Raw genomic sequence first — 72,089 nt, 5'->3', positions numbered from 1 at the left:
TTAAACAGCTTTTTTTTGGAGTATAATTGATGTACAAAAAACTGTATATATTAATGTGTACAATTTGACAAGTTTGGACGTATGCAAACACCAGTGATACCGTCATCACAATCAAGGTAACAGACATATACAACACCTCCCAGAGTTTCCTTTCGTCCTTTTGTTTTCTTTTTTTTTTTTTCAGAAAAACTCATAGAAGCAGAGAAAACAATAGTGTTTGCCAGGGGCTAGAGAGTGCAGGAAATGGGGACTTGTTACTTCATGGGTATAAAGTTTCAATTATGGTAGAGATCTGCAGTACAGCATAGTGCCTATAGTTAAAAATATGGTATTGTGCACTTCAAAATTTGTTAAAAGGGCAGATGTTATGTTAAGTATTCTTATCTCAAAAATAAGTGAATGAATGAATACAAACATGCATACACACATACATACATAAACACATAAATACATTTTTATTGTTTTAAGGAGTTAAGTTTGTGGTAATTTATTATAGTAACAATAAAGTCCTCAGTACTTTGGCTATGTATATTATTTCCAAATTTGCAAATTAAAAAACTGTTTGCACTAACCATGTAAATAGTGGTTACAGAAAAAAAATAGCCAAAATAAATTTTAAAGACTGTTTTTCCACATTATTAATGTAATTAGTGAGCACTTTTTAAGGTGTGTGATTTTTTTTAGATATAATAAAATGCTATATGTTAGTCAAATGCATTAGTTGTGCATCACTTAACAGGGATATGTTCTGAGAAGTGCATCATTAGGTAATTTTGTCACTGTGCAAACATCATAGAGTGTACTTACACAAACCTGGATGGTATAGCCTACTGTACAACTGGGCTATATGGTCTTAATTTTATGGGACCATCATTGTATATGCAGTCCGTCGTTGACCGAAACCTTGCTATGCAGCACATGACTGTATAAATATTCTAATAAAGTTCCTTGTGATAACTACAGGCAAAATCATTTGCTCCTTTCTAAAATCTCACAGCACCTGGAACAGTTAATGTGTTTTAAAAGTTAGTATGTTGCATTGCTGCCAGAAGATGTATTGTAGTGTGATGAAGGAAGTATAGGTTTTGGGCTCTGATGGAATTGGTTTATAATTATCTTTCTTCTACTCAGTAGCTGAGTGATCTTTGAAATGTTTCTCAAGCCTGAATTTCTTCATCTGTAAAATAAGAATAATACCTAATTCACAGTGTAATTTATGTATTAAATCTACACAAGATGCATGACTTCGTGCTACATGATATATTACTTAATGTTATTGCTACTTCCTTTTGGATCTGTGTGCCAACTTGTGAATCTTCAAAGTCAGGAAATTCAGATTTTTCTATTTCTGGTATAGTCAAGTAGCTCATACTTACCAGATATGAGCTAGGTCATTACCAAGTGTTTAGGAAAAGGATGAATGACTGATTGAATGAACGAATGAGTGAGTGACCTGCTGGACAAAAAGCGCTCTGAATCTTTGCTCAACCCTACACTCTTGAAAATGATAAAGAAGAGAGAAACCTCAAGATCCACTAATCAACTAAGCACAGTTATTTTTTTACCTCTTAACTGTAGGTTTCCAACTCTGCTATTTTCTTCTTTCACTTTGGAGGAAAATGGTTGTCAAAATAAAAGGTACAATGGGTCTGGTACCTGCTTGTCTGTCATGTTCATTCGAAGCAATTCATCTCCAGTTACCAGGAACAATTGTCTAAGGAAGATAAGGAACTTCCATATGACCACCTCTGCCCATAGTTGTGTTAATCCTGTTCCCTCCCACTGAGTTCCAGAGACCCAATCTTGAATCCTGCTTCTTTCTGGGAAACCTCAGCCTGATAACAAATGAGATGGCCCGCACATATCTTGTTTGCCATTAAAGTCTTTGTCCCTCCTTAGTGAAAGTTTCTTCAATAAGCTTATGAATGTCTTTCAGTCAGTTTATCATTTATAAAATATCAATAAACATGCTTATTACATAAGGTTATTACGAGAATTCCAAGAGGATTCTAAATATAGCCCCAGGGCCCAACACAGCACATTTGACAAATGTTAGATCTCTTTCAACTTTATACTTGCTCATTTTTTAAGGAAACTGTATAGTATAGTCATTGAAAGTGGAGTTCTATATAAAAACATGGGTTTCAGGGGCTGGCCCCGTGGCCGAGTGGTTAAGTTCGCGCGCTCCGCTGCAGGCGGCCCAGTGTTTCGTTGGTTCGAATCCTGGGCGCGGACATGACACTGCTCATCAAACCACGCTGAGGCAGCGTCCCACATACCACAACTAGAAGGACCCACAACGAAGAATATACAACTATGTACTGGGGGGGCTTTGGGGAGAAAAAGGAAAAAATAAAATCTTTAAAAAAAAAAACAAAAAAACATGGGTTTCATTTTGAATCTTGGCTCTAAATTTTATTAGCTATGTGATATACCACAAGTTACATACCATCTCTCAATTTTCTCATATATAAAATGGGAATAATAATAGCACCTCTCTCATAGGTTTTTTGTGAGAATTAAGTAAAGATATCTATAAAATTTTGAGATATTCATGTTGATTGCTGATCAAAATGGATAACACTGGAAAAGTAATTTTCATGGGGCAGTAAAGGTCGTAGCTGGGGATCAAGTCTCCTGTTTTGAAAAATGAATATTTAATATGTCTCTTGGTTATGCAAGTGATAATATGAAGCAAGAAGTTTGATAGATGAATCTAGAGTTCAGAGGACATTTAAACTGAAAGATGAAAAGGATTGATATCATCAGCGTTAGTTGGTGTTATAAAGCATGAGACTAAAAGAGGTTATCTGGGAAGAATGTTTAGTTAGAGAGAAATGCTCTCAGGATAGATGGCTGGGGTACTTTAGCATTTAAGGTTGAACAGAGGAAAAGCTGTCGTCTGAGAAGACTTTAAAATAGCAACAAGAGAAATAGAAAGAACATTGAAAGAATGTTACAGAAACCATTTCAATCAGAATTCAGCTGCAGATAACAGAAATTATTCTACCAGTTCTAAGCAGAAAGCAATTAAATATAGGAAATTAGATGCTCACAAATTTGATTGTTGGGCTGATCCACAAAAATTGCTCCCGGAACAAGGTAACTGAGACTTCTAATCAAAGGGAAGATTTTCGTATGTCATAAGCAGAAACCTGGTGAAACATATAGGCATTGTCTCAACTTCTGGCACCAAGATCATACCACCTTAGCCACAATCTGGACATTAAAAACCACCACCAGATCAATTGGCTTTACAGGTTTGTTGCGCAAGCAAAAAGAGTGCTTCATGCTCTTTGCTCTGCTCTCTCCATCAATTTCAAATTCTAGCCTTACTAGGGCATTTCATTGGCATTACTTAAATCCCTACATCTGTAAACTGATATATATGGAAGTCTGGAAAATATAGTTTTTAGCTTTCTAGCTACTGTAGTACAGGAAGGTAAAATAGAAGAATATTAGAACAGATATTAAGTGAGTCAGTTTGCCATATCTACAAAGGAGATGCAAGAAGAGAGTTATTTGAAGAAGAGATGAGTAGCCAGTTATGCACAATGCTACTGATAAAGCAAATAAGATGAGATCAGAGAAGTGATGATTGAATTTGACATAATGGGAGGTTCTTGCCAATCTCAACAATAGAAGAGGAGGGTGAAAACTTTAGGGAGATAGTACAGGTTGAAGAGTGAATAACAAATGAGGAAATGGAGACAAGAATAGAAACAACTCATTTTTAGAGTGTTTTTTTTAAAAGAAGCAGAGAAGTTGGGCAATAGTTGCAGGTGGATGCAGGGGTCAATCAAAAAGTTTTGTATTTTGTTGGTTTTAAATAAAGTATAGTGGTAAACTGATGTGAATAATTCAGTTTGGAACATGTTTCAAGAGAAATAAGAGTTAACTACAAGATAAAATTCTTAAGAAGGTAACAACCAAAATTAGGGCTTTTTCAGAGAAGAAAAATTAAGGGAAAGAGGAAAAAGGGAGACCAGGATACTTGCAAAGAAATAGATATAATAATAAATTGAGAGCCTAATTGGATAAAAAGAGAAATGAAGATAGAAGATGAGAGATGAATAGTGGAAAAGTTTGGTGGATCAATAAATTTAAGGTCTAAATCAGGTGAAAACATTTTAGAGTGGACCAACTATAGTCAAGAGTAAATGGAAGTGGTCAGAGTGATGTGGTTATGGCTATTGGCTGTTGGAAGTAAGAAGGTCAAGAAACAGAGAGCCAGGGGTGAAAGATGGATCATCTCGGCTTAATGACTAATAATAACAGTAACACAAGTGGATAATAAAATGCTGAGCCAAGGAAAAAAAAATGACTAAAGACCAAAAATATCTTTAGTGAGTGAGGCAAGAGTAATTTAGTAAAATGGTATGGTCTTCAAAAAAGCTGTGATTTTGAACAAGAAAAGAGAAAATACATATATGCTGAAATTAGATTTGTTGTAAGGACTAAAAATAATCTATCCGAAGCAGTATGTCTGAACACACGCACACACACACGTACTCACCACAGAAGTATTGCAAAGCTAAGCAAGAAATCTGATTCCACGGCATAAATATAGGAAGTTTTTAGAGTAAGTGAAATCTGAGCTATTATATGTTACTTTGTGATAATCCTTCTATTAAAGATGAAATAATAAAATAATTTTTTTAAATCCTACATATTTGTTGACATGCTGTCTCCTGCAGTGAACTCCTTGATGATATTGACTGTTTCACTCATCTGTATGTTCCCAGCAACTAGCACATTATCAGGCAGACTGAACCAATATTTGTTGAATTCAAAGTTCTAGGAACCTCAATTATGTGAAGAGATTTTTCTCAAATTAACGACTGATGTACGGGGAATTTGAGAGAGTCTAATTTAGCCATTGTACAGCAAGTGGAAAATGAATTATGCTGTGGTGAATCACAAGAAATTTGAATAGCACTTTCACTTATCAAGCACTGTACTCTTTGTTTCCCAATGTCTAGCATATTTCCAATTTACTAAAGTAAATGTGGACTGAAAATGTGATCTGTTATTTTTGTGCATGTAATAGCAAATAATTATAACGCATATTTTCAAGAAAATCAAAAGATAGGCCCCCGCCTGACCCTGAAAATTTGTTGAGACAATCTGTGTTCGCGGTTCATTAGTGATATGTTCTACCAAGCTGGTGAATAAATAATCATTTTCATTCCCTTTCATTCCTTCTCTTGCTTATGGAGGCCATTAGCAGATAAGAATGACATTAATGCACATTTTGTGTAATAAAGATTCCATGAACCTAAGAATCTTATTTTCACTGTCAAGGGCCCATAACTGCAGTAGGAAGATGATGAATAAGAGATAAAAAGCCAGAAATAGCAAAATTCAATACAATTTAAGTGAAGTGCAATCAGAAATGTGAGTGAGTGAAAAAATGCAATTATATGCTAGCAGAAGGAGACTACTGATAATTAAATATAAATGTATAATATACGTATACGTATAACAAATATAAATATATATAGTATAGATTAATTCTGTGAACATAATATGTATGCATAGTTATGTGTGTGTGTACATATACACATTATAAATAAATTATATTTAAGTGTGATTACATGAAAAACAAAAGGATTTACTTAAATCCTTGCCTGACAAGTTTTATGGATTTCTTTCACCTTTAGATACAGCTAAAGTTAGTTGGCAACGATAAGTAAATGTAGAGCAGACCATTTCAAACCCTTACACAAATATGCACATACAATTCAATAACGGTGCCAATAACACTGTGCTAATGAAAATTGCCTCCCTGATTATTGTCTTATTTCCTTCTCATATTGGTAAAAATAATTTGTGAAGAGATTGACTTACCCGAAACTAAATGATCATGCCAGTTGTTGATGGCTTGCCTTAGTAAATGCAATTAGGATTATCTTCTGCTCCTTGAATACTCTAAGAGTGAGAATCAGAGATTTCAGCTAAAATGCTCGTGCTGCAAAGGGGAAAATCCTATTGATCCGATGAGTGATATATTTTTAAGTATAATGTACAGGAAAAATACCTTTGAAAAATGTTTTATTTCATATGGTATCCAGCCAGCTATGTGATTATTTTGGCAAGATTAATAAGAAAATAAACTGTGGGTCCCAAGTTCTTGTGAATCACTACGCACTAATGAGAAGTAGTTTAGAGGTTTATTAAGAAAAGAGGACTCAAAAGAATGGCCTAGAGTCTAATAATGTGCATTGACTATTCACAAGGAAAAATATTCCTAACACTGCAGCACCTTTAAAGCTTGGTTTTAACCCCTGCTCTAAACAATGAACCCAAACTAGGTAAATTTAGTTAAGTATATAGGAGGGGCCTCAGTTGTTGAATTTTGTTTCAGATTGAGATTAAAAAAAGAAATAAAAAATTGTGATTCACGTGTATTGGATCTTGTTTTAGTGAAGAGCTTTTCAGGGAAAGTAAAATGACACTTAGCCCTCTCAAAGGAAGTACAAAGAGAGAACTGATTTTTTTAATGACTTAAAAAGACACAAATGACAGGGGCTGGTCCCGTGGCCGAGTGGTTAAGTTCACGCGCTCCACTGCAGGCAGCCCAGTGTTTCGTTGGTTCGAATCCTGGGCGCGGACATGGCACTGCACATCAGATCATGCTGAGGCAGCGTCCCACATGCCACAACTAGAAGGACCCACAAGGAAGAATATACAACTATGTACCGGGGGGCTTTGGGGAGAAAAAGGAAAAAAATAAAATCTACAAAAAAAAAAAAGGCCTAAAGGAGATATGGCGGATATGGATATACTCAAAAAAAAAAAAAAAGACGCAAATGAGAAAGAAGGAATTGTTGAAGTAAATTCAAAGTGAGTCTTTTTCTGCCAAGGGAAGGAAAGAACTAAATAAATATTAACACAATCCACATTAAAATGCCAACTAAATTTTATAGAAAAGTACACCATAATATTTGTATTATTTTTATTTTAAGTTTTAAAATATTTTAATTATAGAAAAAATGATACAACACATACTAATATACTTACTAAAAAACCAAATTAATATTATAAAAAGTTTACTTCAGATCTTTCTTTTTTAAAAGAAATAACACGCTACACATATTGCTAAGGCTCTTCACTTCACCATCTTTGTTGAATTTCCTCACTCTCCTATTCTACAGTTGATGAGTATTCTCCCCATGCATATTTTATAATATTATCACATGTATAGCTGCATATATATGTATTAGCACATGTATCTGTACTTGAGAAGATAGCATTGTATGGTTTGAAAATACATGGTTTAATGCTATCATACTGTCTGCATCCTTAGACAATTGGGTACCCATGTTTATTGACGCAGATCTGTGTTAATCCATGTTAATACCCCAATTAATAGGCATGTACATTGTTTTAATTTTCACCATTTCGATATTGCAATGAAAATCCCTTACATCCTGCCTTTTTTACATGTGTGAGTTTTCTAGGATATACCCAGTTTCATGAGCAGTCTCAACTCAGATGGATATAAACATGAAATAGTTTTAATTTTCTCCAGTTACTGCCTTCACCTTTGTGCTGGTGAATCTCCTTTCCAGTTCCTTGATAATATCTTGTATGAGTTCCATGAATTCTCATTTTCCATAATAAATTCCATTTTAAAGCACTAATGACAACCTCCATTTAAGCCTCCTTTCCTCTCTTCTCTCTTCCAGGTTAGAGCTGGGACACTGACTGTTGAGAGTGGAGAATCTAGCTGGCAATGCCTGGCTATAAGACGCTTAACTCTGCATCCTTCTTTTGTAGATATTTGAAATGAGGAAGACGGAGAAGTAAAGTGAAAGGTTTTTTGGGGGTCTGCTCTTATTTTTTTTATTAAACTGCCCGTTTTTCATTGTTGTTTGTTTGTTGGTTGGTGCTTGTTACTGGATGACACTGAGCGGCTGACAATTCCTCTCTGTGGCAGCCTTATGAACACTGGATCTTTTGCGGAGGGCTCGAGGGGCACATGTCCTTTAGGTAACTGCTTTGCAATTTCTTGATTTGTGGAATCTAGATCAAACTCAAATATTCCACCCATCTTACCTCCAGCAACAGCCGATAAACACCACGGCTGGGAATTCTCTTACTCCTCAGGGCGATAAAACTCTTACATGGAATACTGCCTTGATAGCTCAGAAACAACTCCCCTAGCTTTTCCTTTTAACACCCCCCCCCCAAAAATCTGTACCTTGTCACACAGAACATGGGAATATAGTGGGCTCCACTCTCGCTCTGTCTTTCTGCCCTGCCTTATCTCTTCAAATTTGCTTTTCCACAAGGTTAATGGACAAGTTTGGTTCCTGAGCAATCACTTATCTGGAAAATAAAATGTGTATTTACCTTTCTAAAGCAGTCCCCAGTTTGATGAGTACATCTACAAAACCCTTTATTTTCCCAGGTCTCCTTCCAAGAACATTGTACTCGCAAGACTGACTCCAGTCACCTCTCTCCTCCTTTTGACTCTACTTTCTCAAGAGTCAGGGAAGAATATTGGAGAATGGAGTGATGCTGAGTGATGACGAGGAGTGAGCAAGGTTGGCTTACAGATGTCTTAGTCAGCACTGATATCCCTATTGATGATTGCCTTGAGAATGGGGGTGTTTAACATCTCTTTATCCTGAGTATTGTGCCCTGATTACCATTTTGGGAGCAACGGGAAGAATCTGCTTCTATATTCTATTGCGCAAAGAAATAAACGCTGGATTGTAGGGTAGGCACAATTTACTAGATAAAGATGACAAATAGCTCTCTTATGGGGCAGCACCAACTTGCAATTACATCACCAGTATATAAGAGGTTTCTATTTCTCTACATTTTCATCTACATTTGAATTAGCAGACATTTTAATATTCTCCAATGTTAAGGAAGTGAAATAAAAAATCATGGTTGTTTTGATCTGCATAATCTTGATTTTTACTGACATCAAGCAAATTATCATATGTTTGTGGACATTATTGATTCCTCTTTCCAATAGCCTTTTTATGTACTTTGATTTGATGTTTCTTTTCTTTTTTATTCCTTTTTCTATTGATTTGTAGGATTTCTTTATGTATTCTAAATATTAATCTTTTCTTTCTCTTATATGTGTTGCAAATATCTAATAGTACTATATAAATATATTTTATTTTATATAATTTTTCAATTTTAATGTACCCAAATATATCAATATTTATTTTTATAGTTTATATGATTTTTTATTTACTACTTTAAGTCACAACTTTTTCTCTTATGAATTTTGTATATTTCTCCATTTATTTAGATATTTTTATGTCTTTCAATAAATGTCCTTGCTTCCTCTGTAATACTCCTGCACATCTTTGGTAGATTTATTCCTGCGTACATTATAAATTTTTGCTTTCACGGGTGGTATATTTTAATTTTATTGTCTATTTTGTATTTGGATTACAAGAATGTTATTGATCAGGAGTAGTAACCTTGCATCCAGGAAACTTGCTAGCTCTTATTAGTTTTAACAGCTTATAAAGTCTCTTGGATTTTAAAAGTAGAATATTATTCCACTGCAAATAATTACAGCTGGTCCTTGATTTTCAGCCCTAATGACTATCTTTTCTATTTTATTACTGTGATATAACAACTTTATAGTAGTTATTTCATTAATAATCATGAAATATTTTTTATTTCATTATAATAGTAAAGTTTACTCTACTATTGTAATATTCAATAGAAGTTGTGATGGCAGTCATCCCTGTCTTTTAACAGCAAGAGGACTCTATCATTTCACAAGTAAGTATCATGTTTTCTCCAGGCATTTGGAAGATTCTCCTCATTAGATTAGAAAGGCCCATTGTTTCTAAGTTTCCAAAGTGTTGTGATGATGATGAAGAAGAAAAAATAAGTACTACATATTAACAACATTTTTATGCATCTATATTAAGATGATAGCAAGGTCTGGTGGTCTAGTGGTTAAGATTCGGTGCTCTCACAGCCTCTCCTTGCTGTGGCCCAAGTTCATTTCTCTTCAGGGAACCACACTACCAGTCTGTTGGTTGTCATACTGTGGTGGCTGTGTGTTGCTGTGATACTGAAAGCTATTATGCCACTGGTATTTCAAATACCAGCAGGGTCACCCATGGTGGACAGCATTCAGCAGATCTTCCAGACTAAGATAGACTAGGAAGAAGGATTGGGCCACCCACTTCCAAAAAAAATTCGCCATGAAATACCAAAACAAAAAATAACAAATGTTGGAGAGAGGATATGTAGAAAAAGGAACCATCATACACTGCTAGCGGAAATGCAAACTGGTGTAGCCACTATGGAAAACGGTATGGAGATTTCTCAAACAATTAAATATAGGAATACTATACAATCCAGCTATCTCACTACTGGGTATTTATCCAAAGAACTTGAAATCAACAATTCAAAGAGGTTTATGTACCTCTATGTTCATTGCAGCATTATTCACAACAGCCAAGATGTGTAAGTAACCCAAGTGCCCTGCTATGGATGAACAGATAAAGAAGATGTGGTACATATACACAATGGAATACTACCCAGCCATAAAAAAGACAAAATTGTCTCACTTGAAACAACATGGATGAACCTTGAGGGTATTGTGTTAAGTGAAATAAGCCAGACAGAGAAAGACAATGTATGATTTCACTCATACGTGGAAGATAAACAAACACATGGATAAAGAGAACAGATTAGTGGTTACTAGAGGGGAAGGGGGTTGGGGCAAAAGGGGTAAAGAGGCACATGTATATGGTGATGGATAAAAATTAGACTATTGGTGGTGAGCACGACACAGTCTAATAATGTACACTTGGAATTACACAATGTTATAAACCATTATGACCTTAATAAAATTATTGAATAAAAAACCAAAACCTACGAATAGTAGTGGAGTATTGTCTGATATAGCACTGGAAGGTGAGAGGATGGCACAAAAAGAGCAGGCAGGTTCCACTCTACTGCACACAGTGTTGCTAGTAGTCAGAATCGACTCAATGGCACCAACAACAAATATTAAGATGATATATGGCTGTTCACCTTTAATCTGTTAATGTAGTCACTCCAATTAATAGTTACCTAACTTTAAGCCATCTTTCCATTTCTGGAATGAACTCTACTAGGTCATGATGTATTCTTTGTACACATTTATAAACTGTGTGCTTTAACATTTATTTACTCATTAATTTAATTTCTTATGATGTTCCTACTAATTTGTTATAATTTTATACTGGACTTCTATCAATAAAATATTGCCTATAAAAAATACAGAGTGAGATTTTTTAATATTATTTGGAGGTTTGTATAAAAGTGAAACATATGACTTATTTGATTGTAATAGATTTTTTTAAGGTTTTCCATTTTTTGTTGAATCAATTTGATAAAATTTACATTTCATCTACACCTTAAACTCACTGGCTTAAACTTATTCAACATAACTCTTTATAATTTCTTTATATTTGTAAGGACTACTTTTTCATTATTAATATTCTTTGTTTTTATCATCTTTAATATTTCTAGAACTCTATGTTCTTAGTCTTTTTTATACTCAATATTGTTTTTCAGCTTTCCTTTTTAATATATTTTTCTATTTATTATTATTATTTATTTCTATTTTCTTTGATTTTATTATTTACTTCTCTTCTACTTTCTTGTGTTGGATGCTTAGCTCATTTACTTTTAATTTTCTTCTTCTAGTATAATCTTTTGGGGCTACCCATCTCCTGGTGCTATATACTTCAGCTATATACCATGCTGCTGTCATTCAGTTCTAAATATTTTTTCTAATTCCTATGTTTTGTCCCACAAATATGCCTTAGTAAATATTTGGTTAACTAATTTGATTAACTAATTTTTATATTTTTTCTTTAAGATAAATGTGTGCTTTACCTTGCTGTGAACTAGCCTTATTTAGGCCTTATTTTGTAATGGAAAGGTCAAACAAAGAGACCGTCTTTCAATATCTGAAACAAAGAAAAGCTGAATGTACTGCTTGCTAAACGAAACAGGATTGCACTTGCAAAGTCTCTGCAAACAATGTCAGTACTGATCTTATATAGGGTTGGAAGTAGCAAGGCGTTCAGAGATTAGCCGCCTTTGAGAAGCAAAATTGTCTTGAACCTAGATAACTTTCAGCTGTGGAAACCTTGTTATTGAAGTGAGTTTGTTGCTGATTGGCTTCCAAAAGCGTGGGATCTGTCTCTGATGGAGAGTTCAAAACTGCGTCTTGTGGTTACCTATTCATGACCTGAGACCACACACAAGGAAATTTTTTCTTTTGGAAAATAGGGATTTTCATCATTAAGAGCACTAGCCCCGGTCTGTCTATATTAGACTGGAGAATCTTGAGACAGTCATAAGTTTGGGGTTTTTTTGTTTTGTTTTGTTATTTTATTTAATTTTTTTGAGGAAGATTAGCCTTGAGCTAACATCTGCCACCAATCCTCCTCTTTTTGTTGAGGAAGACTGGCCCTGAGCTAACATCCATGCTCATTTTCCTCTACTTTATATGTGGGACCCCTGCCACAGGATGGCTTGACAAGTGGTGCATGCCTGGGATCCCAACCGGTGAACCTTGGGCCACCAAAGCAGAATGTGTGAACTTAACCACTGAAACACCAGGCTGGCCCCAAGACAGTCAGAAGTTTTGTTGACCTATTTTAAAGTTCATCTATAACCATACTTGAAGGTATTATGGACTGTGGGAATTTGTAGAGACAAGAGAAGTGGTTGGATAAAACTCACTGATACCTGCCGGGAGCCGGTCTCCAGGCTTAGCTACCACTGCAGTGTGACAAGGTCTGGCAGTGGAGTGAGAATATGCAAGGCGCTTCTCAAGGGAAATTAGGGAAAGTGCACAATATCTATATGCACTATGCTCTTGCATCTATTTTTCCTTTTCTGGAATTGCTGGGGAGTGATGAGAAGTTCTGCTGGTCAGCTTCCTCCTTCCTCCCCTCATAAAGTAGGTCAGAGGAACATTGGTGGCCATCCCATAAGAGGAACCTGGCCAAATCAGGAAATTTTTATAGGAGGAAAATGGTATATGCTTCCCTTAACTGTAGGAAGACACAGATGGCAGCCAGGTATGTATAGGGGCCTTCGTAAGAAGAGACATAGACCTACTTTATGTCCAGAGGACTTGATGCGAAAACATCTTGAAACTTTGGTCAGAGTTAATTGGGACTATGATGAAGATTGGGTCCCCCGTAAGTGGAAAGGAAACAGAAGAATTGCACCTGAGGATACAACATATTGGGATAGTATGAATGCACAGTGGGGAGATCCTGGAACATGGAATCCATATACAATGAAACATCTGTGTAGGCTGTATTGCAGAGACCCAGAAAGGGCACATAAGGCCACAGAAGGCCCATGGTAGAATTGGTGGAAAGAAGGGGGGCGATGCAAACCTTACTGCCAAACACGTTCCTGACCTTTGAAAGACAAGCAAACAAGTCCAACCTTTAAAGTTCACTTTATTAATAGTTATGCCAGCTATATTTGACATGTATATTCAGTTGTTTGCAAGACATCTTATACTTTCCTTTGTATACCATACCCTGCGCCTTTGAAACCACTGGTTACTTACCCCACAGAAAATTTATTGCTTGCAGGACGTGCGATGTCTAGATAATGTCTTAGTGCTAAAGATTAGCTGCTGAGATAATATCACCTGATTGAACCTTATGTAACCTGGACCCTTTATAAGAAAAGCGGATGCTCATATTAAATAGACTTGGAAACCTCACTCCTTGTCTCACTGCGTCTCTCTCTCGCTGACTCCGTCCATCCCTTCGGGAGACCCTGGACTCTGCTGGGGCTGGACCCCGGCAGATACCATACTAGGAATAAACTAGGTATGCTTTGCTAAATGGTTAGGACATAAACATATGCAGAGCAAAAGTGAAACATTATATACTAGCAAAATTGTAGATATCTAGTTAACATTTAATTATTGATATGATTAACTTCTGACTCTTTCTTTCTAAAGATTAGTAGAGACACCCTAAAACAGCAATGGCTGATGGCCTTGCAATGACTGGATTCTACGAAGACTTCATTTTCCCTCCAGTTTGCCATTTAATTGTCTCTTTCCCAGGTCAGTCTGTTTCAACATGGTGACTTCCATGTGTCAAGGATGATTTAGCAATTCAGCGTATTTTTAAAATTTTTGAAATTGCTCATTAGTTAGAATTCAGATGTTGTCTGTGTTAATTTTGCTAATAGCTGCAGTCTCCATGCACTGTACAATCAACCCTCACCCTCCCATTCCATGCACACGCAAAGCCCAGGGTATCTTCAAACTTAGGTCTAAGTCTCTGCTCTGCCTGCGGAGGGCAAGGTGATAAAAGAAATTTTCAGAAAACTGGAAGAATTGGGTGATCAATGACTGTTAATATTTCTTCCAATTCGACAAACTTGGAAAAGGAAAAAGATAAATTGGTTTGTGTGGAAGAACATGTTGCAGATTTATGAACCATTCCTTAAGGTATCAGAATGATGGGCTTGAGACTGGGAGCAGGATTTCTCTCAAGCAATAGAGGAATGATACAATTAATTCACTGGTGACAGATTATCTCACAAGAATCACTCTACAAAATTTTCACCCATTTACAATTAGCAGTGTATAAGCATACCTGTTTCACTGCACCTTTGCAAACACTAAAATATCTCTCTCTTTAATTTGTATATATATGAGATATGTATATTCATACATATGTATGTATATACGTATCTGTATATCTTGTTAACGTGCTGTCACTATGATGTCATGAAATGAGACATATGGTTGGAGAAGAGCATAGAAAGGTAATGCCTTATTCAAAGAGAATGGAATTTTTAGGAATGAGGGAGAGTGCCACTGAATATTAAGAAGTTATAAACTCGTGTTGAAATTCATAACCTCAGATCACATACATCACGAAGAGGACACGATTGAAGCTGAAAGACAAGAGCAGCAAAAATAATGTCACTGAAATATTATTCTTCAGAAATCTGGCAAAATGGGGAAAGTTGTGACGTATTTTTAATATCAGTTATAGAACTGATATAGTATAAGAAATTTGTGGAAATTCTAAATATTTTGATGCTTTATTCCACTTAAGATTATTTGATAATTATTTCACTTATCTTGCTTACAGTTTAATCTTCTGAGGAAAAGTAGTTAAATAAACAAGAAAAATTCTGCTTAGAATTCAATTTGGAGCAAAAGAAAATTTTCTTAGTAAAATATAAGTAAATGAAGCCTTTGGAGAAAGCAAATATTTAATTGTATACTTTGGGCCAAAAAGGTAAGAAAGGCTATAGATATTCCTACATGTATCTGAGATCAGAAAAAGAACAACATAGTAAATATTCTATGCAAACATAAACAAAGATTTCATTAAAAAGCTGTATAGATCTCACTGTTCCACCAGAAACTATTCTGACTCTTCAGAGTATTTACTAAATATAATACACAGAAACTTTTTAAAGGAGTGTTCCACTAACAAATCCTCTTTTGTTACTACTATTAATATGACAAATAAACATAGCAAAACATTCAAACAATGCAAAAATGAATTACTTCTTTTAAAACAAGAAAAAATAAATCTCTATGGTTTTCTAGACTGCCAGACTCACCTCCAGACATAACCATTAACAAGCGTTTCTTGTGCTTTCTTACAGAAAATGTGCAGGAGTATCCATATATCTATATAGATGCATATGCACTTGCATATTTATGTATATATATATATATGTGCATGCAAATAATATTTGCTACCTTAATTACGTTGTCATGGGCAAAAGCTCATTAAATGCATTGTCCAGTAGGTCTCAGGAGGCAGTGTTATGTATGATTGTAAGCACTGACTCAGGGCAATACAGTTGGCTTGGGTAGAAATCCAAACTCTGCCACTTGCTAGCTATATGACCAAGGGAAAATTATGTAATTTATCTGTGCTTCAGTTTCCACATTCATAAAATGTGGATGATAAAAATAGTATTTACTTCTTAGGGCTGTGGTGAAGATAAAATATGTAAATTCATATGAAACACTTAGAATAGTGCCACATGATAAAAAAGCACTCAATAAGAGTTAGCTATCATTATAGTATTATTCTACTTTTCTCACTTATTAATATATCCTAGAGATCTTCTATTTTCACATACAGATCAATCTTATTCTTTTTAATGTCTACATAGTGTTTTCCTCTCTCATGTTGATGGACATTATGATGCTCAATACTACAGTATCATCACTATATGCTCACTTTACATGAATGTGGGAACATATACTTAGGATATATCCTTAAAGGTAGAAATACTGGTTCAAAGAATATAACATATGCCATGTATAAGAATAATGGCCCCACACAGATAAATAATGACAAAAACATCTACAAATTATATTAAATAATTTAAGATGTATTGGAAAAAGAATTGTGGAAAGTACTATAAATAGCACAAAAAATTTTACAATTATGTTTGAGCCACAGACCACAAAGGGATAGACCTGGGCTTGTGATTGGTTAGAGGTGACAAGTAGAAAAATTATTAAGAATAAAATACCTCGGGGTTGGCCCAGTGGTGCAGCAGTTAAGTGTGCACGTTCTGCTTTGGCAGCGGGGGCTTCACCGGTTTGGATTCCGGGTATGGACATGGCATCGCGTCCTACATACAAAGTAGAGGAAGATGGGCACAGATGTTAGCTCAGGGCCAGTCCTCCCTGGCAAAGCGAGGAGGATTGGCAACAGTTAGCTCAGGGCTAATCTTCCTCAAAAAAAAAAAGTAAAAAAAAAGAGTAGAATACCTAATATCCATATTTTTCCTCTGTCTTCTTTTTCAGGGATACGGTCTTCAGAAGAAAAACTTGAAAACGTAAAATCCAATATATGCAAAAAGACGATGTGTACTTTTCTAGATGCTTTAGAAACTTGTGGATAAGGTTATGCAATGACAGTTGAGAGTCAGCTATCTTGAGGTGAAAAATGCCCAGAATCTGGGATCAGAGGACCAGGTGAAAGTTTTCTATTTCCTCTAATTATTTGGTAGGTGTCTTTTGCCAAGCTAACTTTCTGAGCTTACCTCCTCACTAGTAAAATAAAATATGAAGGAGAAGAAAAACAATATTTATCGTAAAGGATGATTTTGAGAATTAAATAAATGAATGCGATAATTTTATAAATAATAGTTATTACTACTAATAATAACTTTAAAGATTAGGATAAATGCCAAAATAATGGCTGTCAAAAGTAATCCTGATTTTTTAAAAGCAGAGGCAAGTGAGATTAATGTATGAGCCTTAAATATATATATAAAAAAATATCCAAATGAAAGATAATAGAGGCTTTAGAAAGTGAGATTGTGATAATTGGGAGCCAGTGTGAATTCACCTAATAAGTCATAACAGACTAGCCTGATTCCTTTTTGTAACAGGAATGCTAGCATAATACACTAGGAAACATGGTGGATATAGAATTTCTGGAATTCAGGAAGTCATTTGGAAAAAATCTCTTAAAATATTCTTGCAGACGAGATGAAAAACTCAACTCATTTTCTCAGGTGGGACCAAGATCATAGGCACAAAACAAAAGGCACTTGATAATCAACGGAGCAAGTTAGTGACTCCCACAGGGTCTTACTTTTATTCCTTGCTGCCAAAAGTTGTAACTGTTACTTATTTGAAAATAGAGAACACCACCTATCGAATGGGGAGCTGATATGAAAGTTTAAATATACAGCAGGCAACTTGCTTGAAAAGTAGAATGAGCCACAAGGATTCTCACATGCAGAACATATAATGCTTTAGGGCAATGGCACAGAAGATCAAATTAATAAAGAAGAAGTTTACAGTCACCACAAAAATAAAACACGGAGAGACAGAAATGAGCTGCTACAGGAGTGAAAAAGATAGGGATGTTAGGTGGCAGGAGAGGATATAATTAGTAAACCATGTCAAATGGTTGTCCAAAACGCTAACAGGCTCTGAGACTGCACTCTAATAAAAATGTAGTATCGAGACTGAGGGAAGTTATAGTCCCCTTCAACCTTAAGTTGCTAAATTCATGCATGGATTTTTTGACCAACGCGAGGGAATGCATTTTCAGAAAGACTGATAATCCAGAGACCATTCAGATGGAAAAAGACAGAGTAGAGGGCATGCATAAGAACTACTTAAATGAGCTGGAAATTTTTAACACAAAGAAGTGAGAGAGAGATATTGGTTTTATTTAAATACCAGTAGAGCTATGGGGCGAAAACAAAATGGTTAGACGTATTCTATGCAATATTACAGTGGAAAAAATAGCTTATGTGTAGAGTTTACAAGGTGCTGACATCACCAAAAATAAAATGCAGAACTCTTGCAATAGTTCAGATCATTTCATAACTGAAAAGGGCTGCCTTTGACTGGTGAGATATTTTCTCACTGGAGTTGTTCATGAAGAGGTAGGACATCACTAGGCAAGTAAATTCCATAGGAGTTTGAACTCTCTTCTATTTAAGGTTATATAATTGTGTATTACTTTCTTTCTTTTTCCTTTGTCTAGTTTTTGACTTTCTTTGTTTTCATGTAGCTCTCTTTTTCTGTTTTGATGAGCTATATTGTAATAGACAAATTTGAAACATATCATGTCGGTCTCGTCCTTTATATTTCTTTTCCCTCAGCTCTTTTCTATTACTCTCTGTTAAGTCTTCATAAGGATTTATGTATTTGGCTTAACTTTGCTGCCTACAGGCATATGCGCGTATCCTTCATCGATCTGTTGCTTTATTGCTAATAAGCCACATTTTTTAAATGCCAGACTCAACATACTTTCATGCCATTTTTAACATTTTTAATAGTTATTCTGAGCACCATTCCCTAGCTTATTTTTAAAGTTAAGTATTATGACACAAATATATGTCCTCGTAAACTAGACAAAAAGCATTTCCAATGGCATTATCGAGTTGATATGAGTCTGTATTTCTCTGTACTTCATTTAGTTGGTAACCCATTATTTGATTAAGATGAAAAGGTGGAAATTTCCCCAAGTCATACTGTGCATGCTAATGTAAAATTCTTACATATTTTCATAAGCTATATTTTTCTAATCATGAAATTATTAAAATTTTATAGAAAATTTGAAAATTCAAAAGCGTGAGGATAAAAATTTAGATGACCACTAGAGACAGTCTGTTTAATATTTTGTTATATTTTCTGCCATACTTTTTTCTATGTCTATTTTAACTTAATTATACATACACACAAATATGGGTTTCTACATAGTTCTCTCATCATTACATGCTTATAATTTATCCTATGCTTTACAACTTTTGTAGACATCATTTCAATAAGTGTGCTATATCATGTATCCACGTGTCATTTCTATGTTTAGATTATTTCCATTTTTATTATTATAAATAGTACATCTATTAATAAATTATTGTGTAACATATTTTCTGTATTTAGAATTATTTCTGAGCCAGAGTATGCAGATTTCAAAGGTATTCATGTGCTCTCCTCTCAAAGTTAGGAAGGATTGACCTGGAATACTGATAAACTAGAAATAGTCCTGCATTTGGAATCAAAATATCTGGACTCACAAATTCAGTGTTTTAATCAATAAAATTTGGACAATATTTACTCTGTTATAATTGTAATAATCAAATGAGGTAATATTTGTGAGAGTACATTGTAAAATATAAGTATACATAATAGTCTTGATTATTATTTGCAAAATAAAAATGGTGATATCGGTGTGATGACCAACGAAGGCTTAGGAAAAGTCACTTAATTGAAGACAAATCTGTGCTATAAGAGCATACAGTTTTGTGCTTCATGTGTGAAATTTAGTCCCGCAAATTGTGTAAATGTGTTCTCCTAAAAAGGGCAAAAGTCATGCTTGTTTAAGACATTGATCCTCAGAGACCTGTTCATGAGTTTATTACCCACTCTCTTTGCTTTCTGCTTGTCAAATAATAATATAAACTCTAAACAATATCTAATTTATAATAGAGTTATGAAGCTAACCTAGTTAATATTTTGAAATTAAATTGATTATACAAGAAAGGAAATGCAGGAATAATTTTAAATGACAATTAGGAGTTTCCTCAGCTCCTCTCAGATAAAGGCTCTTTCTTCAACAGGTAAACTTAGCCCTACCCATCACCTAATCTTCCTGTGTACTAAGTTTATAAGTAGCCTCAAATCAACAGCTTTCCCTTTACTCTTACTATATTGACCAACTCTCTAGGTGAAATAGCACAAATGGTTCACTTTTAGATTAGACTCATAAAAATCAGAGTTCTCACCCTTTACTAAGCTATACTAATTATTTTAAGAATAAACACAAGGCATGGGCAAAGCAGAGAGAGACGCAAGATTGCCATGCTGCAATCCTGGTATTTTCTTGTCATGTTAGGATGCTCTCTGATTCAGATGTAACGAACTAGTTTTCTAAGTAATATAATGTAGCCACATCACTTGTATATAAGGGAACTATTTTGGTGTTGAAACATCTCCCTTTTATTCCCCAATAAGTTAGAGAAGTATGTGACATATTCCAGGAATCCATCATGTAAATCCAGAGATTCCAGGATTGTATAGCATAAGCAAACCTAGATAGACCAAGTATATCTTGCTACAAGTGTTTCGTAGATGCATTCTCCCACTAGCAAATAACATTAGTGTGTTTGTCAAGAGGTCTATCAATAGTGTATTTTCAAGGAAATTTAGCTACCTAATTTTTGTTTGTTTGTTTGTTTTTCTGTGTATACCCTTGTAAAAGGAGAGAATGATTGCAATCCTGCTACCAACTCTTTCCTGTCCACTAGGGCTCATCTTTGAATTAATGCTGCTTCAGTAAATATTTATAGGATAACTACTATGTACCAGAAACTATTCTAGATGATTGTAATATAAGGGTAAACAAGGTGAGCAAGATCTTTCCTGTAGCCGCCCCTGACGCAGGAAGGGTTAATAATCACTGGAAAAGGCTTGCCAACAAACTGTGACCCAGAGGTGAGAAGGCCGGTCAGCCAATGATGGGTAAGACCTCCAGGGGGAGGCAACCTAAGACAGGTGCCGTCACCTGGGGGCACAGATGGAGACACGATATCGATATCGGGAGCAGGAAGGGCCGTTGCCTAGGAGACCTTGCCTGCTCCAAGATAAAAATATAGGAGCACAGCAATAACATGATAATATCAAAACAGAGGCCGAGGGAGGGCTCCTTGAGAAATCACTAAGAATTCTTGGCATTTGCTAATTACTTCATCCAGAACACCTGTGTATGTGTAACAGCTGTAAGCTATGTATATATTGAAACACTGGTTATAATAAACTCAGTGTGGCCATCAGCCCTCTCTGCATCTATCCTGATGTGTACATTGAATTGCGACACTGACATTTCCTCTTGTGAGGTTTATATTCTAAGGGAAAGAGACAGGTAATAGGAAGTAAACTAGACAAGATCATTGCAAATTGTGATACATGCTATGAATAAAAAGAAATAACAATGATATTAGAGAAACAGTGTAGGATGGGGCTAATTTTAATGGGAGAGTCAATGAAAGCCTCATCAAGGAGTTGTCTTTGTACTCAAAGATTGGTTTCCCAATGTCAAATCAAGTACCTAATATATAAATTGGAATCCTGACTTTAAAGTTGATATAGCCCAGGTTTTTTTCCCCAAAAAAAGCCTGATTCTATCTATAATAATCCCAGCCACTGATTGTGATCCTATTTCCAATATTATGATCGCAAAGAGTCATTATGCTGCTATTCCAATTTAATTCAAGAATTGTCTAATATCTCCACTTCTGCTGAATCCCTAACAATAGGCTGAAGCTCTTGAGATGAAACTGGAGTTCATATATCCCTTATAGGTATCACACTTTGAACTTATGCCTATTCATCCTGAGAACAATACTCACAGCAGGTTCCCATGCTTCTTCCCGATCTTTAGTCAACTGCTCAATGTTGTTAAAGTCACAGTGTGACTTCTCTCTGAGCCCATAAGAATTATTATTATTTAAATTGAAGTTTTATTATCCTGAAATATAGCAAACAAAAAATATATTAGCCTCTGAAATGTTTATAAATTACTATAAACAGCTAGAAGATTGTTATGTAACACTTAATCATCTGAGGGCTATACACGAATAATGCTAAATAGAGCAGTAGAGCCATATTGTATTTGAAAAGGTCTCATCTCTCCTTTGAAATTGGACAATTTCAATTTTGATAAAACAGTTTCCGCCTTTAAGCTAGGCTTACTTGTTTATTTGTAAATTCTAATTCCTCAAAAAATAGGCCTTAGGAAATATCACAGTCCAAGAGAAAAGATTGCTAGACTAAGAAGTTCACCTTTAAGTACCAGAAATTGAAAGAAGATTTAGATGTAGAGTCCTAACTGCTTTCATTCAGTCACATTCCGCAGACTTCATTATCAAATACTGTTGACTCTGACTTCTAAATACATCACAAATCCATTTATTTGTTACTACCTCTACCACTATTCCTACAAGTCCACTCACTGTCATCTAGCATCTAACTTCAATCACCAGCTGGACTCCCTGTAGCCATGCTTAGTTCCTTCTACTCAGTTCCTCACCCAGCTGATGAGTGACCCTTCTATAAAAACTGTTTTTATTTTGGAAAATTTAAATGTATACTAAGTGCAAAAATTAGTATAATGAATTCCAAGTACTAATTAACAATTATCAACATTCTGCTATCCTCCACCCAATCCTTTTTCCTTACCTGACAATTATAATAAAACAGTAGTATTTATTACTGTTTCATTTTACTGTTTATTTTATGAAGGTGAAGCTCATGTATCTTTGCTACACCAAAAGCTGGAAATTGAAGCTATCCTATTCTTTTTCTATTGCCTTCTCATTACAGGGTAATTTATCAAGGCTTCTGCTTTTGAAATTATCCAGGTGGGAAGCAAGTCTGCATGGACAGATTTCAAGGGACGCATCAAGGTTTCAGTTTCTCTGAATTGTTCCCTTAGTACCTCATTCTGGTTCCATACAGCACTGAGGCCATGATTCTGAAGTTAAAGTGAGAGACATGCCAGTTGCCCCTTCTACCAGGGGCACCTCCAATCTCCATGAGTGGTTCTCTTAAAGGCTTTCAACTCTCTGAGGACTTGCTCTCCACTTCTCCCAGAAGGATGAGAGTCACACTGCCCTCTACCTCATCAATAGAAAGGACAAGAAAGATAATAGCTCTCAAGTGTACATTATTCCTTATGAAAGTTACCATTGCTTCAAATAGTTTTGAAGTGTTGCCTTTTTAGCCACAGATTTAAACTTTATTGGATGAAAATTCCATAGCTATAGAGATAAATGAGTAATAAATCATGAATTTATACTTTATATAATTCACAAAAGTCATGTCTACGATGTATTTACTTATGATGACGAATATCTGAGGGTATGTCCTAGTTAAGTTTTGATAGTTCCTTTAAAAAAGGAAGATTTCTTTATCATTGTTCAGGGGGAAAGGAAGCGTAGGTTAATAAAAGAGCCAGAACTAATAGGATAAAATTAAAGAAAAGGAAATGTTGTCTATTACTGGAGGAAAAAAAACGCACTGACAGTGAAATCTATCATGTTGTTGAGTAAGTCCCCGTGGATGTAATGGGAGCAGTATCTTCTAGATAATTAATGGTTGTCTGATCTTGTTGATACGGCATATAAATAGGAATCGTGGAAAAAAAAGTTCTACTTTCAATTTTATTACCTATTTAGAACCCCTACAGAAAAAAAACCACTTGAAACATTCATCTGAACAACACAGTGCATTTGCCTGAGGATATTTATTTATCCCAGGTCACTCTTTGTAAAGTGAAAGAATATTTCTGCATCTTACTTCTGACACCTAGAAGATGGTGATAATATTTTTCTTCTTCACCATTTTAAAAAAGTTTTCATTTTTACTATGCTGTATTTAGCCAAAGGAGAGAAAAGAAACAAATGAATTGATATTTTAAGCAGTGTCTGTAATAATTTCCTAACCTAGAAAACTAATTATTTCACCCATGGCATTAATTAAAACTCCTTATTATCTGAAATACTGTTAGATTAACTTCTCCTCATATTTTTAAGAAAAACTAGTTTTAATTTCTGTGTTAGTCAAGGTAGGCTAACTATTTTAACAAACGATACCGAAATCTCAGTGATCTTAACACAGTGAAGGTCTGTTGTTTCCACAGTGCAATATGGTGTGTATGAGGTATGGGTAGTTAAGAGTGCTTTCCTCAGTGCAGTTATTCATGACCTATACTCTGTTGATCTTTGATGGTAACATCTATAGAAAAAAGAGAGTAGATTCAATATATGGAATATTCTTTTCCCCCAAGGCCTATAAGTGGCATATGTTGCTTTTGTCCACATTCCATTGACTTATACTATTCACATAACCTCAACTAAATGCAGTTGAACTGAAACATGTTGAACTGGAAATGCACCCATAAAATTACAAAAGAAAAATCCTATAAAAAAGAAATTCTCTGACTAGCAAGAAATTACACTAAGGGCAAAAAAAAATGTATAAAATATACATCTTTAATTTGCAGATCTGGAGCCCATTTCTCTAGTCAAGAGAACATGTGCTAATTTAAATTCAATGCATGCTAAATAAGTGCTTGGCTTCCAGCAATATTTTTTTTTTACTTAAAATCACAAGATATAGAGATTATGCTTTCCTTAAAATATGCTAGTATTTACTAAATGTGTATACCTGATCCCTGCCTCCTGCCATTTTGCCCTTGTGTGGTCCTCTCTCCTTGAGTGTGAGTATGACCTGTGACTTGCTTCTAGAAAACAGAATATGGTAAAAGTAATGAGATAGATGTGATCAAGTATAAGTGAATATATAATTACATTACATAGGATTGTAGCATCCAATTTGCTGGAGTCTCTCTCTCCTTTACTGGCTTTGAGGAAGGGAGTGGCCATGCTGGGAAACTCCACATGGAAAGAAACTGTGGGTCGTCTCTAGGAGCAGAAGGCAGCCTTCATCCAATAGCCAGCAAAAAACTAAAGCCCTCAGGCTTACAGCTGTAACCAGTTGAATTATGCTGACAACCTGAGTGAACCAGTCAACCCTCCTCGGGATGAGACTAAAGCTGCAGCTGATATCTTGATTATAGCCTTTCAGAGGACCCAGATCATCTGTGCCTGAACTCCTGATCCGCAGAAATTGTGAGATAATAAATGCATGGTTTTAAGCTACTGTTTGTGGCAACAGTATTATGTAGCAATAGATCACTAATACACATGTCAAGAGCAAGACTCAAAATTTTATGTGAGGATCAAATAATTTGAGTAAGGTGAAGTTGGCCCCATTCTCACCTCAGAGGATTGTGGGATGGAAAACATAGCAATCGATCAGAAAGTGAAATATTCATGCTATATATCTGACTTTTCCCTTCAGCCAAGAAAAGGGGCTGTACTTTAGATAAACAGGGTGATACTGAGAGCACAAGGGAGTCTTGCCCTTCTTTCCGCTTAATATCCTGTAAAATCATCACCTTTTACCTTGCATCTGCACCGTGCTCATTTGGCCTTGAAGCCTAAATACTGGTCTGAGAGCCAGATAGCCTGCATGGATTCTGCCAAGGCAGAGCAAGTGGACCTCACCGAAGAAGCTGGGGTGGAGTGGCGGTGGTGGTGGAGAGACTGCCAGAACAGGAAGCAACAAGGAAGATGTGGCAGAGACTCAGAGGCCTACAACCAGTTAGAGCAGAGGTGAGGTGAAGTTAGGATAGGTCATGACAACCCCCAGACTGACCAAGCCAAGAAATTCTATGCTCTGAGCTTTTCTCACCAAAAACTTCAGAGGCAAATTCAGGTAGGACAAGAGCAATCAGGGCAAAAACGGAACATTTTTCAAGAGCCCAGAATACATGGCTCTCCCAGATCCAGAGTCATCCCCTTCCTTAGGAGATCACGTAAGCCCCACACTCCTGTGTCCACACGTTCTTTTGACATCTTAGAGAGAGAAGCAAGCAAAAGAAGAAGACAATCAAAGAGAATGAATTTCTAAGACAGTCTGAACAGCTCTTCTACATAATTTGTTTCAATTATTAGCCAGAACTAACAGCATTAAAAAAAAAGCTTGTTCAATGTTCCTATTGTGTTAGTGGTTACATTAATCTATAGACTGTTAAAACTAATAGAAATGCACATCAAAACCCTCAATGTTACTATAAATATATTTAAAAATAATTTTAAAAAATCAGTCTATCTGGAAGAGCTTTTTCGAGTCATTTAATCTAAGTAACAGTTTCCCGTTTAATAATAATAGTAATTAATAACCATATTTGTAGCAGTTACCACGTACTAGGCATTTCCTAAGCCAACTTATGTTTGATTAGCTCATTTAATCCTCACAACATTTATTTTAAGTAGGTTCTATTATTATTATACCCTCTTTTCAGATAAAATAGAAGTGAGAAGAGCTTGTCTCCTCAAGAACCTTTCTTTTTCTCTTAGTGAATATCCTGACTTTCATTTGTTCTTTATTACTTCCCTACACTGGTCATGTGTAGGTCCTATCACTTAGTGCTCAGACCTCAGAGACCCCCAAGTAGACACCACCATCTGAAGTCCAGTTATTTGAGAAGAGCTGTGGATTCACATTTATCTATTATTAGAGATTACTATTATGATCATCATCAGACATCAATCTTTATGTGGCTGGCTGAATATCACTTTGGGTAAACTTTTAGAAATGAGGTGGTCAAACCATAGGACCATTTTAAGCCTTCTTGATGAAGATTGCCAAATTAACATCCAGAAACCATTTTTACCAGTTTATAGTACCGTTATGAGTATAAGGAAATGTTTATTTTAATTTTTACTAATAAACCCTAGGTATTGTCATGAAAACCTTTTTGCAATCATAAGATAAATATTTTGGTAAAATTAGAACTTTTAACACTGATGCTGAGTATTATTTTTGCATTTGTTTCACCTTTTGTTGTTTCTTTAGGAATTTTGATTTGAAAGAGTTTTTCTGTATCATATACATTATTTTTTCTATCACATAGGCTGAAGATAGATTTTGTCATGAAATTTGCTTTTTGACTTATTTATGATAATAGTAATCTGTTTGGCATGCCTATAATATTTTTAAAATAATTAGAAATCCATTTCATTTACCTTTTCCTACATTATTTCTTACTTTCAGTTTGTGATTATAAAAGCTATTCCACTACTAGATCTATACTCTGTGTTCTTCAAGTGTTTTTATAAGGGAGCAGGACAGAATGTCCTGCCAGAGTACATATGCCAGTATCCTGAGTAAGATTAAGGATGAGGAACATGTGTGTTACAGGAAAAGGGTTGAAATTAACACTTCTGCACATACACTTAACTTAGTGGAGTTAACCCTTTAAAAAGGCTACCCAAAATATGCATTATATCCATCAAAGAACTGCTTTACCTGCTCTATGATTAGACAGAGGAAGGAGGCAATCCCTTCAAAGAAAATAAAAGCTAGTAAAGTAAATAGTTTTATGTTAAAAATAATATTATGGGGTATTATATTAATAACATAATGATTATGAGCTTTTTGAGGGTAGGAATCAAGTCTACTTCTTTCATCACTGTGTCCTCAATACACATAGTAAGACAAGAAGCAATAAAAAGAAATATATATATGGAGTGAATGAAGTGCAGAAACATTTTTTTCAGTACTTGCTTATGTTTGGAACTGGATGAAGAGAGAGATTATAATAGATAAACAAGGAAATAAATCTGCCTGCTTTTGAAAATAAACAAGAAGAAAACTTTTCTTATTTTCAAAATAAAATCCCCCTGTGTTTATTATTAAAACATCCATAGGAAGCTTTATAGATGTTCCTGGGTATTAAGGAAAGGATTCTCCCCCATAATGGAGGATTTGTGCTGGTCTATATTCAGCAGTAGAACATGAAAACTTCTTTTTAATGTGTAGTTAGTAAATGAAGTGTGACGGTTCCCTTCAGATTAATGCAAAAACCATTCTTAAGGCTTAATGCCAAAAGGAAGAAAAATAATGAAGAGACTCACATATAACTTCTCTCCTGAAAATCAATGAGAGAATGGAGGAGCAAACAGTGCTAGGAAAGTAAATAAGGGCACGTATTTTCTAAACTTAGTTTAAAAATATGAAATACGTACTGTGGAATGAAAGTAGCTTCTTAATCTAGAATTATTAAGCTTCCAAACAGAAAAGAAAAAGGCTTTCACTAAAGAGTTTCAAAAATAAAATTGATCCCGGAGAAATATTTAAGTGACTTCCAGAAAACATTAGAAAAGAGAAAATGTGTTGCAGAAAATGTGAGTAAAGGAAAGTGTTTGTGCTGAATTCCTCATTGTTCTCCCCTTCCACCATTTCTTAGACTACAGTCTCCACATCATCAGCTTTCTTTCAGTAGCTGCCACCACCCATTTGATCCTTTATTGTTCCGAAATCTGCAAGTCAGCCTGTATAGTGAAATGCAGTTTCGCAAGTATATCCTTTCTTCCTGCTCTCAAAGATAAACACTAAGCCTTTTGTTTATGTTTCCTTCTTGACATGGAGTTTAAACCTATGATTATGGAAAGACAGTGGCTAATGTGAACTATAAATCTAGTTACCTGCATATAGCACGTAATTCTTATCAGGTTATAGTTCAAGAGTGCCGCTAAGATGATATAAAAAATTTGAGGTAAATTTAAGACTTCTCAAACCCTCCTCAATTCCTTAGGAAGCTCTCTTTAGTTAATCCATGATGAAGTTCCTTCTCCAATTGCTCTGTCTCTACCCTGAAGAGTGAATAAACTTTTTTAGGGGAATTCTTGACAATCCTCTCTGCTTTTCCTGAAAGTAATTTTATTTGTTCTCTGTCTCTCTCTCTGCCTCTCTGTCATGCTGTGAGTGAACAACTTACGGTCTCAAGAGATGGGCTTCAACTAGAAAAATATTTATTTTCCTGTTTGCATTTTTTAAGGTACTTTTTTCTAATTCATCCTAAGTCTCTCTACATAGAGTGAAAATCATTACTCAATGCACCTGAACGCAGATAGCCTATCAATTTCACTTTCTTTCTTGTTTTTTCCTCCTTTGGAGATAATTTCTCCAGAATCATTTGTCCTCCCAATCCAATATTACTATTTGTTTTCTAGTTCTTTCTAGTCTATTTATCTATTTCACTTTAATTATAAAATGGTATTTTGTTTTTAATTTTGTAACTCATATGATACATACATTGTTCCATATCTAAGAATATTTTTTTCTCCAGCATCCTTTGAAGTGATTGAATGCCATTGCTTCTTTCAGTTGTGTGGTGGATATTTTTCAGTTTCCCTTCCAATCTTCTCTGTTCCCTGGAAGTATGACTCATAGGGACTGCATCCATTGGGCCCTTGCCTTTGGATTCCAGTTGAGTTCAGCCAATAAGAGACTGCAGCAGGAGATCTGAAGGCAGATGGAGAGTGAGATCTGATCCTTGGCTCCCTCTCTACCAGATCTCAGTGTTGTCTGAGTCCCTCAATCAAAAGCTGAGGTCCTGTTGTTTTGCTTTGTTCCTGTGCTACAGTCACTCTCTCTGGGTTCCAGTAACTGCTTCCTGCCTTTACCTATTCAAATCTGGAAGTGGTCATGGTTCTCCACTTTTTGCTAACCTGAGGATGTTTCTTCGTTCCTTTTTTATTTTTCTCAACTTGCCCATGACGATTAAATTGTTTCTTTATTAATATCAGGTCTAAAAGTCCTGTTTGTTCTATTTATTTCTTACTCAGACCAATGTAATAAGTTGTACCAGGAATCATCCCAAAAAACAGAAGGCAAATTCTGAAAATATCCACCTTCATCAGGGGACAAGCAATATTAGTAATCTGTGGCATTAAATGGCATCATAATTACCAGTTATAACTGCTAGTGACATGGGATAAATTGCATGTGGAGAACAAAATGTTGGGAAATCAAGTGGCTGTGACACTTAATTGCTATGGTAATAATAGCAATTATAAAATTTGTGAGGTCGTCTGGTACCTTCTGATAGCCCTAGATATTATATACAGGAAAGAAAGAATGAAAGAAAAGAAGGGAGGAAAGGTGAAGGCAGGAGGGGAGGAAGGAAGGAAGGAGATGAGGGAAGGAGGGAAGGAGAGAGAGAAAGAAAGGCAAGAAAAGGACTGAAATCCTTTAATGCCCAACTGAGAACACAGGTGGAAAAACAGAAAGCATCTATGGAAGCTTTAAAAAATTCACTCCTCTCCTGGAATCATAGAGAAGATATAGCTGAGGCTATAGCCCAGGACCAAAGCAGAATTGTAGAGCTAATTTCATGCTTTACCCTGGCCAGCCTTTATTTGCTTAAGAACAATGTTGTGAAAAGAATGACTGCTCTCATGGTTGTGCCAAATAATTCACTGAAGGAAATGTTTTCTCTCCTGGTGAATTTGATCTCAGTGAAACATACTTGCCAGGAAACACTGTCATTGTTTAAACAAACTGGAAACCAGGACTGTTTCCTGGCCACACTGGAGTCCTCAGGCTGCTGACCAATAGGCAGAGAAGGGGATTACCAAGGGAAAATGGGATTTCTGCCACACAGCGGGTGCAAATGAGAACCATATCTGGAACCAGGAAATTTTCTAAGGAGTCTCTTTGTACTCCATGTTCAATAATAATGGTCAATGAGAAACTGTAAAAATCTACTAAAGACAGGGTCTCCCTAGACTCAGATCCTGCAGAAATGATCTTGTGAACCTGGGAAAAAAGGCTATCATTATTGCCTTGAACTCTGAACAATATAGGATTCCGACTTCCCTACTATTGCTAATCACAAGCGACTTTACCGTCCTTGTTATTTTCCTCTACCCATACTCACATCTTTTTAAATAGTCTATTAAACTCTCCTCAATTACCCTATTTCAGTGTCATCTGTTTCCTTCTGGGACTCTAACTGATACATACCACTGTATTTAAAGATCTACTATTGGTATACATTTAGATTATTTTCTCTCCCCTTCCCAGGTTTCAGATGACTGCTATACACATCTTAGTAACTAAATCATTTTTTCCAATTGAACCTAGATATGTAGAATTGGATTAATTATATCTTGTTTCATGACATATTATTATCTTTGGTTTTCATGGCCCATTTTTATTTATTGAATTCATTTATTTATTTAAATTGTTCATTTGTGTAATAATATGGTGAACATTCATGAACCAACAATCCAACCCAATGACGAGAAGAGTTATTCTAAAACATATCTACAAATGTACCCCTCCTCTGTTCAATTCCTGTCTTCCCCATGAAATTTCCTTAGAGGTAATTGATGTCCTAAACTGTGTATTTTATTTACTTACGTGTGTTTATTATTTATTTCTATCTCATGTTAAAATGATATATTGTTTAGTTTTGTCTATTTTTGAATTTTGTAAAAATGATCATATTATGTAAGCAAAAAGATAGGAAGAGGCATGAATCCTAAGAGGACTTACAAAGGGTTAACATTACGTAAAGAGATGCTCAACCTCACTAGTAAATAAAGAAATGCAAATCCGGACAACAGTGAGACACCATTTACATCATTTTTGATAGGCAAAAATTAAGAAGTCTAAATATACCAAGAGTCAGAAGGGATGTGGATTACTAGTAGGAGTATAAATTGATTCAAAGTCTTTGGAAAATAAGTCGGCATTTTCTTGCAAAACTGACCATTTCAATACCCTATGATTGGAAATTCCACTCATATGCACCGATATTTTGGCAAATGTTTGAAAATAGCATGTACAGAATGTTCTTTATAACATTGTTCATAAAAGAAAAAAAAAATGAGTGGAAACAATCTAAGTGCACGTTGACAGGAGAGAAAGGACAAATATTCAAATTCTGATAAGTGTTTCCATTTCACAGATGAAGTATTTCCATATCACTAGCAGTCAGGTGTCATAACTGGCCTTCGGGCTGGATTATCCAAGGATATCCTGATAGAAAATAATAATAACAATGATAATAATGATAGATTAAAGAAAAAAGTATTTATTATATCAAAGGAACAATTTACTTAGCCAAAAACCTTTATCCTGGGTGCATTCTTTTTCACTGCCATCTACCTTAAACAAAAAAAATTAAGTTTAAGGTATTTCTTACAAATATTAACAATAAAACCTAATGATAATGGTCATATTAGCATTAAAAAATTTTTGGTCTTTTCACTAGAAAAATAGAGCACCTTAGGGATAAGTGGAAAAATAAGTATGATGCATGCATAGCAGATGTTTTTGAAGGGCATAATGGATCCAAAACCTAAGTTACGATTACCATCAGGGAGAGTCCTGAAGTTCCTGGCCTCTGAATAGAAGACAGAAGTGAGACTATACCTGGCACTGTATGGAGAGCAATTTCTTTGGCTATCTAAAAACATGCATTTATTTTCTCTTCTGTCCTGTAATTAATGCTTCTTCCTGTGTGCTCCACATTATGAGGTATGTAAGGTATACTCCAGGAAGAAATTTATGAGGTTTATTTCAGCACCATTCTCTTTCACGCCCTGTCATGGTTGACAGTATTGAGTTTGTTACTTCCAGCTCAACAATAACCCTATCAGGATTCCCTAACGGGATCCTATTCAGGACTCACACATGCACATCAACATCCCTACAAACCAAACCAAACCAAAGGTTAGTATCGTGTGTTGTGATATAAAAGACCCTAGATTACGGATATTTTAATTTTAGGCTAATTCTGAAGTAAATGAAAGGAGTTCAGGCAAGTTTCCTCATCACATTGCCCTTAGTTTTCTCATAGGGAAAATAAGACAACTGTATTATATGATTGAGAAAGATGCTTCCAGCTCTAAATTATTGCCTGTAATTTTTAACTCTCTTACCATTTACTTACTGTTACAGGTTGAATTGTGTCCCTTAAAAATTCATATGTTGAAATCCTAACCCTCAGTACCTCAGAATGTGACTTTATTTGGAAATAGAGTTGTTACCAATGTAATGAAAGTTAAGATGAGGTCATACTGGTGTAGGGTGGGCCCCTAAATTAATATGACTGGTGTCCTTAATAAAAAAAAAGTCATGTGAAGAGACAGACACACAAAAAGAGAAGATGGTGTGAAAAGAGATACAGTGAGAAGAAAGCAATCTACGTGATAAGGAACACCTGTGGCTACCAGAAGCTGGGCACAAGCCCGGGAACAGATTCTTCCCTAGTGCCTTTAGAGGGAGCATGGCCCTGCCAACAGCTTGATTTTGGACTTCTGGTCTCCAGACGTATGAGACAATAAATTTCTGCTTTGCTAAGCTACCCAGTTTGTGGTACTTTGTGATAGCAGCCCCAGAAATCTAATACACGCATCTCCGAGGTTCCTTTCCCTGTCTTGTTTCACAGATCCACGCAATGAAAACCCTACCCTCCACACCCTCGCCAGGCCCCCAAGAGAGGGTGAACCGAAACAAGAGATTCTTCTCCGGTCAGTTTCTGTGGATATGATCTGGATTATGTAACATATCTCTTTTTTATATCTAATTAGATAAAATATATTTATTAACTCATTAAATCGTTAAGCAAATCCTTGAGATACAAATGGCTATTTAGCACCTACTATGTGCCAGACTATCCCTATAGGTAATTAGTTTCAAGGGTATTAACAAAACATACACCTGCACACAATATCACAATATGCCTAAGTATATCTGAAAAACTCAATAAACAAATCAAATGTTATATTAGGAAGTTAAATTTATTTTAATCATATTGTATAATGAGTATGACAAACATTAGGTATGCTTACTTTGTGCAGACACTGGACAAATCTAGAAGACACTGGACTTCATGCCAGTTTCTCTAATTTCACACTTGTTTTATTTTGTTTTTCTTTTCTTTCTGGAAGACCATAGGGTTATGCAATATTTTATGTCCTGCCTTCTTGAATTTTCCAGTATCACAGCGTTCTTTTAATTTGGAGAAAGTCGTAAATTACGTTTTGGTGTGTCCAGTTGAATTATCACTTTTCCTGTGGGGCTGGAAAACAACTTTTCATAACTACCGGGTCCTCTAGTAGTCGAATTTGCAGACTTTTGAACTCTTTAATAGTTTATAATGATTAGCTACAATTTTAATTTTTCCAACTAAAAGCTTATTATGAGGTCAGCACTTAGGATATTGTTATGGACTGAATGTTTGTGTCCCCCCAAAAAAACTCATCTATTGAAGCCCTAACACCCAATGTGGTGGTATTTGGAGTTTGGGTCTGGAGAGGTAGTTAGGTTTAGATGAGGTCTTGACTATGAGAGTAAATGTCTGTTGTTTAGGCCCCCCAGTCTACGGTATTTAGTTATAGCAGCCCAAACTGACCAAGACATGATGGACACTTTTGTATGTTGTGTCATTAATCCTTAAAACTGTGAATGTGTGATTTTTGTGATCCCCATTTTATAGATGAAGAAATTGAAGATCAGAAAAATTAATGAGCCCAAAGTACCTTGGATTATAAGTAATTGAACCAGGATTTGGAATTCGGTCAATATGGTTACCATATTATTTTGCTCACCTCAGCATAAGACAACCGATGTCACTACACTTACTAACTACATTTAAAAGCAAGTAATTCCATTCAGTTCACTTGTATAATTTTAGGGGAAAGTGATAATATCCACCCTTCTCTATAATACTTCGTTAATTTCTCCTTAGGAAATATGGTTGATGTCATTACAAAAATTTAATTATTAAAGGAATAAATGTTTCAGGTACTTTGGTTTATATTCAAAGACTTTAAGAAGCCAAGTTTCAAAGTCTGTTTTTTAAACTGATCTGAAACCTGAAGAATGAAATTACAGAGTAGAATTTCTCTTATAAATGTGGCCATCAAAGAAACCCATATGCTGTTTGGTTTCTGTGTTATTACATTCGATAATGGACTTTGAATGAAGAAGGATAAAAGTGAACATCGTTAAAATAGGTGATTCAGACAGAGTGGGTCTTTAACGACAGTTATCTATTGATGAAAGAGGTCAGTATCATTATGCACTTGTAAAGTGAAAAGAACGTAAAAATTTAGAACCTAGAAAAATGTTAAGATTGCATAACCTAGAAACCAGCCTTACTAGGAAACAACCAATTACTTACTATAATTAAATAAAAGAGCTGAAAGTAGTAGGTATTTGTATGGTAATGTCAAATGCCAGACCCTGGGCTAAATGATAAACATATGCTTCAGTTATTCTAGCTTCATTCATTCATTCATTCAATTAACTTTCATTGAATAATTATGGAGGAAGAGACAATGATGCAAACCAACCATTCGATTTTCTTTCCTCTATTTTCCAGCCTCCCTTGCAATTAAGGGGAATACATGTGACTAGTTCTGACCAATTAAATGGGAGCTAAAATATGTGTTCCTTCTGGGCTAAGGCCAATGAAAAGCCCCTGGGTAACTGTCAGCCTCTCGTTTCTCATACTATATGAATCAAGGAGAAGGTCTCATATCTGAGATGATGGATCTACAATAGCTAAACACCTGGCTTGCTGAATTACTGCATGAATGACAACTGGCCTTGAGAATTACCAAAATCAGCAGTGGACTCATCAGGAGTACTAAGTGAAGGTTTTATTTTAAGCCAGTGAGCTTTGGGGACTGTTTGTTACCACAGACCAGTCCATTTTTTCCTGACAAATACAACTATCATGTTCACTCAGTTATTTAACAAATATTATTGAAAATATTTCTATTTATCAGGGCATATGCTAAGTTCTGAAGATGCAGTGGTTAAAAAAAATTCCCTGGCATATGGAGGTCATAATCTAATGGGATGCAGATATTAAATAAGTTCTCAAATAATTGTTTAATATCTTATTATTTCACTTCTTTTCTTAACTTGTTACTACTAATTAATTATTATACTGCTACTCATGTAACATAAGCCATGTCCAAATAATAATAAAGCTTGTTCAAGCTTCATTCTGCAAAGGAACTTGTTTCACTCATATACTCACTCTGACTATAAGTCTTGGCTATAATTGACAGATGACATCAACATCTGTCAGATAACTATCTGTTCAAATAGTTAAAGATTTCCTGTATTAAAATTTCTGAAAATAATTTTTGGTTTTGTTTACCAAAGTCTTACCTTAGGCATTGTCATTCAATAAGTACAAATTATATGTGACAAAATTTGATTTAAACTTCCACTGCTTCCTCTATTTAGGCATATCTATAAATATTTCTATATCTATCCATTTGTATCTACTTTAAGCTAAATATGAGTTCATACTGGTGTTTCTAATTCTAACCCATTCCCACATGGGTCACTCTAGCTTCTTCGCTTGCTTGTTTGGAATCTCCCAGTCCAACAGTGAGAAATCTGGCTCCCACAATCCACCATTCATTTACTCATTTGGTCAATTCCAGCATACACATGAAAAGGTTTCAAAATTGTTAACTCATGGAAAATAATTTTAGCAACTAGACTATAAGACCTACGTGCAATTTCTTTTGCAGTTAGTCTTAGTCTACATTCATTTCAAAAATTACTTTGGCCAGCACTTTTTTCCCCACCCTCTTCAATGAGATTGTTTCATGAATCTGTAATACAGCCAGATTATTTTGTCACAGTTTACATTCCTTCCCGGGATAACCCAGCCTTCTAAATGATTTTTTACATTTACAGATATTAATGTTAGCCTTTTGTACTGCAAAGTTCCATGGGTTTTGACAAATGCATAGTGTCATGTATCCACCATTATTGTATCACACAGAATAATTTTATCACCCTGAAAAACAAAACCTCTATACTTCATGATTCAACCTTTCATCCTTCCTAAATGCCTGGCAATCACTGATTTGCTTACCATTGCTATAGTTTTGCCTTTTCAGAATGTCACATAAATAAGATCACTCAATGGGTAACATTTTCAGCCTGGCTTCTTTCACTTACCAGTATGCATTTAAGATTCATCAATGGTTTTGTGTGGCTTGATAGCTTATTCTTTTTATAGCTGAATAGAATTCCATTGTACAGATGTACACAGTTTATCCATTTATCTATTGAATGATGCCTTGTTTGCTTCCACTTTTTGCTGATTATGAATAAAATTGTTATAAACTTTCACATGCAGATTTTCGTATCACATGGGTAAGTATCTAGGAGTAGGATAACAGGGCTATACAGTAAGATTATTTTTAGATTTTTAAGAAACTGTCAAACTGTCATCCAAAGTGGCTTTTTTTGTGTGTTCCCACCAGCATGAATAAGAGTTCCTGTTGTTCTGCATTCTTATCAGCAATTGAAATTTTCAGAATTTTTGTTTTGTTTTGTTTTGTTTTTGGGATTTTAGCCATTCTAAATGATGTCTATTATTATTTCATCATTGTTTTAATTTGCATTTTCTTAATGACAAATGGCAAAAAACAAAAATCTATGGCTTTTCATTCTCTTAACAGTGGTTTTGCAGAGTAGAAGTCTTTAAATTTAATGAAGTTCAATTTATCAATTTTTTCTTTCACAGGTCACGCTTTTGGTGTTATAACTAAAAACTCATCATAAAACCCAAATTACCTAAATTTTCTCCTACTTTTTTTGAAGTTTCATACATTTGCATGTTACATTTAAGTCTATTGACCATTTTGATCTAACTTTTGTATAAGGTGTAGGGTCTGTGTCTAGGTCCTTTATTATGGATGTGGACCTCCGTTTGTTTCAGCATTAATTGTTTAAACACTATCATTTCCCCATTGAATTGCCTTTGTGCATTTGTCAAAACTCAGTGTATCATCATTTAATGTGGCTCTATTTCTGGGCTATCTATTCTCTTCCTTGATTTGTGTTCCTATTATTTCACCAATACCATAATGTCTTAATTACTGTAGCTTTTTAGGAAGCCTTGAAATCAGGTATTATGAGTACACCATCTTTGCTCTTCCTCAGTATCATGTTGCTATTCTAGGACCTTTGTTTTTCCATATACATTTTAGAATCAGTCTGCCCACGTCTACAAAACAGCTTGCTGGAATTTCGATTGAGATTGTGCCAAATCTACAGATAAAATTGCAAAAAATTAATACATGAACAATATTGAATCTTCCAATCTCTCAACGTAGAATAACTCTCCATTTATTTAGTTCTTCTTTTATTATTTTTAATCCTTTTGTTTTGTAGTTTTCTGCATACAGATCCTACACACATTTACTTGGATTTATACAAAAGTATTTCATTTTTTGGTACTATTATAAATGGTATTTTTTTAAACATCTGTTTCCAAATGTTTATTGTTGGCTTATAGGAAAGCAATTGATCCTTGTCTATTGATGCTGTATCTCACAACCTTGGTATACCTGTTTATTAGTTCCAGAAGTTTTTTTCTTTCTAATCTTTAAGGTTTTCTACATAGACGATCATGTCATCTGCAAGTAGACACTTTTATTTCTTCCCTTCTAATCTGTACAATTATTACTTATTCTTATCTTACTGCAATTAGGTAGTTCTTCAAGTATGATGATGAATAGGAGTAGTGAGAGAGGATATCTTTGCCTTGCTCACAAGCATAGGGTGTAGGTGGTGACGGTGTCACCATTAAGTATGACGGTTAACTGTAGATTTTGACATTTCCTTTATCAGGTTAAGAAACTTTTCTTATATTCCTAGTTTTTTTTTAAATAATTTTATCATGAATAGTGTCCAATTTTCTTTAATGCTTTTTCTGCATCTATTGATATGATTGTATTGTTTTTCTTATTCATTCTGTTAATATGGCAAATTACATCAATTGATTTACAATTATACAAGAAGTCTTGCAACTCTATAATGAGCCCCACTTAATCATGATGCATTATCCTTTTTTACGTATTTCTGAATTCTATTTGTTAATATTTTGCTTCCATATGCATAATAGATATTGATATATAATTTTCTTTTCCTATGTATTTGGATTGGATATTAGGATACTGCTGGCCTAATTATTTAAATTAAGAAGTATTTTTTTATTTCTATTTTCTGTAAAAGATTATGGAAAATTAATATAATTTCTTCCTTAAATGTTTGGTGGGATTAATCAGAAAAAAATCTGTACCTGATGCTTTCTTTTTTTGCTCTAATTTTTGTTAATTTTTCCTTCTGCTTGCCGTAGCTTAATTTTCTCTTCTTTCTTTAATTTCCTAGGGTAGAAGCTTAAGTTATTGATATTAGATCTTCTTTTCTAATACACGCTATACATTTCCCTGTAAGTACTGATTTAGCTGAATCTCAGAGATTTTGATGTCATATTTTTATTTATTTTCTATTTTTTTAAATTTCTCTTGAAACATCTTAATTGATTCTTTAATTATTTAGAAATGTGCTGTATAATTTCAAAATATTTGGCTATTTTCCAGATATCTTTGTGTTATTTATTTTTAGATTGAGTCCACTGCAATCTAAGAAGACACTTTATTTAATTTTTTTTATTTTGTGTGTTAAAGTGTGTTTAGTGGCAAAGAATGTGGTCTATCCTGAGGATTTTTCCACAGGCGTTTGAAAAGAATGTGTCTTCTGCTGTTGCTGGATAGAGTATTTTATAAATGTCAATTAGATAAAGTTGATCGATTGTGCTCCTCAGGTTATCTACATACTTATTGATTTTTGCCTGCCTGATGTATCAATTACTGACAGAGGAGTGTTTAAGTCTTTAAATATAGTAGAAAATTGGTCTCTTTCTCCTTTAAATGTTATTAGTTTTTGCCTCATGTATTTTGACACACTGATGGTAGACGCATACATGCTTAGAATTGGTATGACTTCTTGGAGAAATGAACCCTTTACCACTATGCAATATCCTTCTTTATCCCTGATAATTCTGCTTATCCTAAAGACTGCTCTGTCTGAAATTAATGTGGATAATCTAGCTTTCTATTGATTGGTGTGAGCACTATATATCTTTCTCCATCCCTGTATCTTTAACCTATCTGGGTCTTTGTGTTTAAAGTGAGTTCTTATAGACAACATGTAGTTGAATATTGTTTTTGTTAACTTCTTTGTTCCACTCTGACAAGAGTTTACTAAACATTTTTGGACTTATCCATGCCCACCATCAAATAACACTACACTGCTCGGTGCATTGTATAGGCACATTATAACAGGGTACTCCCATTTCCTCCCTTCCATCTCTTGTGACATCACTGTCACTCATTTCACTCATCAAAATGCTATAATCATCTAATCCATTTCTACTATTAGTTATTTAAACAAGTATATTTAGATAAATTAAGAACAAGAGAAAAGATTTCATTTACCTCCATTTATTCCTTCTCTAGTGGTTTTAATTTCTTTATATAGATCCAATTTTCTGACCTACATTATTTTCCTTCTGCTTGAAGAACTTCTTTTAGCATTTTTTCAAGGAAGATTCGCTAGTGTTGAATTCCCTCACTTTTTGTTAGTCTGCGAAAGTTATTTCCCTTTTACTTTTGAAGAATAATTTCATTAGATAGAAAATTCTACATTAGTAGGTATTTTTTTTCATTCAACACTAAATATTTCACTTCATTCTCCTTTTGCTTGCATAGATTCTGATAAGTTACTATAATTCTTATTCTTTTTTCTCTCAATAGGTAAGGTTTTTTCCTCTGAGTTTTTCAAGATTTTTCCTTTGGTTTGTTTTTCTACAGTTTGAATATGATATGCCTAGATGTGGGTTTTTGTTGTTGCTATTGTTGCTGTTCTGCTGTTCTTTGAGCTTCCTGGGTCTGTGGTTTGCTGGCCATCATGAATTTTGGAAGGTTCTTGGCCATGTTAAAATTAATGAAAGAAACCTTAACTAAATTAAAGTCAAGAAGGCCTATGGAGGGAGCTCTCATGCCCTATCACACACTGTCAATTACACCAAACAGGAAGTGACAGAGACTTGCATCTTGGACAGGAAGTAAAATTAGTTTTCTGTGAAGGAAGATTTCTCTCCCTATCCAGCAACAGTCCAGCCAATGAGAAAGAAGGCGGCTCAGCCAAGGAGATGACGTTGTGCCCTGAACTGCTACTATCCGCCAATGGACTTTCATTTAGGACAGCCCCTCATTATTCCTCTTTTTTCTCTATAAAAGCAGCTCCCCTACCTTCTTTTCCAGATTTGCCTGTGGTTTGCCATGGCATGCACACTCTGGATTGCAATTCTTTTGGCTATTCCTGAATAAACTCATTTTGAGGATAAAATACCAGGCAAATTTGCTTTTTAAATTGACAACCATTACCACTTTAAATATTTCTCCTTCTCTGCTTTCTTTTGCTTCTCATTTGTATATTCCAATTATATGCATGCTAAATCTTTTTTATACCGACCCAAAGTTTTAGGTGTTAGTTCTGTTTTTTTCATTCTTTTTTCTCTTTGTTTCATACTGGGGAGTCTCTATTGCCTATCTTTAAACTTGCTGATTCTTTTCTATTTCTGTTGAAATATTTTTTTAAATTTCTATCATTTCTTTGTAGAGATTCTCTGCACATATTACCCATCTTTTTATGGTCTTTTTCATTAGAACCCTTAACATATTAATCCTAGTTTTTAAAAAATTCTGTATCTGGTAACTAACATCTGTATTATATCTGAGTCTTGTTCTGATGAGCTAGAAGGAGGGACCTTTCTGAGATCGTCACTGTGAGAATCTAGAACATGTAGGGGTCCTGGGTAGGGATGGGGGATACAGTGTGGGAGATCCCCTAAGAATAAGACTGTAGCCCCCAGAGTTTCTCACACTCAAGCTAGTCTACATGGTCTCCAGCAATTCATCAAAATTACCAAATGTGTGTTCATACCTTTTTATGGCTCCATGGCCTCTGCTCCAGGGAAGCAGATCTCAGCAGTGATTCTCTGTATTCACTACACTCTCTATATTTTGGGATGGTGATTTACTCTATAAACTCAATTCTCTTATGGGTCCAAGGAAAGTCCTTAATTTTCAGTTTCTATGGCTCTTTTCTTGTTGTAAGTTTGGAGTGACAAATTCCAATCTCTTTAAATATCAGAACTTACCTAATATTTTTTTAAAGCAATTTAAAAATGTATTTTATTTAATGAAACACTTCTACAAAGGTACTTAGAAATTAATTCTAGAGGTTTGGTTCCTAAACACCAGGCTACCTTTAGAAGACAATAATGACTAATTTACCTCAATCCCAGACTTCATTTTCATATAAATCGTATATCATTATACAAGATTGGGTAGCTTTGTTATTTAATTTAAAATTTGATTGAATTAAGGTGAATTAAACCAAGAGTAAATGTTCACTCGTTGCTTTACTTGCACATATTTCTGAGTTATTCAGCACCGAAAGGGGACAGATTATAATCTTCTATTATATGATTCTTCAAAGGCTCATATGCCAATTTTTCTTCGATAAACGTAATACTAATACTCTTTTTTCCAAATGGTTGATTAGTTAAGCAGAGGAAAAGAATAAACAGTCTGACACATAGAATTAGAAATTAGTATAGAATTAGAAATAATAGGGGCAGTAATTTTGAAAAATCAGGTCTCAGTTTGTCAGTCCCAGTATTTTCATTGGCATTAAGGAAACTTAATAAACTGTGAACCTCAGTAACTAGAGCCATCTTAAGAGCACTCCAGGATTGGGCTTGTTATTGTTTGAGCGGCACAGAGATCAAAGGAGAAGTAGCCATTTTTATTTTGAAGAATTTCTAAATTACAATTGTCCAAACTTGATATCTGTACATGTCTAATTTTTCTAACTAACATGAATATTCCTTCCTCAAGAGAACATTTCAGTAACACTGGCTGAATACATTGTTTATATTCTGTATTTCTAAAATTTGACTTATCCTGAAAACCTCTTTTTGCATTCATCTCAGTGAAGAAATCGTCTTACAAACTTTTACAGAAACGCTAAACTTCTAAAGCTTTCCTGTGCTTTGGTTGGGCACTTCCTTTTCCACTAATTATATAGTTCAATCATTCCCTGATTCTGACCTAGCAGAGACAATAGAGGAGACGCTACAGGCTCTATTAAGGACTGGAACTTCTGTCTCAGACCCCTGTTTCTGTACTTCCTTGGGTAATTAATCCCTCAGCCTCTCTCCATAAACACCAGGACTCACAACTCTAGAGGACCTGCAGAGACATTTGTTCTTTCCTCCATGGCATTTTACACTAAGAAAATATCAGTTACCCATTGTAAATAACTGCCTCCATTGCAATCAATCCAGTGAGCACTATTAATCAATGCGTCTCAATTTCACTTAGCCAAAACGTGAACCTGTGACCAGGCTAGGTTAAGTAGGTCTGTCTTTAGAATGTAAAGCTTAAGCAAAGTGGAGCAAGGAACACGATTAATAGAATTCAGAGGTGACCCCCAAGATTCCCCACTTTTATTCCTCAAGATACTATACACATATCTTTTTCTAGTTACTCAATAAAACACTAATCTTGGTGATGCTATTAAGGGATTTTGCAGATGTAATTAAGGTCCTAAGTCAGTTGATTTAAGAAAAGGAGACCACCCTTAGTGGGCCTGACCTAATCAAGTACGTCTTAAAAGGGACTGGGCTTTTCCTGGACAGAAATATTCAAAGCATGAGAAGTTTGAGGCAAAGGAGATTTACCATTGCTAGTTTGAAGATGGAGGGGCCATGCGGCAAGGAACGTGGGTGGCCTCGAAGAGTTAAGAGTTGTTCCCAGTTGACAGGCAGCAAGGAAACAGGGACCTCAGTCCTACAACTGCAAGGAACTGAATTCCACCAACTTGAATGAGGTTGGAAGTGAATTCTTCTCCAGAGTTTCTAAATGACAAGTCCACCTGGCTGACCCCCTGATGCCAACCTTTGAGACTTTGACCTGAGAACCCAATCACACCATGTCCAGACTTTTGACCTAGGGAACTCTGAGAAAGTAAACAGATGTTGCTTTAAAATGCTAATTTCATGGTACTCTGTTAAACACCATTAACAAATATAGAAGGGAAATGGTTGAAGCTGATTCAGTCCAAAGGCAGAAATGTAAACAGGTGATGTCATTACAATGTGAACAAGGCTTTGAAAGAAAAAAATAGGTAGAAGTTGAGATGACAAAATGAGGAACGTGTCCCAGTTGTGAATTAGGAGAATGTCTGAAGAACTTGTTTATTTGTTGCTGTTATTCAGAGTCCCTGAACTGTTTTGATTCCAGTCCTTCCTGAGGCTCACTTTTCTGAATGACTCAAAAGCCTTTCAATGTTTCCTTTTTGATTAAGTTAGACAGGTTGTTTTTATTACTTGCAATCAAAATCCAGTAAGTGATATGTGCTAGGGGACTAAAAGTATTCCCAAGCGCTTCATCCACAAAAGTTTACCAACTAAAGCACCCTCCAAAAAGGGATTCTGGAACTTTTCTTTCCAAGTTTAAAAAGGCTTTACTGCCTTAAAAAGACCCTCACGGCCCAATTTGTAGTATTAAACATAGTGAGTAGGGGAAAGAATGGCATTATATTTTGAGCAGAGTGTGGCTTTCCTAGGTTTGTTGATTTGCTTCTTTTTTTCTTCTATATTATACATTTTGCTTTGAGATTTTCTGATGGTCTCTTCTAGAGAATGTAGGAGTTTAAGTCAAGCCTAAATTTATACTGTCACACTATGCTATCAAACCGAAAACTTCAGCATGTTGGAGAATGTATGTGTTCTCCTATAACACAGACTGTTTAAATTTTTGTTTGGTTTGATGGTTACCTCTTTGATTGTTTCTTGTTATAAGGGAAAATTTTGTTTCACCAATGCTAATTCCTCTACTAAATTCCCATTTCACACCATTTGTAATGTATCAACATTCTGTGGTTTGTCATTCCTTTGAAAGGGCATCATATTCTGCATTTATTTGAAATAAGGTAAAATGAGACAATATGCTCAGTAATTTTTCTTTTAATATCTTCATTCCCATATAAATATTTATGTAGATTTGGTTGATCAGAGTAGGGGGTTAGTGGTTGTGATGGTCTTTTGAGTGTCAACTTGGCTAGGCTACAGTCCCCAGTTATTCAATCACACACTAGCCTAGATGCTGCTGTGGAGGTAGTGTGTACATGCAATTAATGTCTATACTCGATAGACTTTAAGTGAGGAAGAGTATCCTAGATAATCTGGGTGGATCTGATTGAATGAGTTTTAAGAGCTTAAAAGAATTGAGACTTCCCTTAAGAAGAAGAAATTCTGCCTCTAGACCCTAACTTCAGTCCATACCTGAGAGTTCCAGCCTGCTCTTCATGAAGACCTGTCCTACCTTTTGGACCAGGTAGTGTTGTTACTTTGCTAAATTGTCATTTGTTGAGTAGGCCTCCTTCACACCCAGGGTGTCAGATGATACGAGGCTGTTCAACAAAAGACAGCAGGGAATTGGAATGGAGAAGTTTATTATTCACAAGTCCTGGAGGAGGTGCACACATGCATCAAGGGGCCATGAAGGGAGCTGACGGCAGGGTTCAGGCAGAGAGCGCAGCAGGACCTAGGGCATATGCCTTCGTTAGGGTCTGAGGATGGAGTCCTTTGGCGTTCCTGAGCTAAGGCTGGATTGGTCAATTCAAACTTTCAAGGGGGAGGTGAGGGAGACCTTATCACAAAGAACTAACATTTGTGACTCAATTTAAATTATTTAAAAAAGGAATCTGATTTTCTTAGCCCAACATATGGACTAATTCACCTTGATTCAATCAATTGTAGCCTTGTGAATATTGTCACACAGCCTGAGGCTCACTGCTCCAGATCATAAGGGATCAGTACTCCAAGAGACGGTTTGTGTTGCAGAGGAAAATGATGGCCATCTTATTGTATAGTAGGACTGAGAGCTTCTAAAATGTTGTTCTGAGTAATTTAAAATTCTAAAATAGACAAAAAATATGGTTTTCTGTAAAAAAAAATAAAAGGGGGTATTTTATATTGTCTCAGAATTGTAGGTAGAGATCAAAATCTGAGATTAACAAGCTCTAATTTTTTCTGTATTCTAGAAACAGGTACCAGGAAATGGTATTTTTATGGGATTTACTGAGAGATGGTCACATTGGTCCATAGTCCATGACTTCATTCGCCATCACCGTTATATTCATATACTATTTAAACTATTTAAAGAAGGTGTTTTGAAATAGGTAACCTATGAGAGTCATGTATTGTCAACCTAAGGAAGACTGTTGCTGTTCTCTTAGGCCAAGAGATGGGAAAGGCAAGAGAACAGCTATTCTCTTGTACAGAATAAGGTTCCCTAGGAGAAGGAGAGATGAGCAGCCCATGCCTTGAACAGAAAACTGCTTATTAAGATAGTGCCTGATCGACACCATGTTTTTATTTGTATTGGGGGGTGAGGAAGAGAATCAGAGAGATGTCAGGTTAGAAAGAGAAAACCCAAACTTTCACAGTTTGATATGGAAAGAACAGATGGGTGGGTTTCCCACGAGCCAAGCGAACAAGTAACAACAATTGAACGTGGACCATCTTGTCAGTGATCTGTCTCCATAGAGGAAGAAACTATGGGCTAAATTAAAATGAAAAAGTTATTCCAGGACTATCAAGGAATGAAGCAAGGGCATGAGGTGGGAGGCAGGGGGTTCTGATAGAGTTTCCTGAAGAATATACTTGGGTAACTATTTAGCAATTGGATGCCTGTCCCTCAGAACACATTGATAAACAGACTTCAACAGTGCAAACAGGTAACGTGCCTTTGATCTCTTTCATGTAGTTCTCCATCCCCTTAACTGAGCCTGTAGAAGCCAAAAACAAAGTGTGTGGAAGAGGGAGAGGAAGAGGTCAGCAGGGAGAAAGAACAGAACAAATTACCTTCCTTTGGTGTGGTCACTTGGGACACAGGTTGGGTCTGAGCTAGAAAAAGAAGAAATGGTGCAGAAGAAAATTAGATTTTGATATGAGAAAGAAGTTTTAACTGTCTGAAAGAGAAATATCTTTTTAAATGACTGAAAATGACTGGAAAGAAGGGAGGTACAATAGAGTATGTCTGAAGGCAGGAACTGGAGAAAGAATTAAAAGTCAAGTCTATATCCCACCAAATTTAGACTGTGAAATAGACTAGTTTATTATCAGAATAAAAATTTCGAAAATTAAAAGTATATGGTAAAATAAATGTTAAAGATATGAAAAATTATAACATACAAAGCCAATGAAAAATGAATAATCACATGATGTATAAATGGGAAAGGACTTTGTATACAAAATGGTTGTAAATTAAGTCGCAGAGAAAAACATAGTTTTGACTATAAATATTATGCATATTTGTAATATTTTAAACTACCGTTAAAGGCCAATAGACATTCACAGATTTCTATTTTTTGCTTCACTGTGTCAAGCTACTAACTTTAGCACTGTCATTCCTGAAAAAATATATTTTTTATTTAAACATTAGAAGTTCTTAGTCTGTATTCTTTAATTTCTTAGATATGTGGACTTTAAAAATCAGATCTATATATATTAACTATTTGCCTGTCATGTACTTATACTATATATTATTTTAATTTGCTCATTTAAATTCAGATTACCTGAATATGGCCAGCTGTGAACTTTTGTCAACATAGATAAAATTTTACTCACCACCCCTGCCTGAATCACTGGCATCAAATGGCGTGTTACTTTGAATCAATTGGCTAGAAATGTCTCTTTTCCTTTTCAAATTCCAGGAGTTGCCACAGGTATGTTTTTGGTTTGTTGTTTGTTTATTTACATTCTTGGTCCTTTTGATGTTATACATTTTATTAACATACTTCCTAACTTTCAACCTCCTAGGATAAACATTCTTGGTTGCTGTAGGCAATTTTTAATAAACTTTTTACTTGATTTCTCAGAATTTCATGTTTTAATTTTGCATCGCCCCCAGTCTACCTCACTGAGAGAAATAGATATAAAGAAAGAGAAAAGAGGGAAAGAGAGTTGGTCCAGATTTACGTTTCCAGAGATCAATGGGTACTTGAAATGTAATGCAAATTTTGGTATGATTGTGCATTTTTTCTTGGAAGAATATCTATTTTTCATAAGATTCTCAATAAAATGTATGAATCAAAAGATGGATAAGAATCTTTAGTCCATAATTTTTGTCTTTTGTGCTATATAAGTTAGGTTTTATGATAATTTTCAAAAAGGAATTTGTTAAGAAAGCATTGAAAATATTATTGATACATGTTGCCAAGTTACTTTCGAACTGATATCTATACTACATTTTTTTAGAGTGCTGGTTGAACTGTCACGACTAGCCACTAACTGGAATTTATATTAGAAGAAAAAACAAAGTTTTTGATTGGGAATTCTTCAACATTTATTTAGATTTTAGGAATGTATTCTCTATTAAGAATTAACATTTTCCCATATCATTCTTTCCTCTTTTTAAATAGTGCATCTCCTCTGACCATTTTTCTTAAGCAATCTTAATGTGTGAACTAACAACTTAATTGTAAATTATAGAGTATTTTATGAGTGAGAGGACTCATGGCCATTAGCTATGATTCATGAGTTCAAATCCCCTAATAGAGACCCAATTCTCTCTCCACCACTACAGTGCTAACCATGGTGATGCCGAAAGAAACAAGCAGAGTTACTGCCCTAGAGATACAAAATTCATCAGAGAAAATAGGTACAGCCATTACAGAGCCTGCTACATAGTACACTCAAGAAATGTGTGTTGAATGAATTATTTTTTCCGAACAAGAATTTGTCCATGAATCCACAGAAGTTTCTAGACCAAGTGACAATACATTGTTCGGAAGATCTACTTCTTTTCTGTGTTCCCCTAGTACTTGTTCATATTATTTGATTGTATTACACCTTATAACTTAATTTTATGGCACTTATTCCATTTTACCTTATGCCATTCACTCATTAATATTTTACCCACACTTCACCATACGCATCTAAATTGCAGAGTCTGTATCTGTGACTGCCTAATAATACACAAAAAGTCACTCACATTTTAGGTCTCAGTTTATATATCTCTTAAATAATGTAAATTATCCATTCACATACTACTTTCTTAAAATGCATTTCACTTATTTTAACGTGTAAGCACTCTAAACTCTTTGGGGACAAGAAACCAACTATATCCATAGTGATAATATCCATAGTAAAATATTGTAGAAAACACATCATAGAATTAAGTTTAGGAAGTATTTTCAATTAATGGGATAGCTGGTGAAACCTAATTATATCCAGTATGCTGGATACAATGCTCTGTTTACTTAGTATACTTTGCTAAGCACGATGTGCATGTTTTGGTCCTCTGTAAAGGAATTATTAGCTTCTTAAAATTATGTATTATGATATTTAATTTACAAGGACATGCCTAGGGACTTCAGTAATGGACACATTTGTCAAAATAACAAACCAATAAAAAGAAATAGATGCATGTCTCAAACCCATTCCAGCAGATACTATTTCTCCATTTATTAACTTTAAATATAGTGGCTCTAAAGCTGATTTACTTAAGAATTCCAAGGTGACAATATGCCATTATAAGTGTATAGAGCATTTGTAGTATCATGCACTGTAGTGGGTTAAATGATGTCTCCCAAAAAGATATGGTGAAGTCCTAATCCCTGGTACATGTGAGTGTGACCTTATTTGAAAATACAGTCTTTGCAGAGGTAATTAAGTTAGGATAATGATGTGCTGGATTAGGGTGGATCCTAAATCCAATGACTGGTGATTTTATAAAGAAAGGAAAGGGAGATTTGGACACAGAGACACAGAGGAAATACACAGAGGGAAGAAGGCCATCTGATGACGGAGACAGATGGGAGTGATGCAGCTGTAAGCCAAGAAATGTGAAAGACTGCCAGCAACATCAGAAGCTAGGAAGAGGCAAGGAAGAAATTTTCCCTTGAGCCTTTGGAGGAAGTATGGCCTTGCCAACACCTTGATTTTGGATTTCTAACCTCCAGAACTGTGAGAAGATAACTTTCTGTCTTTTTAAGCCACCAGTTTGTGGCAATTTTTACGGCAGCCCTGGGAAATTAATACGTGTACCAACTGTACTAATACACATAACAAATGGATGTGTATTGTATACACATACACATATACATGTATATCCTCAAATATAAGAAACTGAATATTTTTATAAAAACAGGTGTACACTGATAAATATCAAATGGAAGTTCCAAAACATCAGACAGAAAAAAGGTAGACAAAGAAAACTTTTTAATGTAATGATTATTGTTATTTTAACTAACAATATTTGAGCATCTAATGTAGGCTACATATCATGACAGGTACTGGGGATATAACAGCCATGGTCTGGAGGCAGACACAGATACGTAAACAGAACAAGCACCATTTCTTATTAATGAACTAATGGAGGTTTATACTGAACCTTATGGAAACACCAGGACTGATCACCTACATGAAGCAAGAGCTGATGAAATTAAGAAAAATCTGCTGGTAATAGGGACAGGAGAGGTGTGATTTCTGAGCCAAATTGTAAATAAATTAGCCAGGAAAATGGTGTGCATGGAGAGCTGGGAGAGGAGTGAAGGCTGTATTACAAACAGCAGGGACACCCTGATGAGCCAAGAGCCAATGATACCAAACCTCTATATCTCAAATTCATGTGTGATGTCCAATAAGCCAATCACTGAGACACTGGTTCTTGGAGATGGAGAAAGGTTTATTCAAATTGGCCAAAACAAGACTGTTGGAGGATAGGTTCTCTCAAATCCGCCTTACAAAACAAGAAAATAGGTGGTTTTTATAGAGCTAAGAGGTTTGTGAGGTGGAATTTTGGAGAAACAAAAGGGGACATCCATGTGCCTTTCACTTGAGATAAGCCCTTGGGCAACCAACTTCTGGGCATTAGCAGCAGCTGGGGGCTGGTTTTCTGAGGGTGGTAACTTCCTGAAAGGCATTCTTTTTCTTCAGCAAAACAAGCTCCTAAATCCTTATGACCCTTGCATCACCCCTCAGGTTAAGCAGGAAAACAGCAAATTAACAAGATTAACTTCTTTTCACCTGTGTCTGTGTTGGGAACAAGGTGGAAGGGTAATCATGATCTCATTAAATATTTACAGTAATTCTCAGACACCCAGCTTCACCAAGAACAATGGTGAGATACATGTACAGAGAATTAAAATTAAGTGTAGAGAGAGGAGGTAGATAAGGCCTGAGAAGTAACAGGAAAAAGAATATAAGGCTATAAACCAACTTGTTAACAATGACAACAGACTCACTGCACCGTGTGTTTATGATTTGCTCTTAATTTCCTCTATGTGCCAATTTACATCCTTAAAATCTCATAGAATGAAAAATGAATCATTTATGTAATAATAAAAATAATTTAAATACAAAACGTTACATAAGATATTATCCAAAATTTGGCCTTCCCCAACCTAAATGCTGGGTGGGTCCATTCTAAAAGGACTGGAAGAAAATAAATTCTCTAAATGTTTGTCTTTGAGTGGAAAGGATATGGGTGATTTTCATTGTCTTATTTATGCTTTTAGATTTTCAAAATTCTCTACACTGAAGTATTACTTTCATAACTAGACAATTATTTGTTTAAAAAATTTATAAGCATAATATCAATTAAGTGATCACTGATTTAACTGGGATAATGTTTTTAATATTTCTTGTTTAGCATTTTATCTTCTGTTTTCAATGCTTGTCATCACTTCTGGTCATTTTCTTGCCTTAGTTATGCACTTTAAATATTTATAAGAAAGGTGCTGATTACTTCATTAATATCTCTTCTTTTAACTAGGAATATTAACATTCGTATCTGACTGTCAGTTTCTCCCACCATGAGATGTCCAGATTCAAAGGCTCTCCATATTTATATTGTTTTTTTTAATCTTTTAATCTCTCTATCGAGTGGCTCGGAACTGCTTCGACAAGGGAATAAAGATAACTGAATGGTGAATCTATTTCGTACTCATTTACTCTGAGTTCCATCCTCCAGATGTAAAACCGCTGGATGTTCCTCTCTAGATTTGCAAAGGAACTATACTTTAATTTTTGGAACATTTTGAAACTCTTGAATTAATAGAACATTAACTTATCAAAAATACTATTATTTTTCTGCATATTACAATACTAAATAGGCCAGAATACATAATGTATCACACAGGAGGAACTAACTCCCCAATGAAAAACTATTTTTTCAAAATACCAAAGAAAGATTAATTTAAAGCTGTAAAATGTCCAGTCTGATGTATATTGCTTTCTCTAATTTGCCATATTTTGCTAACCATTAGGGTAATTTTCACTCTAATTCGAATTTTTCAAAGATTTGTCTAGTTGTTACTGCTTGCTTTGAATTGCAGTTTTGCTATAAAATAAAGTGTTTATATAAATAAGAATATGATTATGAGGTTTATAATCATCACAGCTGTGAAAAACTGTATTATGTTCCACAGAGATGGAGAGTTTTGGAATTCATTTTCTTCTCTTATATTCTACCCCTGGACTGATTATTGGATTTCATTTGTTATCAAAATTTTAGTGTATAATTTATCTGGCTGAAACAAGCACATGCTCAGAACATAGTAAATGCATAATTGAAACTAGTACACTGAATTACATTCAATTTGATTTCACTTTTACAAAACTAATACTCCTTTGGGAAAAAAAATGCATGCGTTTGGAAAGTACATACTAGCATAGGTTAAATGAAAATGTTTCTTTTTATTTCTTTAAATTGCTTAATGCATTGCCATTCCCTCTGGACATTATGTTTTGTTTAAATGGTTTTGCATTTTCAGAGCATACAAACCAGTAAAATTTAATATTATAAACAGTACAATGCAGCCCTTCTAAACTACAGTCTAATAAAGCACTTGTAAATAGGTGCCATTTGTTTTAATTTCATGGACTTTGACTTTATCTTTTTAGATTTGAATCTCATATAGATTTTTAATTAACCTTTAAAGAAGAAGACAAAGAAAGAGCCTGAAAATCATGTCATCACCAGCTAGTCAGTCCAATAAAATAAATTGATAGGTTGTACATAACTTGAGAGATTTTCATACATTTTGCTGTTTTGTTTTCATTTTTAAAGACGCAATTATTTATTTGAAAAGTGAAAATTAAATGGTTTTAACCAGCTGAGCAGATCTTTAAAAATAAATTATTTTTCAAAAGTGCAGCACTTTTTGTCCTAATTTTTAACTTTCCCAATTCTTCAAATGCATTCAAGTGCCAGCATATTGTAGTGGAAGAAAGATTTATTTAGAACACTGCCTAAATGAACCGTATTCATTCTTCAGAACCTAATTCAGACATTTTTCTCTTCCAGGAATTTTAGGCTCATTAAAGCAAAAGAATTCTGTAGTTTTGATATATAAGTGACTGCAAGCAGCCTGTTTATCTAGTTCAGGCCGTTCAACTGAATCATGGAGAAGCCGGGTTCACAATACATTCACTTATTCAATAGACACTTATTAATTACCAACTGTGTGCCAGACACTGTTCTAGGCACTGAGGATACCACAATAAATGAGAGATACAGGGTTGTCAGACTTCTCATGGAAATATTAGGAAAAACAGGGATTGGGTTGTTTTCTCTAAGGAGGTGATATTTAAATGATAGGAAGGACCCAGCCATTCAAAGAACAAGCAAAAGAGTATTCCAGGCAAAGGGAATACTTAATGCAAAAGCCTTGTACCAGAAACAAGACAGGGATAGAAAGAAGACCAGTGTTGTAGAAGCACATTGAATGAGGGGTGGCACAGTATCAAAAAAGATTACAAGAAAAGGTGAGAGTTTTGTAAACCAGGATAAGGAATTTGAATTACACTTGAAAGGAATTAGGAAATAAATGATTTACTTCCTCAAAAGACCATCTGGTTGCTGTGTGAAGGCTGGTTTGAAAATTGAAAACAGAGATACTACTAAAAAGTCTATTGTAGTCTTTTGTGCAAGAGATAGTAGACCAGGTCCAGAGCATAAGAGTGGAGCTGGACAGAAGAGCATGAAATTCAGATAGAGTTTTGGAGATAGAATCAGCAAGACTTACTGATGAATTGAATATAAAGTTTGGAGAAAGAAAGGAGACAAAGATTTTTTTTCTGAAGCCAGTGAGTATACGCTTCTAGAGTTCACAGCAATAGGAAAGAACAGGGGATGAAGAGTTTGGAGAGCACCTGTAACAAGAATTGTTTTGACTGTATTAATTGTCAGATGCTCATCATCTCAAATGGAAAGATCAAGCAAAAAGAATATAGAACTCTGGAGTTCCAAAGAGTGGTTAGGACTGGATATACATATTTGGAAATCATTGGTGTATAAATACTCTTTAAATCCACAGGACGGGATGAAATCTCCTGAGGAGATGATGTGGATAAAAAGGAAAATAGTTAAGGACTTGTTTGGAGTCCTGTAGTATCCTAAAGTTTATGAGTAAAGCAGAGAAAGAGGAGCCAAAAATCTTAACGGGGAATGGCCTTTGAGGAAAACTGGAAGAGGGAGATGTAATGGAAGTCATGCGAAAAGTTGATTAAAAAAGGAGGAATGGACAATTATGTCTAATATGGTTTGAAGTTAAGATATGAAGGAGAAAACAAACACTAGATTTGGTACTATGAAGGTCATGGATGACCTTGACAACAACATCCTCGGTGGATTAGTCATGATCAAATCTTTACCAAAAGAGGTTGAAGAAAGAATTGAAGAAGTACAGATAATGACTAGAGAGAATTCCTTTTTAGGATATTTTTAGGATAGATGGTATTTTGTTAGATGGCAGTTTTAATGGATTTTTTCACTTATTTTTATTTAAGATAAACATTATTAGGGGCCGGCCCAGTGGTGCAGCAGTTAAGTTCGCACTTTCCGATTCTCAGCAGCCCAGGATTTGCCAGTTCGGATCCCGCATGTGGACGTGGCACCGCTTGGCAAAAAGCCATGCTGTGGTAGGCGTCCCACATAAAGTAGAGGAAGATGGGCATGGATGTTAGCTCAGGGCCAGTCTTCCTCAGCAAAATGAGGAGGATTGGTAGTTGTTAGCTCAGGGCTGATCTTCCTCAAAAAAAAAAAAAAAAGATAAACATTATTAAAGCTTGTTTTAGCTGTAGATGAGAAAGGTCCAGGAGAGAGGGAGAAATTGATGACAGAAAAATAGAAGGAATCATTCCAGGAGTAAAGGTCTTGAGAAATCAAAAGGGTTCAGGTCTGGAGTATACATGGAGGGGTTGGCCTTTAACAGGAGTCAGTAACTTTTTCTTTACTCATCATTTCAAGAAGAAAGATAGGTATATATCCTATCTTTGAGATGAGATGATCATGAAAGAAAGGAGAGGAGGAAGAGATTTACTTCATAAGTCTCCAAATTTGTTTTCAAACAGAAGCAGATACAATAGACTATTCAACTTTACCCTACCAAATGTTGCAATCCTGAAATGGTGCCTGTAGAGAGTAACAAGGTGAAGCCTGAGCTAAAAGATACCAGTTTCCCCAAAGAGCACTATAGCAGGTTTGTAAATTAAATCCTAGTGAAGACCAGGATTCTGACTATTAATGTGGCTACAAAAGTGATCCATAGCAATGGAACAGCCATGCTTTAAAGACATACAATGAAAAGTCCAGAGGGGTAAAGAGAAAAAAAATCAAACCTGAGAGGAGAATGTAAAATATGCAAAGGAAGTAGTCACAGAAGAGAGCCCCATCACTTTAGTAAGGGAAGCTACTGTCGGGAGCCATAGATTAAACTCACGGATAACAGATGAGAAAAGAGAAAGCTTTGTTTGCTTACAGCAAGAGAATCAGTCTCAAAGTAGGAATGCCTTCTGCCAGTTAGCAGCTGGGGGTTCGAGTCATTTTGTTTTTATGTTACAGGCACTTTAGCAGGGCAGGAGAAAGGAGAAAAAGAAAGGAATGTGGACAGGGAAGCTTGAGGCAGAGATTAAGCCCAGATTTCTGGAAACAGATGGATTAAGGGCAAGCAAGTTCAGTCTATGCCAAGTATACTCTACAAATTCAGTTTTTTCAAAAAATAAAACAAACAGGCAGTTTTGGCAAGTTCAGAAAAAAACATATTTAGTTTTTGGTTTATCAGTTCTTTGTTATGGAATGGTTATAGAAAGTTCTCAGCCCTTCACACTATGAAAGATGATGGCTGGGAGTTGCTGAGGCAGTTACCAGAGAAAAGTGAACCAGAGCCCCTCTCTAGGATGAAAGGGAAAGTGCAGAGGGCAGCAAATGACACTCCAAAACCATCGTCATGTTCTCACCTTGTAGCTAGCCTCCCTTGCAACAGAATGATTTATTATTATTTCTCTGTGGATTGAAAGTTTGAAATATAAGTCCACAAACAAGGTAATTATTTGTATTGCTGGCCTGAAGCACTTGGTGGCAAGCCAGTCCATTAAGGGATAAACTGGAATCCAAATATATAAACTTTAAGAAGCGGTGTTGCCCTGAAAAATTAGATTACAGCCCTTGTATAGAAGAAAATGTTTTGGAATTTAAAAAGAGAAACAAAAACAGTATTTAATTTTTTCCATCATAAAATAATGAACTACCTCTTTTGAGTATTTGATGATTTTTCTATCAAATCTAATAAGGCTCTTAGCTATCTTTTTTTTTTTTTTTTTTTGAGGAAGATTAGCCCTGAGCTAACTACTGCCAGTCCTCCTCTTTTTGCTGAGGAAGCCTGGCCCTGAGCTAACATCCGTGCCCATCTTCCTCTACTTTATACGTGGAATGCCTACCACAGCATAGCTTTTGCCAAGCAGTGCCATGTCCTCACCCAGGATCTGAACCGGCGAACCCCAGGCCGCTGAGAAGTGGAACGTGCGAACTTAACCGCTGCGCCACTGGGCCGGCCCCTTAGCTATCATTTTTATCATGATTTAGAATAACTATGAGTTTGTAGAAGCAAAACAAAATGGATTGAATTCTTGCTAACGCAAATATTGATTTCATAAAAGTAATTATTTGAGAATAACTTATTAGTATATCAATACAATTAAAACTACAGATAATGAATAGTCCAGTTACCCTAAACATCTGTAATTATAAATTATATTTAATTATAATAACCAATACCTTCTCATCTCAAAAAGCAGTAAAAATTCTTGGTTTTGGTCTTTGTTTTGGTGAAATTTTGTTTCTTCTGTTTTCTCAGTTTTGGTCCATAGTTTTCTCCTTTAGTCTCACATTATACTCGTGATACCAGCTGAGTTGCTAATAGATTCTACAGGTCTCTGTTCACAAGCCTGTGAATTTTGGGAGAAACTCAGGCATTCCTTCTACACGTGTGTGAATAAGTGTGGGGATGCTTTCCCTAGTTTCTCAGCATGGCATAACTCAGAATGATAGTTATCTGAGTCTTTATATGTTTGTAGGTGACTCCAAGTTCTATGCTCCTATTGCACTATCTAGGATAACTGGGCATTATGGTGAGAGACCATAATGACAGGAGACATAGTGAACAAATAGAACTTTCCTCACCGTCCTCTTTCCTTTTGCTCAGTTCCAAACTTAGAGCTGCTGGTATGGCAGTGTGGTTGAGGAAAATGACTAGGGAAATGGAAGATGGAAGTGGTAGTTGCACATCGGATAGAGGAAGCGCCCTACCTTCTCTTGAATGCAAAATGAATATATGAACATTTCGTTTATGCCATTAACACAAATTTTCCTACCACCTTTGTTCTGGGTTATTGAAAGATGAGGATGAGGGAAGAGAAAAAGAAAAGAAAGGAAGAGAAGAGAAAATAAAAAATTTAAGGAAAGAGGGAGAGGGAGGGGAGAAAGTGGAGGAAGAGAGAATCGAAGAGAAGAGAAGAGAAGGGAAGGGAAGAGAAGAGAAGAGGAGAGGAGAGGAGAGGAGAGAAGAGAAAAGAGGAATAAAGCACTATGGGACCAGAGCAGCTATGATTTGCAAAAGTGGCCCAGAGAATCTGTAAGGGATTCAGGAAACGAAAATTTTGGTACCATACTGAAGAGACATATGTGGTTTGTAGAAAGTGTATTGCCTATGGAGTCATTAGACTTGGGTCAACTCAACCTTACCACTCTCTGATTGTATAACCTTGAGCAAATCATCTTATCTCCGAGATTTTGGGTTATTTTCTTTAAAAACTTGTTGAAATGTCTTGTATGATTTTCTAAGAGAGTGATTATGAGGATCAAATCAGTAGTATAAGGGATGCCACAGAAACATATTGTGTTTTCTTAAAATATGGTATAACATACGTGTATTATCTATTACAATGTCAAAAGTTACTCTAACATTTAGTGGCTTAAAACTAACAATAAATATTTATTACATTACACAGTATCTCTGGGTAAGGAATTCAGGAATGGCTCAGACAGGTGCTTCTGGCTTGCAGTCTTTCATACAAAGTGTTGGTAGGGGCTCAAGTCATCTGAAGGTTTGATTGGGTCAGGAATAACTGCTTCCAAGATATCTCACTAACATGGATGACGGTTTTGTGCTGGCTGTTGGCAAGAGGTCTCAGTTCCTTTCCACATGGACCTTATAATAGAACTGCTGGAGTAGTCTTCATGATATGGCAGCTAGCTTCTCCCAGGTCAAGTGATAAAGAAGGAGCAACAGAGAAGGGGCAATATATTTTATGTATTTTATAGCATAGCCTCAGAAGTTACACATAATCCATTTTCACACTATCTTATGGTTACACAAGTCAGCTCTATTGAGTGAGAGCAGGCACTAACAAATGCTTGGGGTGGGAAGGCATCCTAAAGTCTGCCTACTGCAGTACTCTTAAAATGTCTATCCTTGGAATTCTTGAGGGGCTAGAATTTGTCTATTTTACATTTGCTTATGATAATATTAGTTTATTGAGATTTACTCTTTCTTGAGGCTATTTTTGATATATATTCTACTAGAAAAGTATCTTTTTTAACTAGACTGTCAAATACACTATGATGAAGTTGTAGGGGCAGGTTTTAAAGTGGGCAAAGAAGATCTAGTGATAGGCTCCTCAGATAGGTAGCAAGAAAGAAATTACAAAATATATATATTTTAAAAGACAGGGATTAGGCACTAAGAGTGGGGATAGGAGTATGACCCACAATAGTAGGCAAGGTTCTGGATATTACCGAGACCAGGGGACAAAAGGACACCAGGGGACAAGAGTACTCAAGGCTGAGAAGGTACCACATCATTCTTGGCATTCTGTAGCACCCTCTGAGAATTATTTCCAGCATCCAGTGAAAAGCTGGGATTTTAGGTGGAATGACGTAGTTAACAGTTGTGGAGATTATACAAATTTAATGGCAGGGAGCCAAGCAGGTCATATTTTATCGAATTTTTATATCACAACCCTTCATTTGCCCAGTTTTCCAAAACCAGTTCCCTGAGCCAATTTGTCTGACAGTTATAGAGGTTAAAACTGCCCAACCCATAGGAAACATCGGTGAGATCTGCTTTGCCCCACCCCACTCTCTTTCAGAAAAAAAGGATTTCATTTATTTCCCATACACACATTCCTTTTACCACTTCACTTTCATTATTCTGGCTGCTGAGTTAAATTCAGAGATTAAAATGGTGCAGAATCTCTTCCCTAGGATTGTAAATAAACTTGAATACTTAAAAAAATACCTCCTAGATATTCAACTGATGAGTGAATCACATTCTCATAGCCAGAAAAGAGGATCTTTTGGTGTCCAGATAAGGACTGTAGTGGTAGCTCCACCATTCTTCCATTATTCAACATTTATCTATTCAATAGCAATTATGCGTTAGGTATTATTCTAAGTGCATGGACTATAGAACTAATAAAGAAATACAAATCCTTCTTTTATGGATCTTACACTCTAGTGAGACAGATTACAAATAAGATAAGTAAGTAAAGAAAAACGGATGGTAATAATTGCTGAAGAAGGAAAAAAGCAGGAAAGAAGTTTAGGTGTATAGGGAGATGGTCGATCTTTTAGGTGAGGGGGACAAGGAGAGCTCTTCCTGAGAAATTTATATTTGAGTAACTACTTGAAGGACATGATGGGAGGGAAGAGCTATGCAGACACCTGGGAGAAGAGCATTTCAGGTGATGATACGACATTCAGAACAGGTGTCATTGATTTTTAACTCCGGGAGACTTCCTATGCAGTGGTTCACCAATAAATACGTTTGGAATGAAGAATGACTTTCCACACAGAAGAAATAAATCTTTTAGAATATCATTAATTTTTAATCATTTTATTTATTTTAGCAAATAAATTGTGACCTCCTCAGAATGAAAACTTCAGGTAGAAATTATTCATAGTAAAGGGGAAAAGATAGGCATTTGTAGACAAGGGAGATAAGATGGAAAAAATTATGATTGGCAGCACACTGAAAAATATAATCCATAGATTGCCTGCAGGATAAATGCAAAAGCTTATCTTTATGTCCCGGCAAACTGATCTTATTTCATATGTCTCCACTTTCTAGTCATTTCATCAAAGCAAATAGGATTTGTTGCTGGGTTGTTCACATCTGGTTTTTTTAGAAGCAGTTTCACCCAGGGACAAACTCCAGGCAATGTTGCTTCACTGTGGATCAAGCAAAGTTTAGCACATCTACCTCATGCCCTGTTTTGCTCTGGCTCCTTCCTACCTTCTCTTCTCCTATCTAACATACTTTCTTCCCCAATAACGTCTATACTGGAACACATCCCTGAGCCTATCAAGTAACCCCTGAATGTATCATCAGTCATACTTCAACAGCTATTTCCCAGTGTTTGTTGAAGTGTCACAAGGACTTTCAGAGTCTAAGCATGGGGAACAACTTTTCAAATCTCAACAGGTAGCTGTTCATACCACTGCTTTCACAAACTGAATGTTACAACAACCCTTACTCTTGCATAAAACTTTACAATTGGTCAAAAGCCTGTGTATAAGTTGTTTTATTTGACTTGTACCACCCATGACTGAATGCGAGTCCCTTCAAGGAAAAGACAATTTATTACTCATCTTTGGATCTCCAGTGCTGAGCACAGTTAAGGAGACTGAGGTGGGGATTGATAAACAGTTATTGAGTGGATCTGATTCTTATAACAATCCTTCTCATAGTTTAAGAAACTGAGGCACAAGGAGCTAAGTAATTTATCAGAGTTTTCAAGATTGTCAAGTGATAGCACTAAAACTAGTACTTGACTACCTTGATGACAAAAACAGTGTTTGCTTGTAGCATTTTAGGATGAAATCAGTCATCAGGGAATTAAGTTTCCAAATAGTTTTTAGTGAAACATTGTAATGAAATTCAGATCTTTTATAATCTTCCAGCAGTACAATTAGAGATAAAAGTCAATAAAACTTAAGGGGCAAAGCATGTTAATGCCTATTTCAATGAGAGTCCCAACTATGTGTGGAGTAAGAGTCTACATGGGAATCAAAACTCAGCCAAAAATAATTCCACTCTTTCCAAAAACCCTGTGGACATTCTGATAAGAGTTTATTGTATTTTTAAAGTTTTAATGTTCTCACAAATCTTTGAGGAAATGCCTCACTCTTCATATCATGGAGAAAATCTGTCCATAAACACATCCTACAAAAATATTTTTAATATGAACATCTAACTCTTCAATCCCCTAATCTTGCATTAATGAGCAGGCTGCATATGTTGTATTGAGTTTACTCATTTCACTAATATTGTCCTGGACAGCATGTTATTACTCTGGGATTTATGAGGTTTATATTCTAGTTTCATTTCTGACTAGCTGTGTGAACTGGGTAAATCATTTCAACACTATCTGTCAATTAACTTGATGGTAAAATTAGAACAGGCTCATATTTCCTGAAGAGATAGCAAACATAAGTCAGAATATATTTCATGAGATTTGAATATCTAAGAGAGGATTTTGTGCTAAGCTCTGGTGAAGGTGTGTTTGCATTACCTATGGAAATCCATACTGCTTAACATATTCAGGTTTGGAGTAAGCTTATTCTTTTGTGTTTAGAGAATTCCACTTCACTGGGAATTTTTCTGAAATATTTCAGATGTCTTTCTCCCTGTATTGCCACAAGTTTAAGATGTGTGAATGTTTTGATGGAAATTGAAATTAAGATGGGAAACACTGTTTTAGTTGGGCATCTCATTATCATATGCTTGACCCTTTAGCTCATTAATAATGGTGATTATTGTAATTATAATAATAATTTTGAAAGAGATTTACAACACACATTATTTTATTTAATGCAACAAAGCTGGAAAGTCAATATCGATATCAATATTTCACCCGTAATTCAAACTACAGATGCAGATATCCACAGTATCATTGATTCTCCTTTACATGGCCAGAACTTCAAAAATCAGCTGTTTGAGGGAGACAGGGCCCAGGGAACTTAGTTCATAAGGCACAAACTCACACGAAAGAGGTAAGTTTATATATTATAAACTCACTTATGTATAATGCCAATACCCAAAGTCACTATGCGGCAATAGAGTGTGAGTTTGGGCAAATTTCTCAGCTTCTGCATTATAGTAAAAGTCAGTTACTTTTAGGATTAATTCTTTTTCTGGGACTATCAAGGGCAGAAAAATTTCCTTTTCTGTCCAAATAATTTATGATTATGTATACCCTAAATAAACCTAAAAACACAAAATAACTATATAGCTAGGAATTATAATGTGAGCCTAAATTCTGTCCACTACTACAGTTTAACCATATATTTGAACTAGCGCAGTGAACTACAAGTTTATTTCTATAGGGAACTAAAGAATTTTCTGAAGATATGCCTAAATGAAAATTCAAATCATACACCTATTGGCACAAAATGAATTCCTTGGTCCTTGCAGGGGAAATGTCATTCATTTGTGGGGGCTGGAATTGGCCACCCCAAAATATGTCTCTTTGGCATGAGGATTATTTTGGGCTGGTTACTTAAAAAAACCGCATACAGGAAAGCAACTCTGAAAAGCAGAGTTTACTTACCCTTTGTTAAGAAACATTTACATTGTAAAGGAAATCTCCATCTGTGAAGGTGTCTCCCTCTCTGTACCAGGAAGGAGGGGGATGACCTTATCTCTAGAAACTCTTGATCAATACCAAAGGCAAGGACTTAAATCTGCATCGCGTCTTGTTTATTGTACTTGTCTGGTAACCTCCTGTAACTGCCTCCACCCTCCCCCAACATCCTCCTTTGTCTTTAGCTGAAGATGATATTTAAGGTGGTGGCTTCAGCCATTTTGGCAAGTTGCTCAGCTTGCCTGAGCCTCTCCCATGTATACATGTTATAAAGCTTTGTTTAATTTTATCCTGTTATTCTGTCTCATGTGAATTTAATTCATTCTCCAGCCAGAGGAACCCAGAGAGGGTAGAGGAAATGTCTTCCTCCCCTACACATTATGTTTTGTTTTCTTTGTTTGTTATGAGAGAGGACCATAGCTTGAAATTGAGAAGACCACTGCACTGAACGTTCCTTGGAGCACTGTGCAGCAACATCATCAGAGTGGAGTGAAGGCATATAAAGGCCAAGTGGGCATGGTAGAAGTTTAATAGAGCTGGAATTACCTTTGGAAATATCTTCAGAAGACACTATCACTCAATAAGGTGAACACATCCAGTTTTTTCTCCAGCATGAGAACAGATTGCTATTTTGATTGATCACCAAATGAATTAGTTTAGGCTTAAAGGCTATTTTGCATGGAAAAAACACATTTTTTAAACATTAGTATCACAAGAAAGAGACCAAACAACGAAAGTCATGAGGAAATAGAGCCAATAAGAATCTATTAATATCTCTCATTCATACTCCCTTCAGTGCATAAGTTCACTGAGTGAAATAATAGGCTCACCAGCAGTCAATTTTTAACAAATTAAATCTGAGTATGTTCAACTCTGTCGCTCTTTTATCTAATAAATTGCTGTCAACCAGGCATGATTTAGCCATTCTGGGCACTTTGGCGATGTCTGGAGATCTTTTCGGTTGTCCTTTAGTTGAGAAACTCTGATTACAGAATGCTGTAATTTGGGGAAAACCTTTCCCCCCTTCCTCATCATAGATAGTCTCCTCTATGGCTTGACACCCATGCTGGATAGCATGCATTTGCTCCCTACACCCATCTTTACCCTCTTGACTTTGCTCCCTGTCCTCACCTTTGTAAATCTTTCTTTTATTCATCTCTCTTCAAATTATGCAATTTAGGTATGTGATTTGTTTTCTACCAGGGCCCTAAGCTCTTGAATCCAGTGGAAAAAAATGCTTCGGTACTTAAGGCAAGATACGAGTATTGTATAGTAGAGTCAGGAGTAATAACTAGCCAAAAAAAAAAAAGAAGATACTCCAAGTGAAGCACTGATGGACTGATGATATCCTTTGAATTAAAACACAGCAATCACAGTTGTAAACAGTGACCCAGTAGGTTCAGGGATCTAAAGGCAACAGCCAAAATAGTGGTATCTGTTGGAAGTAGTATGGTCCAGCCCAAGCAAAAACAATGTGTGGTAAGGTGGCATTGTGCAGGAGAAAAATAAAATGGCACCCATGAAAGAGTCAGTGTTCCTACACAGACAACAGAGCCCAGCAAGTAGCAGCAGAGACTACTGAGTGTTTTGTAGTACTGACAGCATTGTCTGTGAACACCTTTGCGATAGTCCCAAAGCATGTTTGAAATAATCTTCTATGCAATTATTTCTTGATATCCTCCAATCATTGTTAGAATAATCTGCAATTATCCTTTTTGCTTAATTTCCTTATGAATCCATGATATTAATTCATTTAATAAATATTTGTTCAACAACTTCAATTTGATGTGCCAAGCGTTGTATTTGGTACTACTGCCTATCTGAAATTATCTCCTGAGGTTATTACCTTGAGGTCATTGTGTCCTTGGGTACTTCACACTATGCTGTCTCATTGTCCTTCAGGAAGAATATGCTCCAGCCCTTATCAGGCCAGTCTAAGTTGCTGGGTTTCCAGCTAATCTACATCTAAACATTCGAAAATTATGGCAACTTTCTAATATATATGACAAGAGTTTTTCCCCTTTTTTTTTCTCTTTAATCTTTTGCAGTACTTTGTTCAATACAGGGTGATATAATTAATTCTATAATTAAAATTGAAAGTGCAAAAACAACATATTAGATTGTGAGATTCATAAGCACACCAGTGAATAAAATTTAATTCTTCTTCATAGATGAGTGATTTCTAAAGTGATGCTTGACAAGTGAACTGGTGTATAGTATCCAAAGACTGCACGTTACCATTACCTTAATCAATTAGAATTTTTTAGTGTGGTGTTTATAATGTCAGTGTTTTAGAAAGACCATTTCTACCTTCATTATACATTTCTAAAAGTTGCACATTCATTAATCACTTTGTCCATAAACATTTATTGAGCATTTACTATACACCAGCGTAAAGCCAAGTGTTTGGGATACAAAAGTCTCTAATACTAAGAAACTGGCAATTTAATAGATGAGAAACACAAGCAAACAAATAATTGTTAAAAATAAGTATAACATTCAAAGTATTATGGACTAATAGCTTAATGGGAAGAGAAACTAGTATTTACTGAACTAGTATATTCTGGTTGGAGAGGACAGTGGTAGATGCAGTTCCTGTATGTCAATACTTCTCTGCTTTTAATGACTGTGCATACAAGTCACCTGGAGATTATGTTAAAATACACGGTCTGATTCAACAGGTTTCAGGTGGAGCCTGAGATGCTGACTTCTAACAAGCTCCCAAGTGACGTCAATGCTGCCACTCCTCGGATAACACCTTGAGTAAAAAGGATCTAAATCTTACAACCATACTCTTTTACAGTACGGAAGTTAAATAATTTGCCCAAATTTATGTAAACTAAGCTTGGACTGATTTGAATTTTTCATGTTCCAAGACGCAGGTTTATACACTGTACAAAGCAAACAATCTTGAGTAGTTATTGGGAGAAAAGAGTTAAGTAATAAGAGCTTCATACATGATATAACATTCAAATTGATTCTTAAAGGATGGTGGACATGTACAGGTGGTGAAGGAGGATATGGACTTTTCCAGGCAGCATATAGAAAATAAGTAGGTATTTTATGGTCTTCTGTGGTGTCTGAGAATAGAAGTGGATACAGGCAGAAATTAAGCTACAAAGCTTGATCATAAAATTGGGAGGCATATTTCAGAACACAAAACAACATAAGTTTTCAATTGAAATAGATAATTGAAAGCCATTGAATCATTTTTTTTTAAATAACCTGATGAATTTGTTTGTCAAGGAATCTCAACCTGAATAATTTTGGATAGGATGAGTATTAATCACTGGAGGTCTTAAAAATAAAGATAAGGTCCTGAAAATAATGATAAAAGAAAACATTTCAGAAATACTAACAGTGTTCCACTGCCAAGATAGAGAAGACAAGAGAAGGAGCAGAGTTGGAAAGAGAGAATAATGGAGAAGTTGCAGGCCAGCAAGCCTTTGCGGTAGCTTCTGCAAATAAAGCATATAAGTTAAATGTTGGTTGGATTTTGCTATGCAAATATGCATAATCGACTTGGCATCACCCCAACAGCATTATCCCAGCAGAACGTTATACTGGTTGGTTATTAGAACACACACATCTCTTGTTTGCTGAATAGCAGCTGCATGATCTTGTATTAAACACTACTTAAAAAGCACAACCACTTCCTTTGAGGCCTTATAATTTCATTTAAACAGAAAACTCATTGCATCAGCCAACTACTCAAATGAAGAAAACTACAAAGAATTTCTAGAAAGGAGAGATAAGGGAGTCCAGCTTCCGGATGTGCTTGATAGAAATTGCTAGAAAGCAGCAGTTTTAGTTTATTCTCTAAAATTGCAAAAACAACATTACACTATAAAAATTCGAGATAAGCATAGAGAATTATCTATCTGTGTCAAAACTGAGTATCCCCACACTTTTGATAATATTTACCCCAAGGATGCATTTTCTTTTTCTGTTATAATTCCATAAATAATTCTTTTGGAAATAGAATGAGAAAGCAAGCACAGCAACAACCTACTTATTCCAAGATTGTGATCAGATATAGTTTCCCATTTGAAACACAAATGAGAACTAGGATAAAAATAAAAGGACCACAAAGCAGTGAAGCTGATTAAAAATCCCAGGTACTGAAATTTATATATTTTCACGGAGCAATATCCAAGCCCTCACTCAGCACTTATTTACTCTTATTGTTAAATGTCATTCTAATAAGCATGGTGCTCTAGTTTCCCAAACAAACTTTGGAGGCATTGAGACATAGTGGAAAGAGCAAAGATTTCAGACTCAGACTCATTTATTAGCTCATGAACATCTCAGGAAGAGAGATCTAGTACATACTCTACAGGCTGTTTATCTTGCACTGTATGTCCTATGTATATCCTCAATTTTTCCAGTTTAGACTAAATAATATTTGTACAACAATGTAACTTTGCATTTGTCATGTCACCTCTTTGAGGATTCTTCACTTGCAATGATACAAATACAACTTGACAGTGTTCTCATGTCCACTAAATGAAATTTAAGAACCCTCCAGCACAATACTTGCCACACAGCACTTATCTTATAGATGTTAGTTCTTAACTCATAGCATATTATTAGTATATTTAATAATATACTAGTATATTACTATACTAGAAGCAGGAAAGTGGGAGGCTAAAGTAAAGGACCGCTGGCAGTGAGAACATGGAGAGTAATGAGCAGTATCTGCTAAGAGACAAACAGTGAGGAATGAGGTAGACAAGATTATTAAAATTAAAGCATAGGAGTCCACACATTTTAAGAAAACCTACAGCTAACATCATGCTAAATATGAAAGATTGTTTTGCCTCTAAGATCAGGTACAAACATGGATGTGCACACCCACCAACACCACTTCTTTTCTACATGTCATTGGAGGTTCTAGCCAGTACGATAAGGCAAGGGAATGAACTGAAAAGCAGCCTTGTTGTAAAGGAAGAAGTAAAACTGACCGGCAGATGACATGATCATTTTTGTAGAAAATCTGATGGAATCAATAATATAGCTGCTGAGTTTAGCAAGGTTATAAAATACTAGATCAATATACCAAAGTCAATTATAATTCTATATACTCGCAATGAACCATCAGAACTTGAAATTTATAAAAAGTGGTATCATTCACAATAGCATCAAAAATTATAAAATCCCTAGGGATAAATCTAACAAATCTGTGAAAGAACTGTATGTTGAAAAATTACAAAACATTGCTGAGAGAAATTAAGAGAGGCCTGAAGAATAGGTTGTTAAGATGTCAGTTCTCCCAAATTGATCTGCAAAGTTAGTACAATCCCAATAGAAATCCCAGAAGGCTTTCTCAGGGAAATTTTAAAGCTAAGTTTAAATTTAATGTGGAAATGCAAATGACCTAAAACAGCCAAAAAAAAAAAAAAAATAGAGAGAGTAGGGAAAAAGTTAAAGGAATAACAATGCCTGATTTTAAAGCTACAATAATCAAGGTAATGTGCTATTGTCATCAAGATAGAAAAATAGATCAATCAAAGCAATTAGAGTTCAGAAATATGATCACACATAAACAGATGTTTTTAAACAGAGATGCAAAGGCAATTGAGTGGAGAAAGTATAGTGATTTTTAGTAAGCTGTTCCGAAACAAGTAGATATTTCTACCCCCCGCCCAAAAAAAGAAGAAAAAAAACTTTGATCCATACCTCACACTACGAACAAAAATTAATTCAAAATGCAATGTGTAAAGCCTATAAAATTTTAGAAGAAAACAAATGGGAAAATCTTTGTGACCTGGGTTAGGCAAAGATTTGTTAGCTATGACAAGAAATGCACAATCCAGTCAAAGAAAATAAATGATAAATTGGACTTCATCACAATTAAAACTTCTGCTATTTGAAAGACACAGACACAAGAATAAAAAGACAGGCCATAGACTGGGAGAATATATTTGGAAATCATCTATCTGATAAACTAATAATATATAGAATATTTAAAGGACCCTTAAAACTCAATAATCAGAAACAAATCACCTAATAAAAACATTGGCAAAGATTTCAACAGACACCACCAAGGAAAACACACAGATGGCAAATAAGCACATGAAATGATGCTAAAATTAAAATGATTGTCCATGCCAAGTGTTTGCAAGGATGTGGAGAAACTAGAACTGTCATACACTGCTGGTGGGAATGTAAAATGGTAAAACTTCTTTGAAAAAATTTTCAGCAGTTTCTTAAAAAAATTAAACATAGATCTACCATATTATCCAACCGTCCTACTTCCAGGAATTTTCCCAAAAGAAATAAAAGCAATGTTCATAAAAAGCCTTGCACACAAATGTTCAAAGTAGCTCTATTTGTAATAGCCCCAAACTGGAGATAATTTAAATTTTTATCAAAATATAAGAAAATATACAAATAGTGATATATCCAGTCAATGGAATACTATTCATCAATAAAAAAGAATGAACTACTGATGTGCAGCAGCATGGTGAATCTCAAACATATTGAGTGAAAGAAGCCAGACAAACAGGGTACATCACTGTCTGATTCCATTTATATAAAACTCTAGAAAATGTAAACTAATTTATAGGAATAGCAAGTAAATCAGTGGTTGCCTATGGATGAATTTGGAGGGTGAGGTAGGGCAGAAGTGAAGATTACAAGGAACACAGGGAAACTTTTGACATTAGTGACATGTTAATTTTCTTGATTGTAATGATAGCTTCAAAAGTTTGTGAATTTGTCAAAACTTAACAAATTGCACATGTCATATACTTGCGGTTATTTTGTCAATTATACTTAAGTAAAACTGCTTAAAAAATAGATAAGGGTAGGGAAATAAAGAGTTACAGAGGGGAAAAGGCAGGTTGCAATTTTAAACACCTCACTCAGAGCAGCCCCATTAAGATGAGATTTGAAAAAGGTTTAAAGGGAAAAGACATCAGCTACATGACAGGGGCAGAGCAAGGCAAAGGCCCTAGGGCAAGGGATGCCTGGCAATAAGGCCAATGTGCCTGGAGCCAGTAAGGAAGGAGATGTGTATTAGGAGATGAATTCAAAGCGTCCCATATCACATGGAGCCTTGCAGGGCATTTTAAGGATTTTGGCTTCTACTAGAAGTAAAATGGATAGCTATTAGAAGTTTTAATGCAGAATCGTGACAAGATCCACTTAAGTTTTAAAAGGACTTCTCTGTGATAAGAATAACCCTTAGAGTGACACAAGTGAAAGCAGAAGGACCAATTAGGAAGCTATTACAGTCATTCAGGCAAGAGATGATGATAGCTTAAAACAGAATGGTAACCCTGGAGGAGGTAAGAACTGGTCAGATTCCCGGTAAGTTTTAAAGGTAGAGCCAACTGTTTTCCCCGATGGCTTGGAAGTGGAATATGAGACACGAAAAACAGTTTCCTTAAGTTGGATTTCAGTCCTATTCTCTTCCGGTCAGTCATCTCTGAAAGCTTTCCATTTTCTTCACATTCCTTTCAGTGTAGTATCATGATCCAAACAAAGACTAACCAGTTCAGTGTAGAGGGACCCTCTTGTATTGCTCATTCTCTGTAGATTTGGGCTAAATTTGTATAGTGCTGTATCTTCACTTGGTTGACTTACATTGAAATTGCAGACAAAAGACTATATCTGCCATTCTTCTGCTTTCACCAGAAATGCTTTTTCCAACTTTGCTGTCATCTTTTGAATGGATTCCATTTGTTTGGCATATGTTAAAACATATGCCTACATCGTCAAAACTAAACATGCGTATAACTTCCATAAATTTTGTTAAATTGGTAATTCTTCTTTTAGGATCTTTGCCCATTTTAAAAATGTATTCCAGCTTGTTATGAAACCTAGCTTTATGGAAATTCAACTTAAATATGCGTTGGGCAGGAAAAAAGAGAAAGGATTGTTTATTAAATGGTATATAATTCAATGTTGCCTTTATTGTCTTAATTATAAGGAAGCCCAGAATTAACGATTTTCCTTTAATTTAGTTACCCTAGTATATTTATTCTTCACTTTCCCTCTTCACATCCTTTTTAACTGATGTCCCTTAAGGGGTGTTTTGTTCATTGTTTTCTTTTAGGTATGCCTTTTGTTTTTGTAAATGACTTTAAATTCCTTTCTAAAGCAGATGAAATATAAAATAAAACAGAATTCCTAAAACAGTAACCAAAAAAACAAAGTTTCCCTGAAACTGCAGATACATAGAAGTGATTAAAGACTGTCACATTGTGCTTTTATTAGTGCCAATAAATTGCTAAAGATATTTAAGACCATATTACTTACTAAAGATGATCGAAGTAGCTCATATGCTCTGCTTGGGTAATCACTACTGTTAAAGCTGTATAAACCTAAGTATACCATTACTTGATACTACTTTTTGGTGGAATAAAATTATATTGGTTTTCATTTCTATTCCATTCTTAAATATATAGGGAATATTCTCACAATAACATTTATTTTTGGAAGAGTCTTATTTCACAGAAAGATCAACAGTTCTTCTAAATATAATTATTAGCACATAGTTAGCATTAAGGCAATGATTCCAGAATTTTTTGTACCCTGGAATCCTCTCATTATTTTATTTCCCATAGGTAGATATTTCTTAACATTACTAGTCAACAGAACTTTTTTCCTAATCAGCATGAAAAAAACCCAGTGTTAATTCACTAAGGTGGTATAAATGCAGCAAATCTTTAAAATCTGATATTTTTGTCAGTGTGTCTTTTTTTCTGTGCAATATCATTTAGGTTTTGCAATTATTGACAGCAACACACGGACACCTCCACCACACACATATAAATACACACACACATTCACTATTTTACAGACCCTGAAGGTACCCTGGTCAAATCCTTTTGGCTCCTCAGATTTCAGTGTAGCTATGGTAAAAAGTCCCACACACATTACCAGCATTCCACTTCAGGAACACCTCACAGCGGCCTTCTGCTTATCTGTCTTGGAGATATCCCCAAAGTCACAAAAAGCCACTTAGTTCTTATGTAGTCTCAGCCCGGAGTGTGGGGCAGGGAGCGCCTCCAAGGGCAAGAAGCAGCCACTGAGGGATGAGAGTCACTGGAGTTTCTCGGTTTCCCTATTTTTGTTTGGGATCATTTGGAGGCAAATTCTATATAATTTCTCAGAGGATCCTCAGAAGGGCTGAGTCTCAGTGCCAATTCCAGTGACAGTCAGCTCAAGATCACACTTATTTGACTTTTTTCCATTTCTTGCTCATTTTCGCTACTCTCTCACTTTCACTTCTAGGAATTACCTCCCAAATAAATTGCACCCAAATCATTTCAAGTTCTGATTTCA

Source organism: Equus przewalskii, chromosome 26, assembly GCF_037783145.1.
Source record: "Equus przewalskii isolate Varuska chromosome 26, EquPr2, whole genome shotgun sequence".
NCBI classification, from domain to species: domain Eukaryota; kingdom Metazoa; phylum Chordata; class Mammalia; order Perissodactyla; family Equidae; genus Equus; species Equus przewalskii.
This window is presented reverse-complemented; position numbering follows the sequence as displayed.